At 39.4% G+C, this 71,335-nt stretch overlaps 4 protein-coding genes, 1 long non-coding RNA gene and 2 other non-coding genes across 12 annotated transcripts; 6 read left to right on the top strand and 1 right to left on the bottom strand.

The window, feature by feature from the left end:
- Positions 1–33,142: 33,142 nt before the first annotated feature.
- On the bottom strand, positions 33,143–36,845 carry LOC122046144. 4 transcript variants are annotated; one of them, XR_006130180.1, is made up of 6 exons: positions 35,603–36,845; positions 35,378–35,470; positions 35,139–35,278; positions 33,789–34,086; positions 33,595–33,684; positions 33,143–33,502 (listed from the first exon to the last, which is right to left on the bottom strand). It is a non-coding gene; the product is annotated as an uncharacterized LOC122046144 (long non-coding RNA). The 4 variants fall into 4 exon arrangements; XR_006130182.1 differs by lacking the exons at positions 33,143–33,502; positions 33,595–33,684; positions 33,789–34,086 and adding an exon at positions 34,696–34,925; XR_006130181.1 differs by lacking the exons at positions 33,143–33,502; positions 33,595–33,684; positions 33,789–34,086 and having other exon boundaries at positions 34,696–35,278; positions 35,603–35,814; positions 36,521–36,845.
- Positions 36,846–48,441: 11,596 nt separating this feature from the next.
- Positions 48,442–50,814, top strand: LOC122048404 (zinc finger MYM-type protein 1-like). Its single transcript, XM_042609974.1, has one exon. It carries the CDS (start codon positions 48,442–48,444, stop codon positions 50,812–50,814), a length of 2,373 nt encoding a protein of 790 aa, XP_042465908.1.
- Positions 50,815–53,112: 2,298 nt separating this feature from the next.
- On the top strand, positions 53,113–55,915 carry LOC122046138 (60S ribosomal protein L35-4-like). The gene is made up of 4 exons (XM_042606682.1): positions 53,113–53,242; positions 53,340–53,475; positions 53,583–53,739; positions 55,663–55,915. Exons 1-4 carry the CDS (start codon positions 53,239–53,241, stop codon positions 55,735–55,737), a joined length of 372 nt encoding a protein of 123 aa, XP_042462616.1. The 5' UTR covers positions 53,113–53,238; the 3' UTR covers positions 55,738–55,915.
- LOC122050016 lies at positions 55,003–55,116 on the top strand. The gene has a single exon (XR_006131237.1). It is a non-coding gene; the product is annotated as a small nucleolar RNA U19 (small nucleolar RNA).
- LOC122050017 lies at positions 55,268–55,378 on the top strand. The gene has a single exon (XR_006131238.1). It is a non-coding gene; the product is annotated as a small nucleolar RNA U19 (small nucleolar RNA).
- Positions 55,916–56,918: 1,003 nt separating the features above from the next.
- LOC122046121 (caffeoylshikimate esterase-like) lies at positions 56,919–58,552 on the top strand. 2 transcript variants are annotated; one of them, XM_042606662.1, is made up of 7 exons: positions 56,919–56,993; positions 57,083–57,176; positions 57,263–57,442; positions 57,523–57,653; positions 57,737–57,874; positions 57,960–58,058; positions 58,121–58,552. In XM_042606662.1, the coding sequence occupies exons 1-7, from the start codon at positions 56,967–56,969 to the stop codon at positions 58,418–58,420; spliced, it is 969 nt and encodes a 322-aa protein (XP_042462596.1). In that variant the 5' UTR covers positions 56,919–56,966; the 3' UTR covers positions 58,421–58,552. The 2 variants fall into 2 exon arrangements, with proteins under 2 accessions (XP_042462596.1, XP_042462594.1); XM_042606660.1 differs by lacking the exon at positions 56,919–56,993 and having other exon boundaries at positions 57,026–57,176.
- Positions 58,553–62,687: 4,135 nt separating this feature from the next.
- LOC122046117 (actin-101-like) lies at positions 62,688–65,428 on the top strand. 2 transcript variants are annotated; one of them, XM_042606654.1, is made up of 5 exons: positions 62,688–62,821; positions 63,752–63,822; positions 63,920–64,313; positions 64,391–65,004; positions 65,095–65,428. In XM_042606654.1, exons 2-5 carry the CDS (start codon positions 63,763–63,765, stop codon positions 65,158–65,160), a joined length of 1,134 nt encoding a protein of 377 aa, XP_042462588.1. In that variant the 5' UTR covers positions 62,688–62,821; positions 63,752–63,762; the 3' UTR covers positions 65,161–65,428. The 2 variants fall into 2 exon arrangements, with proteins under 2 accessions (XP_042462588.1, XP_042462589.1); XM_042606655.1 differs by having other exon boundaries at positions 62,714–62,821; positions 63,760–63,822.
- Positions 65,429–71,335: the final 5,907 nt, after the last annotated feature.

Here is a 71,335-nt window from a genome sequence, read left to right as displayed (position 1 = left end):
GGCCACAGTTCCATTCCATCGAGCCTTATTCCGCACTCCTGAAACCGCAGCAGTCAATCGTGATCGAGGATCGTCTTTAGATGAAGTACCAAGACGAGACAGCAGAAAAGGCAAAGCCCCCCGAGCGGACGCCTCGCCCGAACGGATCAACCGTCAATTCTCAGAGGCTATTCTACAAGACCCTCTGCCAAAGCACTATGTGCCCCCGGCGATCGGTGAATACAATGGAACTACCGACCCGGATGATCATTTGGGTAAGTTCGACAACACGGCTACCCTTCATCAATACACAGATGGGGTGAAGTGTCGAGTTTTTCTAACCACCCTCTCGGGATCGGCTCAACGGTGGTTTCGGAGATTGCCGGACGGATCTATCTCAAGTTTCAAGGACTTCCACACGACCTTCCTTCACCACTTTGCAAGCAGTCGGCGCTATCAGAAGACTAGTGTGAGTCTGTTTGCCATCAAACAAGAAGCCCGCGAATCGCTCCGAGTCTATATCCAGCGATTCAACCGAGTGGCAATAGACATCCCAACGGCCACCTCCGAGACCATGATGAACGCATTTACGCAAGGCCTCGTGGACGGGGACTTCTTCCGCTCGCTCGTTCGGGAGCCGCCCCGAGACTACGATCATATGCTGCGCCGGGCCAATGAATACATCAATGTGGAGGAAGCCCAAGCTGCCCGAAGGAAGGAAACTCCAACCGAGCGGGTGCCCCCTGCCGAACGAAAGCCTCACACTGCTCATCAGCCACCCAGAGGACCGCGAGCTGAAGCAGCCCGCCTCCAGCAACATGCAAGAGCCCACACCATTCAAGAAGTGTCTGCCGAACGACCCAAACCAAAAAAGAGGGTATGGACCCCAATGTTCTGCTCATTCCACCGGACGGACACGCATAACACCAGAGATTGCCGAAGTCTTCCTTTAATCGCTCACCCCGTTCCCCGGAGTGGTGGCCGTCGATCGCCATCATCCGACAGGCGACAGAGACCTCGTGAAGCCGATCGGACGATACCCGACCGGCGGCAAAGACAGACTCCCGAGCGGCATCATACTCCGAGGCGTGAGGACAATCCCCGGAGGTCTAGGGAGGAGCCTAAGCCGTCCGCTCGGGAAGGAGAAAATAGAAGCAACACTTCCCGAGGCGAAATCAACATCATAGCTTGTGGGCCGACCGGAGGAGACTCTAACCGAGCAAGGAAGGCTAACGTCAGGCAGCTCCAGATCCATGCGGTCGGCTGCAGCCAGGAACGGGCGAGCGGACCCGAAATCAGCTTCGGGCCCAAGGACTTGGAGGGAGTCAAAGTGCCGCATGACGATGCTCTCCTTATCAAAGCGGTAATAGCCAACTACACTATTCACCGCGTTTTCATTGATACAGGAAGCTCGGTCAATATCATATTCAAAAAAGCCTTCGACCAACTACAAATTGATCGAGCCGAGCTGCTGCCCATGACAACACCCCTCTATGGGTTTACGGGCAACGAAGTTCTGCCAGTCAGACAGATCCGGCTGGCGATTTCGCTGGGAGAGGAGCCGCTCAGAAGGACGCGGACAACAAACTTCGTCGTGGTGGACTCTCCGTCGGCATACAATGTCATTTTGGGGCGACCGGCGCTCAGCGAGTTCCGAGCGACCGTCTCCACCTTCCACCAGAAAATTAAGTTCCCGGTCGAAGACAAAGTGGGAGAAGTACGAGGAGATCAACTGGCGGCTCGGCGATGCTACGTCGAGATGGTCCGAGCTGAGGCTAATGCCGCCCAGAAGACGCCACGGATCGAGGTGAACGCTATAACAGAAAAACCTCCCTCTTTTGTTTATGAAGAAAAAGAGGAAGTGCAGATTCACCCAATCCGACCGGAGGCCACCACCTTCATTGCGGCCGACCTGGAGGCAAGTCAGAAGGAGGAAGTGATCAAATGTCTCCACAGAAACTGTGATGTCTTCGTCTGGTCGACGCATGAGTTGCCCGGGATTTCACCGAGTATAGCACAGCACGAGCTCCACGTCTTACCGGACGCTCGGCCAGTAAAGCAGAGAAAAAGGGATTTCAGCGCTGAACAGAATGTCATCATCCGAGCGGAGGTTGAAAAGCTCCTGGAGGCCGGCCACATACGCGAGGTCCAGTTTCCGAGCTGGTTGGCGAACGTGGTACTAGTCTCCAAGCCAGGCAACAAGTGGAGAGTGTGCATAGATTTTCGGGATCTCAACAAAGCTTGCTCGAAGGATTTTTATCCTCTGCCTCGGATCGATCAACTGGTGGACTCCACAGCTGGCTGCGAGTTGATATGTATGCTCGACGCTTATCAAGGCTATCATCAAGTGCCGCTCGTCCGAGAAGATCAGGAGAAAGTTAGCTTCGTTACAGCCGACGGTACTTACTGCTACAATGTGATGCCGTTCGGACTGAAGAACGCTGGAGCAACTTATCAACGCTTGATGAACAAAGTGTTCAAGGAGCAGATCGGACGTAATTTGGAAATATACATGGACGATATTCTCATCAAATCCGTCCGATCGGCAGATCTCTTTAAAGACATGGAGGAGACTTTCCGAACGCTGAGGAGGTATGGAGTTAAGCTCAACCCTCAGAAATGTCTGTTCGGAGCAAAGGGCGGGCATTTCTTGGGATACATAGTGACCGAGCGGGGCATCGAGGTAAATCCCAGCAAATTGAAGCATTACAAGATATGCCGCCCCCAAGAAATCTGAGGGAAGTGTAGCGCTTGACCGGTCGGATAACTACTTTGTCCGGATTCATCTCTAAGACTGCCGACCGGAGCCTACCTTTTTTCAAAATCTTGCGCAAAGCCACTAAGTTTCACTGGGACGAATAATGTGATCGGGCGTTCGAAGATCTGAAAACATACTTGAACTCTCTGCCTGCCCTAGCCAAGCCAGCTATGGGTGAGCCACTTTGTATCTATTTATCTTCAACTGAGCAAGCAGTCGGCTCGCACTAGTAAGGCCGAGCGGAGAAGAACTTGTATATTTTCTAAGCCATATTTTAAAAGATGCTGAATCTCGCTACACTGGACTCGAAAAGCTGGCTTTTGCTTTGGTCCTCGCCGCTCGGCGCCTCCATCCCTATTTCTTGGCTCATACTATCGTCGTCCGGACGAATAGTCCATTGGGAAGAGTGTTGTTCAATCCAGAAGCATCCGGATGGCTCATCAAATGGACCACGGAGTTGAGCGAATTCGACATTCAATATCAACCCCGCTCGACGATAAAGGCGCAGTCCTTGGCAGATTTTATCACCGAAGTGCAAAGGCCAGAGCCCGAAGCTATGTGGAAATTATTTGTGGACGGATCGCCCACTCGGCTCGGGAGCGGAATTGGCGTGTTATTACTTTCTCCTCAAGAAGAAAAAATGCACTTATCCGTCCGGCTGAATTATAGAGCTACAAATAACGAAGCGGAGTATGAAGCCCTTATAGAAGGCTTGCAAGTCGCCCGGCATGTGGGGGTCGGTCGGGTGACGCTGCATTCAGATTCACAGCTTGCCGCTCAGCAGCTCTCTGGTACTTTTGAGATTAACAACGCTCGGCTCAAACTCTACGCTGAAGCCTTTGAGAAGCTTAAAGCCAATTTCAGAGAAGTCATTATCCAGAAGATACCCCGGGCGGAAAACCAGGCTGCAGATGAGTTAGCCAAACTCGCAAGTTCAATAACGCCGGTTGTCATCCAGCAGCCAATTGAGCAAGTACCTTTGGTGGCGCACGTCGATCGGATGGAGGGCCTCGAGTTTCCGAACGACTGGAGAACAGCCATCATGGAGTTTCTTCGATCGGGGGCAACACCATCCGATCGGGAAGCAGCCCAGCAATTAAGGAGAAGAGCCGGTCGGTTCACGCTTATTGGAGACCAATTCTACAAGAAGGCTTTCTCTCGTCCGCTCTTAAAATGTGTGAGCTCGGAAGGATCGTGCGGAGGGCATCCGGGCGGACGATCGTTGGCTAAGAAGATCTTGCTGGCCGGATACTTCTGGCCAACCTTGCAAGCAGACGCCGCTCGGACCTTCTCGACGTGCCTTTCTTGCCAGAAGTATCACAACTTCTCCCACCGACCGGCGGAGGAAATGAAAGCAACTACCGTGTCCTGTCCGTTCGACCAATGGGGAATGGATATTGTGGGGTCGTTCCCTATGGCGACCGGTCAGCGGAAATTTCTACTAGTGGCGGTCGATTATTTTTCTAAAGGGGTGGAGGCCGAGCCGCTAGCCAAGATCACCGAGCAGATGGTCAAGAAGTTTATTTGGCAACATATCATCTGCCAGTTCGGCATCCCCCGTCAACTTGTTTCCGACAACGGGCGGCAGTTCGCGGGAAAGTTGCTCGAAGATTGGTGCAAAAGCTATGGCATCGAGCAACACTTCACGTCCGTGGCATATCCCCAAAGCAATGGTCAAGCCGAAGTAGCCAACCGGGAAATTCTTCGCATTCTGCGCACTCGGCTCGACCATTTGGGAGGAAGCTGGGTGGATGAAGTGTCGGACATCCTATGGGCCATCCGAACGACCCCGAAGGAGGGCACGGGCGTGGCACCATTCCACTTGGTGTATGGTGGCGAAGCGGTTATTCCGGTCGAAGTCGGCGTCGAGTCCGTCCGGATCCAGAACTATGATGATGACAACGCCGAGCGGAGGAACATGGAGCTGGATTTGGTCGACGAAGAGCGAGCCAAGGCGTCCGTCCGGCTGATGGCGTACAGGCAAAGAATGAAGCAGAACTATAACCGGCGCGTGATCCCTAGAGCATTCCAAGTCGGAGATCTCGTCTGGAAAAAAGTAAAGCCGGTCAGCGACGTCGGTAAGCTGGAAGCTCCTTGGGCGGGCCCTTCAAAGTCATCGAAAAGCTCCGCTCGGGTGCTTATTATTTGGAGGATGAAGACGGTCGGCGGCTAGAGCAACCATGGAGCGCGAATCATCTCCAGCCGTACCGAGCTGGGTGAAAGGTGCACCGATGTAATTTTATATATGTTTTGGTCGCCTATGTCCTTGTAATGCAGGAAGCAGAAATAATTAAAGGATGGCAAATAGCTTCGCCGAACGGCAGTATCAAAATTAGCCTTAGAAGACCGTCGAGCTCCGACGTTAAAAATCGAGAGACGAGCCGGCGTCTATAAACCCTCCGAGCGAAAGACCGTCGAGCTCCAACGTTAAAAATCGAGAGATGAGCCGGTGTCTATAAACCCTCCGAGCGGAAGACCGTCGAGCTCGCCGGCGTTAAAGACGAATAGGCGTCTATAAACCCTCCGGCGGAAGACCGTCAAGCTCGGACGTTAAAAATCGAGAGAGCGGCGTCTATAAACCCTCCGGCGGAAGACCGCCGAGCTCCGGCGTTAAAATCGAGGCAGGGCGTCTATAAACTCTCGAGAGGAAGACCGTCGAGCTCCGGCGTTAAAATCGAGACAAGCCGGCGTCTATAAACTCTCCGGCGGAAGACCGTCGAGCTCCGACGTTAAAAGACAAGCAGGCGTCTATAAACCCTCCGAGCGGAAGACCGTCGAGCTCCGACGTTAAAAATCGAGAGACGAGCCGGCGTCTATAAACCCTCCGAGCGGAAGACCGTCGAGCTCCGACGTTAAATATCAGGTCACGTTGACTAAGATAATAAAGTCGACTGAGGGATCGTTTTGCTGAGCGGCCAAGTAACCAAAGGTACTTGGCGAATAGCTTGCGAAAAATTCCATTTGCGAAAAAGTATACCTTCATCCGAGCAGACTATCCACGCGAAATACTTCATAAAAACCCCTTTCGACTACAAGAAAGGTGGGATGAAAGAGAGAACTACGAAGAGAAGCAGGCGAATATAAACGATAGTTAGCGAGCCGAGTGGACAACACGCATATGGAATAGCAAAGGGAAAGGCATAGCATTATAGAAACCAAGGCCGAGCGGCCAAATTACAAAAAAGTTAGTCTTCGCCCGAGCGTCTGAATTACATATAAATTTCTTATTCAAGATAATCATACAGATCCTTCGGGATATTGTCGAGAAGAGCCACCTGATCTGCGGCCGGGATGGCAGTGGACTCGGGAAGTTGCCCCTTGGACTTCAAATATGTCATCGTGGCGGTCATAGCAAGGTCAAACGCAGTATACATCCGCTCGCAGACCTTCTCCGAAAATTCGGCCGAACGGATGTATTTCTGTTGCAGGGCAGCGACTCGGCTCGGTTCGGCCTCCTGGTATTCTTTAAAGGCCGCTCAGGAAGCATCGGCGGCTGCCTTGTGCTCTTGTAAAGCCGCCTCGAGCTTTGCCACCTCGTCCGTTCGGGAGACCTTTTCTTTGGCCAGTTGGTCCATGAGCTCCTTTACTTTCTGCTCTAGGCCCCGAGCCTCCACATTCTTTTTCTCCAGGTCGGAGATAGCCGTGTTCTTCATCGGTCGCCAAGCTTATCTTGTGATCCAGAGATTTTTTCACTCGCTCAAGCTCGGCCAAATTGTGAGCCTGGTCGGCTGTCTTCTTCTGCTCGGCCGCCAGTAAATCCTGAGCCTTTTTAAGCTCTTTCTTCAGCTCGGCATACGAAGGGCCTTGAGAGCCGGACGGACCACTTGCAGCCTTCAGTTGTCTCAATTCTGCGTCCACCATCGCTAGACGACTGCAAACGGCGATCTCCTCCACTCATCTCTGTCACGAGCAAGGTGTTAGAAGCCGATCGGAAATAATGCGTAACGAACTATAGGAAATAAACTTACCCCCGTGGCCTGTTGCATATGGCTGTTGGCCAGATTACTGAGGGGGATCAGGGCGACGCGCACCCGAGCATCGGCCCACATTTCGGCTAAGGGCCCTTTCATGGTAAGCAGGTGCTCGGGCGTTGTAGGCCGATCGGCTTCAGGCATTAATTCCTCAGTCGGGAGACGAAGGGAGACCCGGATGGTTCGGCGCCGACCGCGAGTTGTCTGAGCAGATGCCGGAGGAGGATCGGAGGCCGACACCGAAAATTGGGATAAAATGGTTGAACGTTGGACTTGACGGGGAGCGGGCGGAAGGACGCTGACTGGAACAGCCTCGAGAGGGTCCGCCGGCGCGTCCAACTGAGAAGGGGTCCGGTCAGAGGAAATAGCCTCGACCTCTGGAGCCTTGCCGCAAGCGATTGCAGTCACCCGCTCGGATGGGTGGACCGCGGACGTGGCCGATCGGAGTGGAGTCTCCACGCGGCGCCTCTTTTGGCCAGGTTGTTCCTCTTCCCGAGCGGAACCTTCCTCTTGGACAGTTGGTCCTCCGCTGGGGGTGGCTCCGCTTGCCACGTTCTGATGAGAGGCCTGAGCGTCCGACTCTTCATGAGTCCCGCTTTCCCCTTTATGCGAGCCGACCGGTTGGATGCCGAGCGTCTCCATTTCTTTGGCTACCGCGGCTTCGAGCGCCGCCGCCTTCCTCTTTAGAATACCAGTCATAACCGACTCCATGACAATATTCGCTGCAAAGGAAAAAGAAGAAAATCAGTTAGCAATCAAAGCGAATGCACAAGTAAAATTCTTACCAAAGCCGCTCGAGAGGGGGGTTCTGATCGGACTCAAGCCGAATATGTACATAACTTCTTCTGGGAGGAATTTATTGATGTCGAATCGCAGACCGGCAAGCATATTGGCAGCATGTAGATAATCCGGCCGGGTCTTGAATCTTTTGAGCTCTGGGGAGGTTGGTGGTCCGATCTGCCACTTCGTCAGGAAGGAGGCCCGCTCGGGCATGCGGAGGTAGAAATAAAATTCTTTCCAATGCTTATTGGAAGAAGGAAGTTTATTGAAGAAAACTAGACCGGGCCGAGCCTGGAACATATATGTGCCCAGCTCGGACTGTTTAGGGTAATAAAAATAATAGAAAACCTCCGGTCAGAGGGGGATAGTGTGGATTTTGAACAGGACAACGACGCCGCATAAAAGGCGGAAGGTATTGGGGACTAGGCTTCCGAGCGGAATGCCGAAAAATTTACAGACGTCAACGATGAAAGGATGAATGGGAAGTCGCAGACCGACTGTAAACTGGTCGCGGAAAACATAAAAGGCCCCGCGCGGCGGTTTATGAGGCCGGGCGGAGGGACCAGGTAAAATGACTTCGAAATCAGAAGGGATGTCAAAATTTTCCATCAAAAGATCGGCGTCGCGCCGATCGAAGCGTGACTCCATGGTAGTGTACCATGGGCCGAGGGTTTGGTCTTCGGGTTGAGAAGATTGGGCCATTATCCGAGCGGACGAAATCAAAAAAGATGAAGGCAGAAGATAAAAGCAAGATGGCAACGGAACAGTATCCTGAAGATGAAAACTTGGGAAAGAAATGCAAAGAAAACGCCGGAAAACAAAGAGGGAAAGAAAGAGAACCTTGCAACGAAGAGGAGGATCGAAGAAAGAGCACCAGAGATCGCCGAAACCAAAGGAATGAGATCGTCGGAAAGCTGGAACGCGAGAAGTTGGGAGGCACGCAAGAGCAAGAGTGCGGCAAAGGGAGAAAACGGAGCTTTTTATAGGGTGGAGCCCGAGCGGCCTCCACCGTTGGATCCAGGTCGCGAGAATCGGAGCACTCATCGCGCCGTTCATTTCGAACCGCCTCGATCCCATCAGAACACCACGCCGCCATCGTACGATGACAGCAGCATCGCCACGTGGCATTCAACCACTGGAACGCATTTAATGTGCGCGTGCTAGACCTTAATGATGGAGATTGGCGGAAAATTCGAAGATATGCTGAGTAACAGTGGCGTTGACTGGCGTTTTGGCTGCCCCTAGTTTCCGAGCGGATGGTAGTTGCAGCACGCCGCTCGGCCCAACCGACGGTCCAGTCAGTCGGACTAATCGCCTCCTTCGACTAGACTTGAAGGGGAGACAAGTGATCCGGCGATAAGAACAGGGACCCCCCCTCTGAGGGAAGTCAACGCCACGTGGAAGTCAAAGGGTGGAACGACCGACCGGAGAAGAGGAGACCGGTCAGCCAAACGGGGTCCCGTCGGAGTCAAAGGCACCCGGCGAGGAGTCAGGGTTCCGTCGCTCGTTGAACAGGATTGTACGGCCGAGCGGGTGGCCCACTCGGCCGAAGGCATAAGGTAGCAATACTGCGATCAACCTCCACAGAGCACATTACCGGGAATATCCTAAGTGGACCAGCACGTATGACCGGCCGGACGCAAGGGGACTACCGACCGGCCGGACACTCGGCATGTAGTAAGAAGAGAACAGGACAAGGAAACATCCTCTGACAGCGGGCATGTTCGAGGAGCAGGTCATACGCAGGATCTTATGACAGGGGTCCACTGTCCCATCAAAGACGTGCTCGGACTGTAGCAGTAAGGGGTCAGGTAAGCTTTTCTGACAAGCCCATATTGAGGTATGGGCTGAGGACACGTATTCGCCTCGATCTGTGTGCGTGAGTCCCTTTCCAGCCCTATATAAAGGGCCTCACCCTTCACCTGAGGTACGCGTGCTACGATATTTGGAGCCACTTCTTTGTTGTCTGCTTGCCTGACTTGAGCGTCGGAGGATCGTCGCCGGGAACCCCTTCCCGGCCCGATTTCTTTGAAGGTTCGTCGGAGCGTCGTGCGACCGGCCGGAGATCTACGTCAGCAACTCAGAGAGCGTCACGTCCCCAGCGCCCGTTGATTCAGCTTTCGGACAGAATCAGTTATAATCAAATCTTAAACAATAAATCCTAAAATCATGAATTATAAATTCTAAATTATGAACACTATTATATCTAAACATTTTTTACCAACTCAATCAAAATTATTTAAATTTCATTAAAATCATTTTAAATTGGTCAAAATCACTTTAAAATAATTATAGAAATTATTAAGTAGTCGCTATAATACTACAACAGTATTATATTAGATGTTGTATATTACAATAACTACAAAGTAATTTCTAAGCATTGTAGCAGTTAATTACAGCTTCTACAATAACATTGGAACTTAGAAGAATCTTGTCATGGGCAAAATTATCCCTTATGATTTATCTATCTATCTTATACGATACTAAAATGCTTGAATGAACGATTTCACCATTTACTCCTACAATAACTTTGAAAGTTAGAGTAATATTAAAACAGATACTCAATAATGGTTATATGTTGTAACAATGTATAATGGTTATCGATAGTTTAGAGCTACATCAACATTGAATAAAAAAAATTTTTGAGATAAAATATTTGATTGAATTTTTTTGTTTTTTTTTGAAAGAGCCACGTCTTTTTCATTTTTGCCCATAAAATTTAGAATCATATATATATATATTAAAATTTCCATTTTTTATTGGAAAACTATATATTTGCCATGTGATATTGTCTGGATAAAGTAGATATTAATTATTGTTTATTAATATTTAATTAATAGAAAGGGTTATATTTAATAAATATAAAATATAAAATTATTTTAAAAAAATAAAATTATGAAAGTAATTATTAAAATAAAAAAAATTAATATATTTTTTAAAATTAAAATTTTAATAATTTTATAAATTAAAATTTTAAACTAAAAATAAAAATATTTTTAAAATTCAAGGATAATTTTAAAATTATTTTAAATTATATTTTAATATATTTAAATAATTTAATTTTGAAAATGTAGTTGGAATATTTAAAATTATATATTTGAAATTTTTTAAATTATTTTAAATCCATAAATAAATTTTAACTTGAATTCAAAATTTTAAATTTATTTTTACATTAAAAATCAATTTTAATATACATACCCAAACTGTTATATAATTATATATAATAAATATATTATATTATAACTATATAATATATGTTACAAATTGATTATCAAGGCCATGACTAGTCTGAAGGACTACAAGGCTTTGTGGCCAATGGTGAAGAGATGGAACCTAGTTCAATGGTGATCAGGATATTGATAATTCTGAATGATTTAGGTTTCCCCATCGTTTGTCGTTTGTCGTTTGTCGTTTGTCGTTTGTGACGAACCCAAAGAGCCATGGCTTGTATGAATAAGCATCAAGATAACGTAGAATCGAGGTATGTGAGAAGGGTGAATCATATAATTGTTAAAACTTTCTTATGTTTTAAAATTAAGTACGTAGAGGAATAAATGAAAAATAAAATACGAGAAAAAGATAAGAACGTGGTTAATTGATTCAGAACTTTCGATGATTCTTATTCTAAGATTCATTATTTCTCGGATCATATCGACGGATAATTCACTATAAAAAGACTATCTCAATAATTTTTAAGACCCAGGTTGAAAAAAGTTTAAGACCATAATATTTTTTAAAATAAATATTATTTTTTAAAAAATAAATTTTTATATAAAATAATATTAAAGACATTTAATTTTATTAGTAAAAATTAAAAAAACAATTTTATACATTGCAAAAGATTATTTTTACAATTAAAAACATGACATCAATAACTTTATATTATGTCAAAATTCATTTCTTTATTAGTAAAATTTAAAATAAAAAATTCTCTATGTTAAAATTTCAAATATAATTTATTAAAATATAATATATTTATCTGAATATTTTTTATTAAATAAATAAATTTAAATTTCACCAATAAATTATTAAAAGTACTAATTAATTTAGCAACAAGTAATAAATTATTGTAATATTAATAATAAACATTTTAATAGTTTTTTTTAAAAAAAATACCGATCAATTTTAATTTCGATGAAGGAAAGTCTTGATGCAATGATAAAATAGTTGTTGTGTGATCTAAGGGTGACCTATTCGAGAAACAGATATATTCACTATATACAATAGATCTTTCTCTAAGATCCCGTGCAGATGGAAGCTTCATGCACCATTAATCTTAATATCAATTTTAACTTTAATAAATTATCAATTAAATTTATTTAGTTAAATATAGTTTCTAAATATAGAAATAATAATGTAATATAAAATATACTTTAACTTTTAAAAGTATTTTTATAAAAAAAATCAATTATTAATAAGTATAACTAATAAATATTTTTTTAATTATTAACCAAACTTAACTTTTGCCAATAAATTAAATTTTATCAATAAAAATTTGAAATTTTAAAATTACGGATCAAATTTTAAGAAAAATAAATCACCCACCAAATCTAACTTTAATAATAAAAAAAATTAAAACTATCGATCAAATTTAATTTTTACGAGTAAAAATTAAAAATGATCAAATTTAACTTTAATTTGGTCAAATCTAAAAATTAAAATTATTAATCAAATCTAATTTAGCTAATAAAAAAATAAAAAAATAACGACGAAAATAAACCTTGTCTAAAATTTATTTTAGAAATAGTTTTAAATATTTATCATTCAAACTCATATATTTATAAATTAAATAATATGGGCCCTAATGTAAAAGGGGCCCTAGGCATAGGCCTATGCCTTGAGTTGGCCATGTACTATAAGTATTTTTTGGAATCATCGGAAAAGGGAATCAAATACAAATATGAATAATATGAAAGTCTAACAGCCTACATTTTTCTTTTGCAACTATGAAAATGTACAAAAATATTAACGTGTTACCAATACTTAGAAGTGTAGAGTCCAAATGGGCTCGTGTGTCGGTATTGGGCTATCGGCAACGGTCAGATGTCTCGAAGTAATAGTGCAGCAACAATATGGCTTGTTCGGAGCAGCAGAAGAATCGTAGTAGCTCGAAAATGAGTTGTGTATTCAATGTTGGCTGAACTCTTCTTTTATTGGTTGTTGAGAGTGCCTCCCATTCTCCTTGGAGGGTGCCTCCAAGCTAAAATTTGATCTTGGAAATTTTGGACTTGATCAGCTCCGCAAGTTTCAATTCTTATTTACGCGAAGGCGCATCCAAGCTCTTCAGAGGCACCTTTAATGCACCTCTTGTTAGTGTGTGCACTTATATGACAAGACACCCCTTATATATTTTGTGGATAATTATTTAATAAAGACAAGAATTTATCATTAATTATTTACTTTTCTGTACATATATGATTAATGATAAAGTCTCACAGATTAATGAGTATATTAATCTGAAAACTATCATTGATCGAATAGATATATAGAGGGGATATGAATATTTAGATCAACGCTGAGTATGACTAGGTCGAGATAGACCGAGGGATAGATATCCAAGTTGTACTTGGGGGTGCCTTGAGTTTGTTAGGACCTTCGGATAGCGGCTAGAGAGGGGGGGGGGTGTGAATAGTCAACCTCAAATTCTCGTTTCTTCCTACAATTTAGGTTAACGCAGCGGAAATAAAGAGTAGAAACGAAAATGAAGATGATCAAACCTTAAACACGACGATATAACGAGGTTCGGAGATGATACTCCTACTCCTCGGCTTGTCCGTAAGGTGGACGAATCCTATCAATCCGTCGGTGGATGAGACCCCGGAAAACCGGCTAATAGGAACTCCTTCTGGGTGGAGAAACCTCACCACAATTCCTTTTGCAACAGCAATAATGGAGTACAAAGAATAGAGCAAGAAACAAGGACAATGTGAATGTAAAAACACCCTACCCAATTTGCTTGTCTTCTCGTTGTCGACTGGAGTCCGTTGATGAAGCAGCAACTTCACGGATCCAACAATGGCAGCTAGAAAACTAACAGATGGAAGCTCACACGAAGCTTCAGAAACTGAAGACCTCAGCAAAGCTCAGATCGCAGTCGTGAGGAGGAAGAAGAAGAAGTGTTAACCGTAAGAGTGCTTCTCCCTTCTTCTACTGTAGCGGCCTTATACCCTGCACCTGCGAAGAAGACACAGCAGAATCCAGAAATCTAGCCGTTGAGTCACAACGGCTAAGCCTGGACCGATCAGGCTCCATCCTGATCGGTCCAGGAGGACCCTGATCGGTCTGTGGACCGATCATGCCCTAGTCTGATCGGTCCCCAGACCGATCAACCAACTCTCTGTGAGAGTTGGCTCTGAAGCCTGATCGGTCTGTGGACCGATCAGGCTATAGGTGGTTTGGTCCACAGACCGATCCCCCTACCTTCTTTTGCCTCCTGATCGTTTCCTGATCGGTCTACAGACCGATCAGTTAACCCACAGAAACATTCTGTTTGGTTACTGATCGGTCACCAGACCGATCCAGACAATCAGAGTATCACTGGATCGGTCACCAGACCGATCCAATGCCTTAGAGCTTCCCAGCCCTAAACCCTAAGGCCTTCCTGGTCTTGAGAACGAGCTACCGAGCCCTCTCCGACTTCCTCATCCGGTCCAGAGAACGAGCTACCGAGCCCTCTCTGACCTAGTCCGGAGAACGAGCTACCGAGCCCTCTCCGACTTCGTCCGGTCCAGAGAACGAGCTCCCGAGCCCTCTCTGACCTAGTCCGGAGAACGAGCTACCGAGCCCTCTCCGACTTCCATGTCCGGTCCAGAGAACGAGCTCCCGAGCCCTCTCTGACCTAGTCCGGAGAACGAGCTACCGAGCCCTCTCCGACTTCGTTCGATCCAGAGAACGAGCTCCCGAGCCCTCTCTGACCTAGTCCAGAGAACTAGCTACCGAGCCCTCTCCGACTTCGTCCGGTCCAGAGAACGAGCTCCTAAGCCCTCTCTGACCTAGTCCGGAGAACGAGCTACCGAGCCCTCTCCGACTTCCCATGCCAAGCTTCCATACTTGGACTTTTCCGTGCCAAGTCTCCATACTTGAACTTTTCCCGTGCCAAGCTCCCTGCTTGGACTTTTCCGTGCCAAGCTCCCTGCTTGGACTTTTCCGTGCCAAGTCTCCATACTTGGACTTTTCCTGAATCAGGTCAACTCAAGTCGGGTCAACCAGGTCAACCTTGACCGAAGGTTGCACCCACAATCTCCCAAGTTTGTATTCTTGTCAAACATCAAGATATAACTTTTCTATTCTCGTCAAACATCAAAATACAACTCGAGTCAGGTCAACTCGAGTCGGGTCAACCAGGTCAACCTTGACCTAAGGTTGCACCAACAATCTCCCCCTTTTTGATGTTTGACAAACATCATAATCAAGTTAGGTTAACCCGATAACCTAACTTAGGTTTTCCAATAGTTCTCCAATCAATGTTCTTCCTTGAACATTCTCCCCAAACTCCAATTTTCTTCCTTGAACATTCTCTAGACATTTCTCCCCCTTTTTGACACACATCAAAAAGAGTGAATCAAGGTTAAGAGTTTCTTCCTAATGAAAGTCCCATACCTTTCATTGAAACCCTTAATTTCCCCCTTATACCAAAGACAATAATCAACTTAGTGATAATTCCATATCACTCATCCTCAAAAATCGAGTAAAAACTCCCCCTAAAAGTCAACTCCCGCTTGACCAATAGGTAAAACTCCCCCTAAAGGTCAACTCCCCCTTGACCATTGCACCAACAATGTCTTGGAGAGTTTCAATCCTTTAGAAATCTAAAATACCAACTTCCAGCTGAAATTTCAGACAATCAGTCGAAAATCAGCATTTTGGCACGCTCTGATCGGTCACCAGACCGATCAGACTACCCTGGATCGGTCCAGTGACCGATCCACACTACTCTGGACCGATCAGGCTCTTCTCTGATCGGTCCACAACTCTTTGATAAGAGTTCTGAAATTTTTTTTTCTCCCGAAATTCAGAAACCCCTAAAAAATTACAGAAAATTCCAAAAATTGTAAAATTTTGAGGATACATTCCTCATAACATATATTATCATGGAAAAATAGTTTTATATGAAAATAACTTCCATTTTCAAATCTTGATACAAAGTTCGAAAAACTTTGAAATAGCTCAAGGTTAATCCATCTTTGTATCAACTTGCTCAATGATGAATGCTATCACTAGAAAAGCTTCATCAAGGTTTTACAAATCAATTTTGAAATGATTTTAAACCATTCAATTTAGGACCACAATCTTAGGGCTAAATGTACATGACTTGTACACAAGCTTTCCCTATGATCCTCAATTTAGAATTAGGCTTATCTAGGTACAAGAACTATGCACCTTGATCCTAACTCATAATCCTAATATCTCACACACATCTAAGGTGTATCAAACACATCCAAGTCAATCTTGATGTGAGATATGGGTTTAGGTCATCTTAAGCTAAGTTCTCATGCATTTTCTAGACAACAATTTGATTTCCATATCAAATTGAGTTTTTATCCTTAAATCAATTTAATTGATCATAAATGCAAGAGATGATGACATGGCATAAAATAATATCATAAGTGAAAACATGTGCCAATGACATGATGTCATGTCATAAAGTATGAAACTTAAATAAGGCATGACATATAACTAACCTAAGCATTATCATGACATTTCAAATGATAATAAAATAAATATGATGTCATGATATGGCATATGGCAAACAATATATGGCAAATAACATATAAAGGTATAGAAAATACCTAATTCTAGCTTTAGTTGTCATTTTTGATAATTTTGATCATTTTGCCATAAATTCTATATTCCTAAGTATAATAGACCTAAAATCATATACTAAAGATTTTTAGATCACTATGTGCCAATTAGATTGATCTTAGAAAAACTCCTCAAATGTGGTTGGCACATCCTAATCACCTTAGGAATAATTTTTAATTTCATTTTCAAGGCTTGGTTATACCTTGAAACTTCCTAAAATGCCACCTTTTGCCATGATTAGGTTAACTACCTATCCAATTAAGGTTGGCACACCCTAACCATCTAGCGTGAAGAAATCATGCTCCTAGGAACCCAATACCTATTTGAGCTCATTGGGTTCACTAAATATTCACTAGGGATGACTTCCCTAGCAACCCTCCTAATGACCCTCCTAGGCTTTAAAGCCTTGGTCATTTGGGACTCATCAAGATCAACTCTAGGGGTGACTTCCCTTGTGACCTTGGTGATGGTCTTCCTAGCCCTAGGTCTTGTTCCATAATCGAATGGAACATTATGGTAAATGGGCTTGACCACTTGAGACTTAGGTTTGTGACCCAAACCTCTCATGTCCTTGGGCTTTGGTTTTTGACCCTTAGACCCTAGAGTTGACTTCTCCAAATTCTTAAGGGTCTTTTCTAAAGTGTCAAGTCTTGACCTCAAGACTTGATTTTCCTTCTCTAATACCTCAAGTTTTAATTTATCATTTTTCTTTGAGGTATTCCTAGGCATATGTCTAGTTGTTTTAGGATTCCTACCTAGGTTTTCCTTAACCTTAGATGAGTTAATCCTAGGGTTGACATTTCTAGTATAGTCCTTATCTAGGCTAACATGTTTTGCACCTAAGCACATGTATCGGTTTCTATAGTTATCATGCTTATCATTATTGACAATTGCAATAAAGCTACTAGCATGTGTCTTATTAGAATTGCAATAATGTGCCTTAAAGGGTACCTTAGGGTTTGCCTTAGCTCCCCCCTTAGATGCGCTTCTTCTCTTGTCCTTGTGAGGTTGCCTCCCCCTCGGACATTGGCTCCTATAATGTCCCCTTCGCTTGCATTGGAAGCACACCACGTGCTCCTTGCTCTTGCGTTTCGGGACTCCGACTTCTTTGACCTTTGGTGCCGGTGGAGTCTTCCTAATCCTCTTTGGACATTTACTCTTGTAATGTTCATATTCCCTACACTCAAAGCACATTATATGTAATTTACTTGAAATTAAATTGCTTGAGTTACCTAGGGTTGAGGATGGATAGAAGCTCTCTTCTTCATCCCTTCCGGAGGTAGAGGCTTCTTCTTGCACCAATCTTGATGAAGAACCCTCCTCCTCTTCTTCCTTAGATGTTGAGTAGCCCTCAACTTCTAATTCCATACCTCCATGATGTGAGCTACTTGGCTCAATTGACTCCTCTTCATGGCTTGAATTGGAGCTCTCCTCATGGAACTTAGCCAAGTTGTTCCACAACTCCTTGGCATCGTTGTATCCACCTATCTTACACAAGATATCATTAGGTAATGAAAATTCAAGGATTTTCGTTACCTCATCATTGATCGTGGATTGGTGGATTTGTTCCTTCGTCCACTTCTTCTTCTCGAGAGGTTCTCCCTTTTTATCCACGGGAGGAGTAAAACCTACTCGTACACAATTCCAATTTTCAAGGTTAGTCATAAGAAAATACTTCATTCTTACCTTCCAATACGCGAAGTCATCGCGATCGTAGAAGGGTGGAATCGTGATGTCTTCTCCGAGTCGATCCATTCTCTAGCTTGTGCTCCCCCGGGTGTTAATCCGACGAAGAGCAACCTGGCTCTGATACCACTTGTTAGTGTAGGACCGTTAGATTCGATAGAGGGGGGGTGAATATCGATTCGAAAAAGACGAGTATAATCGCAGCGGAAAAATAAAATAGACACAGATGTTTTTACTTCGTTCGGAGCCTGTGACGACTCATACTCGAAGGCCTGTGGTCCTTGACCACTTTCGTTGGGCAATCACTAACAAGTCGGAATATGATTACAGAATAAGTACAGGAAATGCTAGTAATAATAAAGCAATACCGACAAAGAAAATTAAATAAAAACCGGAAGAGCACTTTTGTCGGAGCGTTGTTGACGTCGCACTTGAACGTCGAGCAGCAAGATCAGCAGTAGAAGAGTTCTCAGTAAAAGTTGATTGATTCTGAAGCTCCTATCTGGGGCTTCTTTTATATGCTGTTCCAGGCGCCTGGATCCCTTCCGGGCGCCTGGAATGTGACGTAGCTGCACAAACCATGATGCTCCACGTGGCGACGACTCAGCTGGATAGAATTCGCCTTCCGGGCGCCCGGATCCCCTCCGGGCGCCCGGACCACCTTGTTTCAGAAAACTCCTTTTTCCTGCAAAACAAAGTTAGTCCGAGGCAAACGTATATCCTGTAAAACAGATTGTCAGCACAGTTAAAGTTCAACAGATAAATAAAAAGAGTATGACTTAGATTCCGTCTTTCCGAGACCGGAATCTAGTCACGATCTCGACTTAGATATCCGAAATGGATCTAATCCGGATCGACGCCTAATGTTCCCTTCCCGGGAACGCGCCCTCACAGTCACTCCCTTCTAGTGACTTACCTTACTTACCTGCCAGACGTCCGGTCAGCCCGTCGACCCGTCTGGACTTCTCGCCAAGTGTCCGGTCAGCCCGTCGACCCGCTTAGACTTCTCGCCAGCTATCCGGTCAGCCCGTCGACCTAGCTGGACTTCTCGCCAAGCGTCCGGTCAGCCCGTCGACCCGCTTGGACTTCTCGCCAGCTATCCGGTCAGCCCGTCGACCTAGCTGGACTTCGTGCCTAAGCGTCCGGTCAGCCCGTCGACCCGCTTGGACTTCGTGTCAGCTATCCGGTCAGCCCGTCGACCTAGCTGGGTTCTCCTGCACACTCGGTCAGAGTGTTAGATCACAACAAACTAACTTAACGTGATTTGTCATTCATCAAAACCTGGGTTAAATCGTTAGTGCTAACCGCACCAACAGTTAGGACCTTCGGATAGCGGCTAGAGAGGGGGGTGTGAATAGCCGACCTCAAATTCTCGTTTCTTCCTACAATTTAGGTTAGCGCAGCGGAAATAAAGAGTAGAAACGAAAATGAAGATGATCAAACCTCAAACACGACGATATAACGAGGTTCGGAGATGATACTCCTACTCCTCGGCTTGTCCGTAAGGTGGACGAATCCTATCAATCCGTCGGTGGATGAGACCCCGAAAAACCGGCTAATAAGAACTCCTTCTGGGTGGAGAAACCTCACCACAATTCCTTTTGCAACAGCAATAATGGAGTACAAAGAATAGAGCAAGAAACAAGGACAATGTGAATGTAAAAACACCCTACCCAGTTTGCTTGTCTTCTCGTTGTCGACTGGAGTCCGTTGATGAAGCAGCAACTTCACGGATCTAACAATGGCAGCTAGAAAACTAGCAGATGGAAGCTCACACGAAGCTTCAGAAAGTGAAGACCTCAGCAAAGCTCAGATCGCAGTCGTGAGGAGGAAGAAGAAGAAGTGTTAACCGTAAGCGTGCTTCTCCCTTCTTCTACTGTAGCGGCCTTATACCCTGCACCTGCGAAGAAGACACAGCAAAATCCAGAAATCTAGCCGTTGAGTCACAACGGCTAAGCCTGGACCGATCAGGCTCCATCCTGATCGGTCCAGGAGGACCCTGATCGGTCTGTGGACCGATCAGGCCCTAGTCTGATCGGTCCCCAGACCGATCAACCAACTCTCTGTGAGAGTTGGCTCCGAAGCCTGATCGGTCTGTGGACCGATCAGGCTATAGGTGGATCGGTCCACAGACCGATCCCCCTACCTTCTTCTGCCTCCTGATCGTTTCCTGATCGGTCTACAGACCGATCAGTTAACCCACAGAAACATTCTGTTTGGTTACTGATCGGTCACCAGACCGATCCAATGCCTTAAAGCTTCCCAGCCCTAAACCCTAAAGCCTTCCTGGTCTTGAGAACGAGCTACCGAGCCCTCTCCGACTTCCTCATCCGGTCCAGAGAACGAGCTACCGAGCCCTCTCTGACCTAGTCCGGAGAACGAGCTACCGAGCCCTCTCCGACTTCGTCCGGTCCAGAGAACGAGCTCCCGAGCCCTCTCTGACCTAGTCCGGAGAACGAGCTACCGAGCCCTCTCCGACTTCCAAGTCCGGTCCAGAGAACAAGCTCCCGAGCCCTCTCTGACCTAGTCCGGAGAACGAGCTACCGAGCCCTCTCCGACTTCGTCCGGTCCAGAGAACGAGCTCCCGAGCCCTCTCTGACCTAGTCCGGAGAACGAGCTACCGAGCCCTCTCCGACTTCGTCCGGTCCAGAGAACGAGCTCCCGAGCCCTCTCTGACCTAGTCCGGAGAACGAGCTACCGAGCCCTCTCCGACTTCCCATGCCAAGCTTCCATACTTGGACTTTTCCGTGCCAAGTCTCCATACTTGGACTTTTCCGTGCCAAGTCTCCATACTTGGACTTTTCCCGTTCCAAGCTCCCTGCTTGGACTTTTCCGTGCCAAGCTCCCTGCTTAGACTTCTCCGTGCCAAGTCTCCATACTCGGACTTTTCCGTGCCAAGCTCCCTGCTTGGACTTTTCCGTGCCAAGTCTCTATACTTGGACTTTTCCCGAATCAGGTCAACTCAAGTCGGGTCAACCAGGTCAACCTTGACCGAAGGTTGCACCCACAATCTCCCAAATTTGTATTCTTGTCAAACATCAAGATACAACTTTTCTATTCTCGTCAAACATCAAAATATAACTCGAGTCAAGATACCACTTGTTAGGATCCTTCGTACGGAGGCTAGAGAGGGGGGTGTGAATAGCCGACCCCAAATCGTCGTTTCTTTCTACAAAACGTGCTAGCGCAGCGGAAAATACAAAGAAACGAAAGAGAAGAAAACCAAACCTTAACACGAGGATGTAACGAGGTTCGGAGATTAGGGCTCCTACTACTCGGCGTGTCCGTAAGGTGGACGAGTCCAGTCAATCCGTCGGTGGATGAGTCCCCGGAGAACCGGCTAATACAATATACTCCTTCTGGGTGGAGAAACCTCGCCACAATGTTTCTTGCACAAGCAAGATAGGAGTACAACAGATACAAGAAAGCAAAAGACAATATGAAACACTTGCTTGCCTTTCTTATTGACTGGAGTGATGAAGCAGCAGCTTCACACCAGCAGCAGCTGACGAGAATCCAGTCGAGAAGCTCACGCGAAGCTTCAGCTGCGAGGAGCTCAGCAAAGCTCTGATAGCAGGTAAGAGCAGAAGCTCTAGAGCATAAGAACAGAAGTTCTAAGGAGGAAGCAGTAGCAGCAACGAAACCCTGTAGCGTCTTTTATACCTGCGAAGAAAAACACGAAGGAATCTAGCCGTTGCGTCGCAACGGCTAGTTCCCTGATCGGTCCACAGACCGATCAGGAGTGTGCCTGATCGGTCCACAGACCGATCAACGCTTTCTCCCGAACTCCGCTAGCTACTGATCGTGCTCTGATCGGTCTGCTGACCGATCAAGGCTTATTGAGTGCGGTTCCTCGCACTCCTCAAGATCGTCACCTGATCGGTCGGCAGACCGATCAGGATATCACCTGATCGGTCCCCAGACCGATCAGTAAGCTCACAGAATCGATGAGACCGATCAAATACACAAGCGTATCACTGGATCGGTCTGGTGACCGATCCAGAGCTTGGTTTTTGCCCAAACCAAGTCCCAAGTCTCCCAAACCAACATCCGGTCAACCTTGACCTGTTGGTATATCATGCTTAGCATCCGGTCACTCCCTTGACCTGCTAAGACTCCCTACCAAGTGTCCGGTCAATCACTTTGACCCGCTTGGACTTTCCTCTTTGTGTCAAATATCCGGTCACTCCCTTGACCTACTTGACCTTCTCAACACCAGATGTCCGATCAACCTTGATCCATCTGGATTTTCCCTTGCCCGGCTTCACTCACCAAGACTTCCAAACTGCCTAGCTTCACTCACTAGGTCTTTCCCCTGCCTGGCTTCACTCACCAGGACTTTCTCCAACTGCCTGGCTTCACTTACCAGGACTTTCCCTCGCGCCAAGCTCCCTGTTTGGACTTTCCCCGTGCCAAGTCTCCATACTTGGACTTTCCACGTGCCAAGCTACCTGCTTGGACTTTTCTCCGTGCCAAGTCTCCGTACTTGGATTTTTCCAGTGCCAAGTCTCCATACTTGGACTTTTCGCGTGCCAAGCTCCCTGCTTGGACTTTTCCCCGTGCCAAGTCTCCGTACTTGGACTTTCCCAGTGCCAAGTCTCCATACTTGGACTTTTCGCGTGCCATGCTCCCTGCTTGGACTTTTCCCGAATCAGGTCATCCAGGTCAACCTTGACCTAAGGTTGCACCTACAATCTCCCAAACACCTATTCTTGTCAAACATCAAGAATACAACTCTCTTCTTGTCAAACATCGTCAAACATCAAAACACAACTCGAGTCAGGTCAACTCGAGTCACGTCAACCAAGTCAACCTTGACCTAAGGTTGCACCAACAATCTCCCCCTTTTTGATGTTTGACAAAATCCAAAATCAAGTTAGGTTAATCCGATAACCTAACTTAGGTTTTCCAATGTTCTTCCTTGAACATTCTTCCAAAACCTACACTCTCCCCCTTGGGACATCTCTCCCCCTTTTTGACACACATCAAAAAGAGGGAATCAAGGTCAAGAGTTTCTTCCTAATGAAAGTCTCATACCTTTCATTGAAACCCTTAATTTCCCCCTTGATACTAAACTCAACACTCAACTTAGTGACAATCCCATATCACTAATCCTCAAAAGTCTTAAGGAGTAAAAACTCCCCCTAAAAGTCAACTCCCCCTTGACAATTAGTTAAGACTCCCCCTAAAGGTCAACTCCCCCTTGACCATTGCACCAACAATGTCTTGGAGAGTTTCAAACCTTCAAACTACCAACTCCCGAGCTGAAATTTCAGACCACAGTCGAAATTCAGCAAATTCAGCACGCCTGATCGGTCACCGGACCGATCAGAACCCCTCTGGATCGGTCCCCAGACCGATCCAGCCTTCCCTGGATCGGTCCAGTGACCGATCCAGCCTTGGACAGACTCAAGTTCTGATTTCCTTCTCCCGAAATTCAGAAACTCACAACAAATTTCAGAAAATTCCAAAAATTATAAAATTTTGAGGATATATTCCTCATAACATATACTATCAAGGAAAAATAATTTTCTATGAAAATAGCTTCCAATTTCAAATCTTGATACAAAGTTCGAAAAGTTTTGAAATAGCTCAAAGTTTCAAAAACTTTGTATCACTTTGTTCAATGATGAATGCTATCACTAGAAAAGCTTCATCAAGGTTTTTCAAATCAATTTCAAAATGATTTTAAACCTTTTAATTTAGGACCATAATCTTAGGGCTAAATGTACATGACTTGTACACATGCTTTCCCTATGATCCCTAATTTCTTGAATTAGGCTCATCTAGGTACAAGAACTATGCACCTTGATCCTAACTCATGATCATAATATCTCACACACATCTAAAGTGTATCAAACACATCCAAGTCAATTTTGATGTGAGATATGGGTTTAGGTCATCTTAGGCTAAGTTCTCATGCATTTTCTAAACACCAATTTGATCTTAATATCAAATTGTGTTTCTATCCTTAAATCAATTTAAATTGATCATTAATGTAAGAGATGATGACATGGCATGAAATAATATCATAAATAGAAGCATGTGCCAATGTCATGATGTCATGACATAAAGTTTGAAAAATAAACATGACATATAAAGAACCTAAGCTTTATCATGACATATCAAATGATAAAATTAAACATGATGTCATGACATGTGAGGGCAAATAATCATGGCAAGATTTAGCATGAATAAGACATACCTAGATTACCTATCTAAGTATCCTTAGCCTTAGCTAATACTTAAGCTTTAACCCTTGATTGCCCTAATATGCCAAAATCCTAATTTTGACACTTCTTGAACTCTAGATTCATTCATGCCACTTAAAGATCAAATTTATCCTCAAATCTTGACATGTTTCATTTTTCCTCGAGAGTTCTCTAGATTTTCCCAAATTGTGCCAATTGAGATTAAAAATGAAATTTTCAATCTTTAGGCACATTTAACTCTTCAAAGGAGTAAATGATAATTCCATTTCATTTTCAAAAGTTCTCAAAACCTTGAAAAATGCTCCTTGAGTGTCAATTTCCTCAAAGTTGGGTTAACTACCCTTCTAATCGGAGTTGACACTCTCTAACCCATCTATGGGGTAGAGAAGATGCTCCTAGGAACCCAATACCTATTAGAGCTCATTGGGTTCACTAAATATTCACTAGGGATAACTTCCCTAGCAACCCTCCTAATGACCCTCTTAGGCTTTAAAGCCTTGGTCATTTGGGTCTCATCAAGGTCAACTATAGGGGTGACTCCCCTTGTGACCTTGGTAATGGTCTTCCTAGCCCTAGGTTTTGTTCCATAATCGAATGGAACATTATGAAAAGTGCGCTTGACCAATTGGGACTTAGGTTTGTGACCCAAACCTTTCTTGCCCTTGGACTTGGGTTTTTGACCCCTAGACCCTAGAGTCAAATCCTTAAGAGCCTTTTCTAGAGAGTCAAGTCTTGACCTCAAGACTTGATTTTCTTTCTCTAATATCTCAAGTTTTGATTTATCATTTTTCTTTGAGGTATTCCTAGGCATGTGTCTAGATGATTTGAGATTTCTATCTATATTTTCCTTAGCCTTAGATGAGTTAATTCTAGGGTTAGCATTTCTAGAATTGTTCTTATCTAGGCTAACATGCTTGGCTCCTAAGCACATGTATCGATTTCTAGTGTTAACATGCTTATCATTATTGACAATGACAATAAGACTACTAGCATGCATCCTACTAGAATTGCAAGAATGAGCTTTAAATGTTACCTTAGGGTTTGCCTTAGCTCCCCCTTTACATGTGTTTGGCCTCTTGTCCTTGTGAGGTTGCCTCCCCCTTGGACATTGACTCCTATAGTGTCCCCGTTGCCTGCATTGGAAGCACACCGCGTGCTTCTTGCTCTTGCATGTCGGGACTCCGGCTTCCTTGACCTTTGGTGCCGGTGGAGTCTTTCTAACCCTCTTTGGACACTTACTCTTGTAGTGCCCAAACTTCCTACACTCAAAACACATTATGTGTAATTTGCTTAAAATCACAGTGTTTGAGTTACCTAGGGTTGTGGATGTCGATGAGCTTTCTTCTTCATCCCTTCCGGAGGTAGATGCCTCTTCTTGCTCCGATCTTGAACAAGAGCTCTCCTCCTCTTCTTCCTTGGATGTTGAGTAGCCCTCAACTCCCAATTCGCTTCCTCCATGATGTGAGCTACTTGGCTCACTAGGCTCCTCTTCATGGAATTTTGCCAAATTGTTCCACAATTCCTTGGCGTTGTTGTATCTATCTATCTTGCACAAAACATTATTAGGTAAAGAAAATTCAATAATTTTTGTTACCTCGTCATTGATTTCGGATTGTCGGATTTGCTCTTTCGTCCACTCCTTCTTCTTGATAGGTTTTCCTTCCTCATTCATCGGAGGTGAAAACCCTTCTTGTACACAAAACTAATTTAATATATTAGTGCTAAGAAAATACATCATCCTTACCTTCCAATATGTGAAGTTGTCGTGAGACTCGTAGAAGGGTTGAATCGTGACATCTTCTCCATAGAGATCCATCTCTAGCCCGTGCTCCCCCGGGTGTTGATCCGTCGAAGAGCGGCCTCACTCTGATACCACTTGTTAGGATCCTTCGTACGGAGGCTAGAGAGGGGGGTGTGAATAGCCGACCCCAAATCGTCGTTTCTTTCTACAAAACGTGTTAGCGCAGCGGAAAATACAAAGAAACGAAAGAGAAGAAAATCAAACCTTAACACGAGGATGTAACGAGGTTCGGAGATTAGGGCTCCTACTCCTCGGCGTGTCCGTAAGGTGGACGAGTCCAGTCAATCCGTCGGTGGATGAGTCCCCGGAGAACCGGCTAATACAATATACTCCTTCTGGGTGGAGAAACCTCGCCACAATGTTTCTTGCACAAGCAAGATAGGAGTACAACAGATACAAGAAAGCAAAAGACAATATGAAACACTTGCTTGCCTTTCTTGTTGACTGGAGTGATGAAGCAGCAGCTTCACACCAGCAGCAGCTGACGAGAATCCAGTCGAGAAGCTCACGCGAAGCTTCAGCTGCGAGGAGCTCAGCAAAGCTCTGATAGCAGGTAAGAGCAGAAGCTCTAGAGCATAAGAACAGAAGTTCTAAGGAGGAAGCAGTAGCAGCAACGAAACCCTGTAGCGTCTTTTATACCTGCGAAGAAAAACACGAAGGAATCTAGCCGTTGCGTCGCAACGGCTAGTTCCCTGATCGGTCCACAGACCGATCAGGAGTGTGCTTGATCGGTCCACAGACCGATCAGCGCTTTCTCCCGAACTCCGCTAGCTACTGACGACAAACCGATCAGGATATCACCTGATCGGTCCCCAGACCGATCAGTAAGCTCACAGAATCGATGAGACCGATCAAATACACAAGCGTATCACTGGATCGGTCTGGTGACCGATCCAGAGCTTGGTTTTTGCCCAAACCAAGTCCCAAGTCTCCCAAACCAACATCCGGTCAACCTTGACCTGTTGGTATATCATGCTTAGCATCCGGTCACTCCCTTGACCTGCTAAGACTCCCTACCAAGTGTCCGGTCAATCCCTTTGACCCGCTTGGACTTTCCTCTTTGTGTCAAATATCCGGTCACTCACTTGACCTACTTGACCTTCTCAACACCAGATGTCCAATCACCCTTGATCCATCTGGATTTTCCCTTGCCCGGCTTCACTCACCAGGACTTCCAAACTGCCTAGCTTCACTCACTAGGTCTTTCCCCTGCCTGGCTTCACTCACCAGGACTTTCTCCAACTGCCTGGATTCACTTACCAGGACTTTCCCTCGTGCCAAACTCCCTGTTTGGACTTTCCCCGTGCCAAGTCTCCATACTTGGACTTTCCGCGTGCCAAGCTACCTGCTTGGACTTTTCTCCGTGCCAAGTCTCCGTACTTGGATTTTTCCAGTGCCAAGTCTCCATACTTGGACTTTTCGCGTGCCAAGCTCCCTGCTTGGACTTTTCCCCGTGCCAAGTCTCCGTACTTGGACTTTCCCAGTGCCAAGTCTCCATACTTGGACTTTTCGCGTGCCATGCTCCCTGCTTGGACTTTTCCCGAATCAGGTCAACCTTGACCTAAGGTTGCACCTACAATCTCCCAAACACCTATTCTTGTCAAACATCAAGAATACAACTCTCTTCTCGTCAAACATCGTCAAACATCAAAACACAACTCGAGTCAGGTCAACTCGAGTCACGTCAACCAAGTCAACCTTGACCTAAGGTTGCACCAACAATCTCCCCCTTTTTGATGTTTGACAAAATCCAAAATCAAGTTAGGTTAACCCGATAACCTAACTTAGGTTTTCCAATGTTCTTCCTTGAACATTCTTCCAAAACCTACACTCTCCCCCTTGGGACATCTCTCCCCCTTTTTGACACACATCAAAAAGAGGGAATCAAGGTCAAGAGTTTCTTCCTAATGAAAGTCTCATACCTTTCATTGAAACCCTTAATTTCCCCCTTGATACTAAACTCAACACTCAACTTAGTGACAATCCCATATCACTAATCCTCAAAAGTCTTAAGGAGTAAAAACTCCCCCTAAAAGTCAACTCCCCCTTGACAATTAGTTAAGACTCCCCCTAAAGGTCAACTCCCCCTTGACCATTGCACCAACAATGTCTTGGAGAGTTTCAAACCTTCAGAAACTCGAAACTCAACTCCCACAGCTGAAATTTCAGACCACAGTCGAAATTCAGCAAATTCAGCACGCCTGATCGGTCACCGGACCGATCAGAACCCCTCTGGATCGGTCCCCAGACCGATCCAGCCTTCCCTGGATCGGTCCAGTGACCGATCCAGCCTTGGACAGACTCAAGTTCTGATTTCCTTCTCCCGAAATTCAGAAACTCACAACAAATTTCAGAAAATTCCAAAAATTATAAAATTTTGAGGATATATTCCTCATAACATATACTATCAAGGAAAAATAGTTTTCTATAAAAATAGCTTCCAATTTCAAATCTTGATACAAAGTTCGAAAAGTTTTGAAATAGCTCAAAGTTTCAAAAACTTTGTATCACTTTGTTCAATGATGAATGCTATCACTAGAAAAGCTTCATCAAGGTTTTTCAAATCAATTTCAAAATGATTTTAAACCTTTTAATTTAGGACCATAATCTTAGGGCTAAATGTACATGACTTGTACACATGCTTTCCCTATGATCCCTAATTTCTTGAATTAGGCTCATCTAGGTACAAGAACTATGCACCTTGATCCTAACTCATGATCCTAATATCTCACACACATCTAAAGTATATCAAACACATCCAAGTCAATTTTGATGTGAGATATGGGTTTAGGTCATCTTAGGCTAAGTTCTCATGCATTTTCTAAACACCAATTTAATCTCAATATCAAATTGTGTTTCTATCCTTATCATTAATGCAAGAGATGATGACATGGCATGAAATAATATCATAAATAGAAGCATGTGCCAATGTCATGATGTCATGGCATAAAGTTTGAAAAATAAACATGACATATAAAGAACCTAAGCTTTATCATGACATATCAAATGATAAAATTAAACATGATGTCATGACATGTGAGGGCAAATAATCATGGCAAGATTTAGCATGAATAAGACATACCTAGATTACCTATCTAAGTATCCTTAGCCTTAGCTAATACTTAAGCTTTAACCCTTGATTGCCCTAATATGCCAAAATCCTAATTTTGACACTTCTTGAACTCTAGATTCATTCATGCCACTTAAAGATCAAATTTATCCTCAAATCTTGACATGTTTCATTTTTCCTCGAGAGTTCTCTAGATTTTCCCAAATTGTGCCAATTGAGATTAAAAATGAAATTTTCAATCTTTAGGCACATTTAACTCTTCAAAGGAGTAAATGATAATTCCATTTCATTTTCAAAAGTTCTCAAAACCTTGAAAAATGCTCCTTGAGTGTCAATTTCCTCAAAGTTGGGTTAACTACCCTTCTAATCGGAGTTGACACTCTCTAACCCATTTATGGGGTAGAGAAGATGCTCCTAGGAACCCAATACCTATTAGAGCTCATTGGGTTCACTAAATATTCACTAGGGATAACTTCCCTAGCAACCCTCCTAATGACCCTCTTAGGCTTTAAAGCCTTGGTCATTTGGGTCTCATCAAGGTCAACTATAGGGGCGACTCCCCTTGTGACCTTGGTAATGGTTTTCCTAGCCCTAGGTTTTGTTCCATAATCGAATGGAACATTATGAAAAGTGGGCTTGACCAATTGGGACTTAGGTTTGTGACCCAAACCTTTCTTGTCCTTGGACTTGGGTTTTTGACCCCTAGACCCTAGAGTCAAATCCTTAAGAGCCTTTTCTAGAGAGTCAAATCTTGACCTCAAGACTTGATTTTCTTTCTCTAATACCTCAAGTTTTGATTTATCATTTTTCTTTGAGGTATTCCTAGGCATGTGTCTAGATGATTTGAGATTTCTATCTAGATTTTCCTTAGCCTTAGATGAGTTAATTCTAGGGTTAGCATTTCTAGAATTGTTCTTATCTAGGCTAACATGCTTGGCTCCTAAGCACATGTATCGATTTCTAGTGTTAACATGCTTATCATTATTGACAATGACAATAAGACTACTAGCATGCATCCTACTAGAATTGCAAGAATGAGCTTTAAATGTTACCTTAGGGTTTGCCTTAGCTCCCCCTTTACATGTGTTTGGCCTATTGTCCTTGTGAGGTTGCCTCCCCCTTGGACATTGACTCCTATAGTGTCCCCGTTGCCTGCATTGGAAGCACACCGCGTGCTTCTTGCTCTTGCATGTCGGGACTCCGGCTTCCTTGACCTTTGGTGCCGGTGGAGTCTTTCTAACCCTCTTTGGACACTTACTCTTGTAGTGCCCAAACTTCCTACACTCAAAACACATTATGTGTAATTTGCTTGAAATCACAGTGTTTGAGTTACCTAGGGTTGTGGATGTAGATGAGCTTTCTTCTTCATCCCTTCCGGAGGTAGATGCCTCTTCTTGCTCCGATCTTGAACAAGAGCTCTCCTCCTCTTCTTCCTTGGATGTTGAGTAGCCCTCAACTCCCAATTCGCTTCCTCCATGATGTGAGCTACTTGGCTCACTAGGCTCCTCTTCATGGAATTTTGCCAAATTGTTCCACAATTCCTTGGCGTTGTTGTATCTATCTATCTTGCACAAAACATTATTAGGTAAAGAAAATTCAATAATTTTTGTTACCTCGTCATTGATTTCGGATTGTCGGATTTGCTCTTTCGTCCACTCCTTCTTCTTGATAGGTTTTCCTTCCTCATCCATCGGAGGGGAAAACCCTTCTTGTACACAAAACCAATTTAACATATTAGTCCTAAGAAAATACATCATCTTTACCTTCCAATATGTGAAGTTGTCGTGAGACTCGTAGAAGGGTTGAATCGTGACATCTTCTCCATAGAGATCCATCTCTAGCCCGTGCTCCCCCGGGTGTTGATCCGTCGAAGAGCGGCCTCGCTCTGATACCACTTGTTAGGATCCTTCGTACGGAGGCTAGAGAGGGGGGTGTGAATAGCCGACCCCAAATCGTCGTTTCTTTCTACAAAACGTGTTAGCGCAGCGGAAAATACAAAGAAACGAAAGAGAAGAAAATCAAACCTTAACACGAGGATGTAACGAGGTTCGGAGATTAGGGCTCCTACTCCTCGGCGTGTCCGTAAGGTGGACGAGTCCAGTCAATCCGTCGGTGGATGAGTCCCCGGAGAACCGACTAATACAATATACTCCTTCTGGGTGGAGAAACCTCGCCACAATGTTTCTTGCACAAGCAAGATAGGAGTACAACAGATACAAGAAAGCAAAAGACAATATGAAACACTTGCTTGCCTTTCTTGTTGACTGGAGTGATGAAGCAGCAGCTTCACACCAGCAGCAGCTGACGAGAATCCAGTCGAGAAGCTCACGCGAAGCTTCAGCTGCGAGGAGCTCAGCAAAGCTCTGATAGCAGGTAAGAGCAGAAGCTCTAGAGCATAAGAACAGAAGTTCTAAGGAGGAAGCAGTAGCAGCAACGAAACCCTGTAGCGTCTTTTATACCTGCGAAGAAAAACACGAAGGAATCTAGCCGTTGCGTCGCAACGGCTAGTTCCCTGATCGGTCCACAGACAGATCAGGAGTGTGCCTGATCGGTCCACAAACCGATCAGCGCTTTCTCCCGAACTCCGCTAGCTATTGATCGTGCTCTGATCGGTCTGCTGACCGATCAGGGCTTATTGAGTGCGGTTCCTCACACTCCTCAAGATCGTCACCTGATCGGTCGGCAGACCGATCAGGATATCACCTGATCGGTCCCCAGACCGATCAGTAAGCTCACAGAATCGATGAGACCGATCAAATACACAAGCGTATCACTGGATCGGTCTGGTGACCGATCCAGAGCTTGGTTTTTGCCCAAACCAAGTCCCAAGTCTCCCAAACCAACATCCGGTCAACCTTGACCTGTTGGTATATCATGCTTAGCATCCGGTCACTTCCTTGACCTGCTAAGACTCCCTACCAAGTGTCCGGTCAATCCCTTTGACCCGCTTGAACTTTCCTCTTTGTGTCAAATATCCGGTCACTCCCTTGACCTACTTGACCTTCTCAACACCAGATGTCCGATCACCCTTGATCCATCTGGATTTTCCCTTGCCCGGCTTCACTCACCAAGACTTCCAAACTGCCTAGCTTCACTCACTAGGTCTTTCCCCTGCCTGGCTTCACTCACCAGGACTTTCTCCAACTGCCTGGCTACACTTACCAGGACTTTCCCTCGCGCCAAACTCCCTGTTTGGACTTTCCCCGTGCCAAGTCTCCATACTTGGACTTTCCGCGTGCCAAGCTACCTGCTTGGACTTTTCTCCGTGCCAAGTCTCCGTACTTGGACTTTTCCAGTGCCAAGTCTCCATACTTGGACTTTTCGCGTGCCAAGCTCCCTGCTTGGACTTTTCCCCGTGCCAAGTCTCCGTACTTGGACTTTCCCAGTGCCAAGTCTCCATACTTGGACTTTTCGCGTGCCAAGCTCCCTGCTTGGACTTTTCCCGAATCAGGTCATCCAGGTCAACCTTGACCTAAGGTTGCACCTACAATCTCCCAAACACCTATTCTTGTCAAACATCAAGAATACAACTCTCACTACAACAAAAATCACTTTTCGCAGCGCGCAAATTCACTTTCCGCAGCGCACATTGCATGTTGCGCAGTTAAAAGCTGTTGAAAGTCCTATATTATTCGCGGCACGCATTACGCGCTGCAGAAAATACTATCCGCGGCGCGCATTGCGCGCCGCGGAAAAGACTATCCGCAGCATGCAATGCGCGCTGTGGATTGTATTTTTCACGAAATAAAAAATAATATCCGCAGCGTGCAATGCACGCTGCGAATAATAGTATCCGCGACATGCAATGCACGCCGCGGAAAATAATATCCGCGGCACACAATGCATGCCGCGGATAGTAATTTCCGCGGCGTGCATTGTGCGCTTCGGATATTATTTTCCGCAACACGCAATGCGCGCCGCGGATAGTCTAATGAATATAAAACAAAATAATTTCATTATGCTAAAACAATCAATAAACATTTCATAATAAATTAAATACAAATCCAATCCACACACAATTAATAAAAGTCATTTCATTATACCAAAAAACAGTTTTAAGATCCAAGAGTAGCTATTACAAACTTCGATTAAACTAGTTATTACATATCAACAATTAAACTTACGATTCCACACAAATTAGTATATTATGTATCAATCACACAATACTATAAATTTTGATAACCATGCAACCGTGCTTCCTATTGCATCATCAAGAAACTGCATTTCATCATTTGGTCCAATTAGGGCCACCTTTTCCACCAAAACTTTATCAACCCAAACTTTCCAACATGATCCACCAAGAATAACGTGATGCACTTTTGTGTTTGGATCTGTGGATGCAATTCGACCTTCTGCTACAACTAATTCTTCAACATATCAATGAAGCAGCTTACATTTAGTATTAGCACAGATATTTCCACGACTCACATTTCTCAAATTTGACTGTAAATAAACAATACAAAGTTATTAATTCAATCATATATATTTTTGTAACAATTTTGTGATTCAGAAATACATAATTTTATGATAATCACCTGAAAAACACTTTTTTTGGCACCAATATTGATATCGCTATTACTACCAAATTCATTCCCAATATTGCTACAAATGCCACCACTAGCAATCTAATTTTACAACCAAATCGTGTTAAGCAATGTCATCATGATAATTCAAAAACATTTAAGTGTACATATCAAACTTATTTTATATATATTGTTTACTTACTAACCTGTTCTGGATGATTTTGTTGTCTCATACTTTGTAAAAACATAGACCTCATTTCTTGCATTTCTAGTTGATTTTGTTGCCTCATTTCTTGCATTTTTTGTTGAACATTTTGTACTATAGTTTGAAGTTGTTGAACCGTTCTATTTTGTTGCACAGAAGCTCCAACTTTCGATGGTGTTACTCCAAAGCCCATTCCGCGCACTCTACCCCGAGCTTCTTTGCCAAACACAATGCTAATTGCATCATCAACAATATTAGTTGTGTTTTGAGATTCGGATGGACATTCTAATATTTTTTTTCTGTAACAAAAAAAACTTTCAATATATTATCATTAATATAATAAATGACTATACAAAACATCAACATATCATGCATGTAAATGAAATCAACATATAATAAAGAAATCAACTCATGTTAAAATTTTGAAATAGAATAAAGAAATGCACAGCTTCATATACCACGGGTGTTACAAAAATTATTATCAATGGACTACAAAAATTTCTGCATGTGAATAAATGAGCTATACTGAACTTAGTTCAGTTCAGAAGTCAACTAAATTTAAAGGGTGTTACAAAAATTATTATCAAAACTAAGTTTAAACAATAAGGAATTTTAAAACTCACTTCATATAGCAAGATTATAACAGACAGACAAAATTTAGAGACTTGTGTTCACTGACCATATGGGAAAAAATCGCAGACTATTATCAGATACTGATTTAGTTCCAAAGACAGAATAAATACAAAGGATGGCACAAAAATTATTATCAAAACTGGTAAATAAATGAAAAAACCTACAATAGAGAATTTAAATAACTAATAACTAGCAAAAATAAACCAAAGCAACAAAAACATAACACGGTACGAAGTCAGAAACGGCAAACACAGCTGCAATTACATAGGCACATATTTCGAAAATTAAACACATTTTACATACATTCTTACGGATCTAAAACAGGTTACAAGCACTTGACAATTACAATGTTTCTGCTTCATAAATTGAGAGACTGTTGACAAGCTTAATGCCAGCAAAGATCACAGAGAAAACATAAAAAAATCAATGGAAGGTTTAGCTGCAGCATTGCATGAAAGGTTTACTGACTCCAGAGAAAATTAAGAAAAGCTTTTGTCACAGCAATCTGAAATTGAAGATTATAAGCTTCAGAGTGAGCGATTAAATTTAGAAATCAAAAACATGAGGAGATCTTAAGTATAAAAAGTCATTGATTTACAGTAGCACTCTTACAGCAACAGAGTAACAAATGATGAAATACTAGCAAGAGATGAATCAACTAAAATGGAGATCTTAAGTATAAATGCTTATGAAAAACCATATCAGTGGAATAAAATACCAAAGAAATCTAAAATGAGTGAACATGCTTATCGTTTTCTCTCCAACGGCTTGAGTACTGGGCTCCCCATTTTTTTTCTTGTGACCTTCAATCCAAACTTGCGATCTCGTAATTTTTGTATCTATCGAACTTGTCTTTTCCTTGAATATAAAAATATATACAAAATCATTACAGCATAACTTAAAAGATGCATATATCATTAATTATTACTTAAATTATAATAAATTAAAAAAAATTACCATAATGTGAGTCAAACGAGCATAACCCCTCCGACTCATTGTGTGAATGTGGTCTTGTTTTTCCCTCATTGCTCTAAATCTTGCACTCTTTTCCTAAGATTAGTCAAAATCGCATAATCAAACTCTCCAACATATTAATCTTAGTAGTCTCTTACCCAACCATAGCATTAGAATAAATTCAGTGCATTCCCATCCAACTCATGGTCTAAGTGAATAAATACTTACTTGAAAGGTAGATGATAATGTCCTCTGTACAAACAAGTCCCACTGATTTTGGTCCATAAATTCAGGCTTCAACAAACTAAGATCTCGTGAAGCCACTTGACTTGTATTAGCTTCTCGTACAAGTATTGCAATTTGGATTTTCTGTCGCGCCACAATTTAGCTAACTTTTGAAAAATTGATTTCTTTTCTCAATCCTCAACTTTATAAGTCATCTGTACATTTAATAATACAAAAATATGTCTACAATTTGTTATAAAAATGGAAATAAAAAATTAAGTAACTAAATATATTTCCTGAAGATAACTCCATATCCTATCTTTCACTTCTTCATTTATATGAAATAATTATGAGATTTTATCAAAATATATGTATAAGAAAACATCACATAATAAATAAAAAACCTAAATATAAAAAAGTGATTCCTCATCATAATATTTTGCAACGATCCAATTAATAATCATTGACCACAAGCTAATATAAAACTAATTACATCTGATGTGAAAAATATAAAGAAAATTTTCATTATATAACTTAGATGACCACAATCTAATATAAAACTAATTAACTGCATCTGATGTGAAAAATATAAAGAAGATGTTCACTATATAACTTAGAATTGAGAAGTGGTCACTGATATAAAGAAGATGTTTACTATATAACTTAGAATTGAGAAGTGGTCACTGTTATATATGTATCCTTTTGCCTATAAATATACCACAAGCCATACAACTCCATTTGCACTTCCTATAAGCAAAAGCAGAGCATGGCGCAATGGCTTGCAAAAATCATTTCTAAAATGAGCATTTAAGTGCTCATACTTTGTAAGTGTACAACAATCAAAGCTGAACACAGTTCACAAAAGTGAAAGAGTCTAGCAGTGTCGCACAAATAAGTTTAGGGACTTGAGATTAGGGTTACCTTTGGCCTTGAGCTTTTGTGTAGAGTGTGAAGTGGTTAGCAAAGGGCTTGCTTACTCTTGCTGTGGTCCTATGATACGGAGAGATGGAAGGAAGTCTTGTAGCAGACGACGGCGAGTGCGGAGAGGCAGAGTGGAGTCGGGCGGCCGGCGATGGTCACTGCAGATAGGCGGAGAGGATTCCTACAGCTGGTGGCGGTGAGTGCCGAGAGGTAGAGAGGAGTCCGGCGACGGCGACGGCGACGGTAGTGAAGAGAGGCAGAGAGAGCAGAGAGGCAAGGACCTGTTGCGGCAATGGCTTCGAGCGGCGAAGGGTTTGGGCGATGGCTGTGTGTTTTTAACTTTACCAATGGTTTTTTTTATTTACAGGATCTTGATTATTTTTTGTTTTAATTTACTTTAATTTTTTTAACCAAGTTACTATGCGTTCTTTACGTTTACGTTTTTAACCAAGTTACTTTATTTTATTATTACTTTTTCTTCATTATTTCCAAACTAATTACAAGTTACATTCTATTTTAATCATATTTTTTTATTTAATTTGGTTTAACATAATTTTATTTTATTATTACTTGTTCTTTATTATTTCTAAATTAATCGCAGCATATATTTTGCACGCTATTGATAAAAAATAAAAGTATTTGCAGCATGCCTATTCTTGTACGCTGTTATTGTTACTAAATATTTATAGTATTAACGGCATGCTTTTAAAGTGCGCCGTTAATAATTAGATATAAATTTTTTTTTAATCAAGTTTATGCTATTAACAGCGCGCATCAACATGCACGCCATTAATAATACTATTAACAGCGTGCTTTTAATGTGTGCTGTTAATAGCAAGCTGCGAAAAGCTATTTTTGTTGTAGTGTCTCTTCTCGTCAAACATCGTCAAACATCAAAACACAACTCGAGTCAGGTCAACTCGAGTCAGGTCAACCAAGTCAACCTTGACCTAAGGTTGCACCAACAACAACTCGAGTCGGGTCAACCAGGTCAACCTTGACCTAAGGTTGCACCAACAGAGTTTAGATGTACACTGGACACGACCTGCTCAAGAGGAGACCACATATTAAGCATCATTGGTTATTCCTCTTATAGTCTTATCAACGAGTGTAACTGATCTTTTAACTTGAGACCTTCATTTATTCTATGCATGGAGTTATGTGCTTTGATGCCGCTAAAAGTAGTCTTTAATCGGTTTGTGATTAATATGGTAGTTGGGTGTATGACAAAACATAGAGAGAATAGTGTTGAGTCAATAGAGGATTCATCGCTCTCTTGGATTAGGAGTTAACATCCTGGCCACTTGATAGAAATATTAGTGACTCAAAATTCATGGTCATGGGAGGAATGATTTATCATTCAAGAGAAGTCTATTATATCTTAGAAATCAAGTAAAACAATTAATTTGGTAATGATGTATAATATATTGAATTATTTGGGATGTAGGCTTAGATGAAGATATTGAATTACATAGTAATATGTTCATGGTGGTTTACAGTTTATGACTGATATTAATTTTATCGCGTTGGGTGACTAAAAACTGTTACTAGACGGTTACCTTAGTCTGTGTATAGATTTACAGTACTGCCTTCGTGTATAAAACCTAGAGGGTTGCATGTATAGTACGTAGACATGAACAATGGTATCGGAAGCTAATCGAGATCAAGATCAAATATAGATTTATTTGATACAAAGAAGAGAGAATTCGAATAGTCATAATCATGATGATTAATGGAGAATTCGAAGAGTCATCATAATGATAATTAATGAAGAATTTGAAGAGTCATCATAATGAAAGTTATAAATAAAGAATTTATGGAGCCTATAACTCTTCATCTTCTTAATTAATGAAGATCATAAATGCTGAGTTAATTGAGAACATAACTCTTCGTATTCCTTGGAGGCTATAAGTAGCCATCCTCGGAAAGATGCAAGTGTAGAATTCATTCTCTCCGAGTTTCCCTCGTCAACTTCTTCTTCGTTCGAAAGAAATCGTAGTGCTTCCAAGGCTTTGTCAATCCAAGAGACTAGCACTTAACAGATCGTATCAAGTTCATGATCTAGTGCACGTGGATACCGCTAGAGGAGTCACACGTGGGGCTCTTATCTGTCAAGTAATATTATTCAAGCCTATCGAGGACTTGAGGTATGTTTTTATGTTATTATGCATAAAACTATATATACCACGAAAATATCCATGATTCATTATATATCTTCCGCTGCGCTCCGATCCCAACACCTTTAAGGCACCTCCAAGGCGCCTCTGTGCCACGAAGACTTGTCTGCAACCCTCATCCCTTCAAGTGCACCTTTGATTGATTCAGGCCGCCTTAGAGCACCTCTGAGGCCCTTGAGACATTGTTCATCTGAGGCTGATTTTTGCTATTTTAATCCTGTAAAATGAGTTAGTCCAATATATAATAGCATTATTAATTACATCTTGTCTTTTCAAGACCATGATTTAGTTAGGATCTAGTCATGATCTCAATTTAAGCTTTCAAAATGGACTTAAACTAAACCAGCGTCTACAATTTCATCGAGACTCACCCTTACTTGATCACTTTCCTCCAATGACTTACGTCACTTACTATACAAAATTTCTTGACTCTCCTTTGACCCACAAGGTCTTCCCGCCGTTGTCAAGTCCACATACCCAACTGGACTTTGGCCAACTGTTACATCCTACAAACCCAGCTGGACTTTCCGCTAGATATTGGATCACTCCTACGTATCTGGACTTTCCACTAGCCATCAGGTCTAACATGCCTAGCTGGATTTCAGTCTAGTGTCAGGTCCTCCAGACCTGTCAAGACTTGCACACTTGGTAACAAGGTTAAATAACACAATATCTAACTTTAATCCACTAGTTATGTATCAAAATCTGAGTTTGATCATTGGTGCTAACTGTACAAACAGATAAAACTATGAAGCTTTATCTTGGGATGTGACATGCATTGATGTTAGAAGAACCCCAAGAACACATCAATCTTGTGTTCTCTGATATCGTCTCGTGGATGGATTGAAGAACCGAGTTGGCTAACTCCAGAATGATGATACGGTACTCGCTCAACCCTTATTCAAAAGGGAATCCGCTACTACAACTTGGAGAATTTTGACCCCGACTACGTCCAAGTCTCGGAAAGTTTGCGGGCAATATGACTCTAAAAGATAAATAGTCATTTATTCAATAAGAAAAGTATAAACCATATATAAGCCTTGAAGAGATATTATTAAAGTTGTAAAGCCATTTTTAAGTAAAGTAATGTTTCAGGTGGTTGGCGCTTCATTATTGATCAAGTTGTTTACCATCTATATCTTCTAGATAATAGGATCCTGAGCTTTGCTTGTTAATCACCCACAATGTTTCTCCTCATTGTGGCTCCAATTTGCATACGTCTTTCAAACTACATCTCCGACTTGGAAAGTATAAGGAATAACTAGTTTATTATACTTGATACACAACTACTGTCGATACACCTTTAGTCGAGTAGCTAATAGTTCTGAAGTCTTAGTGATCAAATTGAGATCTAAGAGTTGTTGTTCAGAATTATCCTATCCATAAGTGCTCCTCCGAATAGACTCTTCTTCAATTTCTACTATGACAATTGCCTCTCCTCCAAAAAAAAAAAGACGAAAAGGAGTTATTCCGGTTCTCTCCCGTAGTGTGGTTCGATAAGCCTATAGGATGCTTGGTAATTCATCCATCCAACTATTTCTCGATTGACTACCTCAGTTTGCCCATTGCTTTGTGGGTAAACTATTGAAGTGAAGGTTTGCTTGATTTCGAATCCTTTACACCATTCTTTTAATCGTCGACCCTAAAATTGTCAGCCATTATCGGAGATGAGAGTGTGAGGGAAGTCATATCGGCAAATGATATTTTTTCACAGGAATTTTTCAATTGTATCTATAGTTATTCAAGCTAATGCTTCAGCCTTAACAAACTTAGAAAAATAATCAACGACTACTAAGAGAAATTTTTTCTATTGAGGCCCAATCAGGAAGTGCCCTATAATATTCATGCCTTACTGATCAAAGGGGGTTGATACAATGAAAGTCTTCAAACTCTATTGGACGATGAGAGAAGTTCTGGTGCCTTTGACAATGAATGTAGTATGTGATGAATCAGGTTGTATCAACCTACATGTTAGGCCAGAAGTATTAAACTAATAATATCTTCTGAGAAAGTGTCCTTGATACAATATGATTTCCACAGATACCTTTGTGAATCTCCCTCATTACATAATCAACATTCTTTGGATTGAGACACTTGAGGAGGGAGTGCGAAAAGGATTGATAATACAACAAGCCCCCAACTAAGGTGAAGCAGGAAACTCTTCTTTTGAGCAGTCGGGCTTGTTCATGATCGGTAGGCAGAATTCCTTGTTTGAGATAAGCAATGATGAGTGTTCTCTAATCAGCGGATTCATCATGACTTAAAGCTTGGTTGACCTAGGGAACTAGTAGAGTTTGAGACACACAGTCATCAATTCTCTAACCTGCTAGTGCGCTTGCAAGTTTGGTTAGCTCGTCTGCCTTTTGATTATCTACTTGAGGAATCTTCTGAAGAGCAACTTCTTGAAAATTTCCCTTTAACTTTTTGAAAACACCTGTGTATCACCGTAGTTGATTGTTTCTGATTTCAAAACTTACTTCTAGCTGCTGGGCCACCAACTGAGAGTCTAAGTAAATGATCATTCGAGAGGCTCCGACTTACTTTGCTACTTGAAACTTATGAGTAAGGCTTCATACTTGGCTTTGTTGTTGGATGCTCAAAAGTTGAGCCAAACATAAAGTTGGAGCACATCTTTTCTAGCAGATATTAGTAATATCCCGACTCTGCTACTTTGCTTGGTCGAAGAGTCATTCACATAAATATTCCAAGTTCCTTCTGTATCTTGGTCAGGAACTTCTGTTACAAAATCTGCTAAGGCCTGAGCATTAATAGTTGTTTATGACTGATATTGGATATCATATTTACTCAATTCGGTAGTCGACTTGATCAATCTCCCTGTGGCTTTAGGATTGGTTAACACCCAACTCAAATTACTATTGGTGAGGACTGTGATCGGACGAGCGAGGAAGTATGACCTTAATCGATGGGCGATGAGGGCTAGTCCGAGAGCTAATTTTTCTAGATTAGTGTATCTGTTTTTGATATCCTTTAATAAATATCCCAAGAAATAGATGAGGTGTTGTATACCATTTTCCTGTTGGAGTAGGACTATGACAAGTACTCCTTCAGATGTCGATAAATAAACCCATAGCATTTCTCTTGTCGCCTATTTGGAGAGCAAGGATAATAGAGATAAACATTCCTTTAATTCAGTGAAACTTTTATCACACTTTGCATCTCACTCAAACTCAGAAGCTTTTCTCAATATCTTAGACAATGGTAAGCTTTGATTAGCTGAATGAGAGATGAATCGGGAAAGTGTCATAATACACCCGACCAATTGCTGTACCAACTTGAGATTACAAGAGGGAGGCATGTTTCAACTAGCAATATGTGTGGTTCTTGGATTACAAGCTCTTTTCTTAAAAGATTATTCATGTGCATATTATGTACATTGTTTCGTTCATCGACTTCAACTAACATTAACTGCAGCTACTGAAAAGAGGTATCCATTTGGTTATTCTTTTCAAACTTGAATTCAATTTGTGATCTCATTAATGCATTTCCTAAATGTCATGCTAAGTTACATTCTACTCAAAGAATTGAAGTTGCACATATGATAGCTACTGGTGAACATGATATTGATAGAGGATGCAATCAAATTGGCAATTTACTATGACCTGGAAAAATTCATTGGAGTTCTAATTTTGACTCAATTTGTTGCATGATTGATATGTATAGCTCTATGATTACCGTGTTTGAAAAGATGGTGGTTGATGGGTCTTCTAACTCTATCCGTGGTGAAGCTAGTGGTTTGTTAATTGCAATGAAGTCTTTTGATTTCATATTACATTTGATGCAAAAGATAATGAGGATAACAAATCTACTTTGTCAAGGATCGCAAGAGAAATCTCTAGATATTTTAAATGCAATGGACTATGTTTCAACTAGTAAAATTTTACTTCATACTTTGTGAGAAGAAGGTTTTGTTATTCTATTTAGTTATGTGAAAGAAGTTTGTGCCAAATATGACATTGAGATACCTCATATGGAAGCTCGTTATAAATCTACTACAGGTCGTTCTTGTCAAAAAAATGACTCAATTATAGTTGAACACCGCTATCGATTTGATGTATTTATTGTTGCAATAGATTTTCAAATTGAAGAACTTAATAGTAGATTCAATAATGAGGCAATCGAACTTCTTAAGCTTAGTTGTGTTTTGGAACCTAAAGAAAATTTTAAGTTTCTTAATGTTGATCACATTTATCGACTTGCTGAGAAATTCTATCCTCTTGATTTTGATGCACAAGATTTGCACCACTTGAAAATGCAATTGGATCATTATAAGTTTGATGTTGTTGGCTATGAAAGATTCCAAACATTATCAACTATTTCTGAATTATGTCAAAAATTACTTGAAACAAATAAGTTGGGAATCTACAATTTGATGGACAAGTGATTTTTTTCTCATTTGTTATAGTTTATACGTTATAATTATATTATTTACCTATATATTAAATCCAATATATTTATTTAATTGATAGGTTAATTCACCTTGTTTTAATTGTTCCAATTTCTACAACAACAGCTGAACGAGCATTTTCAGGTATGAAATTTGTTAAAACAACACCTTATAACAAGATGAAAGAAGAGTTTTTAGCAAATTTCATAGTCATCTATATTGAATAGGAGTTAGTTGAAAAAAATTGATAATGATATAATAATTAATAAGTTTGATTCTAAAAATAATTGTGGAGAACAATTTCAATAGCATTTATTCTTTGGTTTAATTTTGAATGTACTGAATATTAGATATTATTATTCTATAGTTTCAAAAAATTAATAATTATTTTTTTTATATTTTTGAATTAATTAATTTATTATATCTCAATAATCAGCCCCAGATAAATTTAGATTCTGGCTAAGCCCCTGATTTCTTCGCTACTCTTCTTCTTCCATCCAGTGCCACAAATAATTCAAAACTTTTTTAATGCTTCTCGCACAAAGAACCTCGATCTCTTCAAAAGTTAGTTCCCTTGTCGACGCTCTTTTTCTAAATTTTCTTTTGCATTGCATTGTGATGCTTTTGGTGCGCTCAAAGAATCCCAGTTTTCCAAGGCACTAGACAAGAGGATGCTCTGCCACTCGTCGATGGAGACGAACAACATCAAGAGCGGGCAAGGCAGCCACTGCGATGGTGTTGGTGAAGTTGTGACTGAGGCGTTGTCATTTCTTGGGCAACAGCAAGGTCGCGAAGGGGGGAGGCGAGGGAGAATGATGACAATGTAGAAGTGTTACAAGCTGGCGATGCGGCAACGTGGGCAGTGGAGATGCCCTGGTGGCTGCCTTGCTTGGTCCATGGCTAGCGGACATGGTGGAGATGAGGGTAGAGGAAGAGAAGAGAAAGACATTCCTCTCGATTTGAGCGGATAAAAAACAACCCATAAAATGATCCGTAAATGGATTTATGACTCCATTTGTCTATTATTTGACAATGAATAAACAAAGGAAAGAAAATATAATACATCTTTCATAGTCAAGTAAACTATAACAACTTTTCCTACGAAAAACTTTCCTTCACTTTTTACATCTGTCAGATAAACAGGGCATGAAAATTGAAAGAAATACTGCCTAAGGGATTGGACAATCCTTAGTTTATATTTTTTAAATTATTTCCTTATAAATTATTAAAAAAAATTCTTTTTTTTTTTGAAAAAATAACCTGTTCATATCCACGTATCGAGCCATATTCGAGGCATACTCATCTGGGAATTTGATTTCTTTCAACCAATTACATAAAACTTGTTTACAGTCTTTGTCCAATGTATAACAAGCCTTTGGGAATTTATTGGTTGTTTCATCCTGATGCAACTCTGGTATGCTAACTAGTTCTTTTAATTCCTCACGTGATTTTGCAGTATCTTTAGTTTTTCCATACACATTCATCACAGTGTTAAAAATATTATCAAAGAAATTTTTCTCAACGTGCATTACATCTAAATTATGCTGAATAAGTAGATACTTCCAATATGATAGCTCCTAAAAAATACTCCTTTTCTTCCAACCACACTTGCACTGCCTAATGATGTATTTATTTATCTCATCAGAATTAGTCTCAGTTACTCGTAGAAAACCATAGTTGTCTATTTGGTCAAGGATTTCTTCACCTGACTTGATTGTTAGAGGAAGTTTTCTGACTATAACATTCCTAATGAAATTTTTCTTATTCTGCCTGAAAGGGTGATCAACTGGTAAAAATTTACGATGATTATCAAACCAAGATATCTTCCCACTGCAGGGTAATGAAAATGCATCAGACTCTGTCATGCAATGTGGGCATGCTAATTTACCAGTCGTGCTCCATCCCGACAACATTGAGTATGCTGGAAAATCACTGATTGTCCATAATAATGCAGCATGCAATCTAAAATTAGTTTTGCTTGCAACATCATAAGTCATTGACCCTACATTCCATAATTTATTCAACTCGGCAATCAGAGGTTGCAAGAAAATATCAATCTTCTCTTTTGGATAAGTTGGCCCTGTAATAAGTACAGTAAGGAACATGAATTCATCTTTTATAAACATCCATGACGGTAAGTTGTAAGGTGTTATTATAACTGGCCAAGATGAATATTGTTGTCTAGACTGACCAAATGGTTGAAATCCATCTACAGAAAGTCCAAGTCTCACATTACGTGGTTCCATTGCAAATGAGGAAAATACTGTATCAAGATGTTTCCAAGCAGGCGAATCACAAGGATGACACATTATACCTTCTTCGTGCACATGCTCATGATGCCACCTCATGTAGCTTGCTGTTGCAGTAGATGCGTACAAGCGTTGGAGTCTAGCAGTTAACGGGAAATGATACATAACTTTTCATGCAATCTTTTTATTTTTCTTCCCTAGTATTCGACTACTATGCTTATAACGAGGGTGAGTACATATTATGCATTCAATCAGTTCAATGTCTTCTTTCCAAAATATCATGCAGTTATTAATGCAACAATCAATCTTCTCTACTGGCAAACCTAAACCTCTCACCAATTTTTTGTAGTGTAGAAGCTATCAGGCATTATGTTATCAGTAGGAAGCAACTCAGACATCAATTGACAGATGTCATCGTAACATCTTTCTGAAAAATGATGCTCTACCTTTATGTTCAATAATTTTGCAGTAGCTGATAATTGGGAATGACCAGACGGAATCCATTCTCACACTTCTCTTTCACTAGCCTTTAACATGTCATACATTTGCTGAACTTCAAGTGTTGGTCATCATCTATATTTGAATGATCAACAACATTTATAGCGTCATAAACCATTGATTGCATTGCATTCTCATTAGATGATGATTCCCCTACAGGAGTTGTGCCTAATGAAGAAGCAACCGAAGTTCCAATACGATGAGACAAATAAGGCTCTCTATGACAATATCAGTTGTAGTAATTTGGAACAAATCTTTTTTGACATAGATGTACTTTGACAGTATCCTCATCATAGAAAGCTTTATTTCTACATTTGGAATGATTACACAGACAACGTAACGTGACACCATCCATATATTCTGGATGACTCTTCGCAAAGTTCATAAACTCTTCAACTCCAGCAAAATATTCATCTCGGATAAATCCATTTTCTAATCTATTGTACATCCAAACTTTGTTCAAGTACGTTGTATCCTAATAAACATAAGATTGATTACTTAATAAGTATGCAATTAATATAATAGAGGTACTACACATATGATTCAATGTATTCAAAAATCATACCATGAATACAAAATATTAAGTATATAATTAAGAAGTTGACATTTAAATAAAAAATACACATTTAGACAATTTTAAATCATTTTCATAGGTGTTATCAAAATATCATATCATAATAGGTGGCAGTCGTATGGTGTTTTATTTTTTGGTCTCTAAATCATCATCAATCCTTTCTCTTTCTTGTTTTCTTAGTTATTCAAATTTCTTCATATTTCCTCTTGGTCCTTACCTTTTGATTTTTATCCATGGATTATTAGATTTGTTTGTATGCCTAGTTTTAATCTATCTTTAATATATTATTTTGGCTTTAGCTACTGGAAGCTTTAGAAGTTACTACAATATGAAATGTAAATCCTTCCATTGACTTTCTATATTCATATCCCTATACCAAGGCCATTTTGATCATCTTTGGTTAGGTTAATGCTATATCTATGTCTCAGTCAATGATATTCTCATATGTATTTTGATTATCTTTTTTTAAATTTCAGTCTAACTTTACAAGAATGAAAATCAAATACACCCATGTTCTAATGTTCAAACAACTGAATATCTATAAATGAATGACTGCACATGCAATAGACAATTACATGTATTTAACCATTTTCATTGAGGGATAACTTCTCCATTAGTCAAAATCATGACAAATCATTATCGATGATAAGGTGGAACTATTTTAGGATATTTGTGCATCGTTGATGAGAACTAATTATAAACCTACAAATGCACTCTTCTACTAAAATGCACAGGTTTCTTTCATTTTGGTTGACAATCAGAAGGACAACCAAATTCAAAGCAACAAGCAACCTTCTCAAAAGAAACATGAATTTCACAATTAAATTTTTTCTATAAAAGAGAAGCTATACAAGAGTTTGCAAGCAGAAGAATTAGCAAAATGAAGCATGTATTTGAGGGAATGTGTTCATATATTTGTACCAGCAGGGGCGTAGTTACTGTGGGGCGGGAGGGTGCGATCGCACCCCCTCAGATTTAGAGTAAAAAAAAATTAATATGATTAAAAATAAAATAAAAATCATTTATTTATAAATCTAAAAGTATGTGGGCTTTTATGTAAAACTCCAATCAAAAGTCAAAACTTGCGGCGTGTTTTAATTGCTCTCTCTTGTCTAAAAAAGTTATCTCTCTTTTCTCTTGATTTTTCTCTCAGCCGCCGAAGCTTTTATTTTTCCCTTTTCACTATTTTTTTCCCTATCGGCGAAGCTTCTTCCTCTTCCATTTTCTTCATCCTCCACCATTACTCTTTCCTTTTTCCTTTATCCCATGTTCTTCTTCCTCCCCTAATTCTCATCTTATTTTTCCCTAATCTTAATTTTGCCCTCAAAATCCTCCGTCGCACATTGCCGTTGCCATCCACGTCATTGTCGGCCTGTCATCGCACGCCGCTGCCAACGTCGTTATCGTTTGCTGCCAACGCTGCCATCATTGCTTCGCTACTATCGCTGCTATCGTTTGCTGACAACGCTATCGACGCTCCACAATAAATTTCTTTTGATTAAGGTAAAATTTTCTTACTTGATTTCTTTCGATTACGAATTTAAGTATTGAAAAAAATATGTAGTGTTAATTTTGCATATATTCATATTTTTGTTTGTTATTCAAGTATGTTAAATGTTTACACATATTGAGCTGATAAGTACATTTGATGTTTGATTTGTTATATAAATGTGAGGAATGTCATTAATGATCATTCAAAAATTTGATCAATTGAATCATATCATTTATTCCATGAATAGACTTATCATATAATTTACACCAATATTTTATAATAATAATATGCATATAAAATGAATCATCTTTATGATAAGAATTAAAATTAGATAGTCATATAATTAGAAAAATATGTTTTTATAATGTAAACATTTGACTTTATATCTCTACCAAGGGATCATTAACTCTCTATCAATTTTATTTATTATTTGTTTTTGAATATAAATTGTTGAAAACAAATAGTCATTAATTAGATGATTATGTTTCTGAAATATTATGTTGATGATAAATTAGGTGAAATAACAATGTTAAGGTATTTTAAGAAAATACGAGATGAACCTACTTCAAGCAAGTCATCTCCCCCTCCACCACCTCCTCCTCCTCCGCCTCCTCTACCAGCTCCTCTTGATGCTGACTCAAATGAGTATCCTAGTGATCCTGGGCTAAGAAAGCACATTCTTGAGTATAATGTTAATGAAAGGGAGATTGTTCAACGTTACTATTTGCAAAAAGGTCCTTTTCAACCTAAAAATCATGAATTTCCTTGGCGTTCTTGTCCCAAAGAGAAACGAAGATTTCGAGCTATATGGTTTAGTCTTCATCCTAATTGGCTAGAATACAGCATTGCAAAAGATGCGGCTTTTTGTCTTTATTGCTATTTATTCAAAGCGGATCATGGTGGTCAAAGTGGTGGTGATTCTTTTGTTACTGAGGGATTTAAAAATTGGAGAAAGAAAGAAAAATTTAATGAACATGTTGGAAATCAGAGCAGCATTCACAACAGGTGCATGATGGCGGCTTATGATTTAATGAATCAAAAACAACATATTGAAACTTGTTTGGTCAATCAGTCTAGTCAAGTAGCTATCGATTATCGTGTTTGTTTGACAGCATCAATTGATTGCATAAGATTTCTTATGCGTCAAGGATTAGCATTTCGTGGTCATGATGAATCAACAAACTCACTCAATCATGGTAATTTTCTTGAATTGTTAAGATTTCTTGCTGACCATAATGAGGATATCAATAGAGTTGCACTAGACAATGCTCCATCAAATCTCAAATTGACATCGCCTGATATTCAGAAAGATATTATCAGATCCATTGCTTATTTAACCACTAATTCTATTCTTGGAGATCTCGGTGATGAATTATTTACTATATTGGTTGATGAGGCTCGTGATATATCTGTTAAAGAACAAATGGCAGTTGCTTTACGGTTTGTAGATGAAAGGGGAAATATTGTTGAGTGCTTTCTAGGCCTTGTACATGTAAGCGACACTACTGCCTTATCACTTAAAACTGCTATTGATTCTTTGTTGTGCCAACATGGATTATCTATATCTAATTTGCGGGGGCAAGGATACGATGGAGCTAGCAATATGAGAGGAGAATTCAATGGCTTAAAAAGCTTAATTATGATGGAGAACCCTTCTGCTTATTATGTTCATTGTTTTGCTCATCAACTGCAGCTTACACTTGTAGTTGTTGCTGAAAATCATATAAGAATTTCTACTTTTTTTGATGTGGTTGCACAATTGAACAATATTGTTGGAGCGTCATGCAAGCGAAGAGATATACTTCGAGAGAAACAATTTGAAAAAGTTATTAAAGGAATTTGCAATGGTGATATCTTCACTGGACAAGGTATGAATCAAGAGATGACATTAAAAAGAGCTGGGAGCACACGTTGGGGTTCACATTATAATACATTGTTAAGTTTGATACATTTGTATCCTTCAATTATTGATGTTCTTTTATTTGTTGAAGAGGAGGGAAAAGATCACAAGCAAAGGACACAAGCAAATAATCTGTTGGAATTGATTGGAAAATATGAATTTATATTTCAGATGCACTTAATGAAGAATATCTTGGGAGTCACGAATGATTTGTCGCAAGCTTTACAAAGAAAAGATCAAGACATTGTAAATGCCATGATTCTTGTAAGATCAAGCAAACATCAACTGCAAACTATGAGAGATGATGGTTGGGATTTGTTACTGAATGAAGTTTCTTTATTTTGTGTTAAGTATGAGGTAGTCACCCCGCACATGGAAGACTTGTTCGTCTTTCATGGGAGATCACGACAAAATATTGAAGGAAGGACAAATCTTCACTATTATTGTGTTGAAACATTTTATGAAGTGATAGATTTGCAACTTCAGGAGTTGAACAGTCGCTTTAACGAGGTGAACACGGAGTTGTTGTTGTGTATGAGTTGTCTTGATCCATCAAATTCATTCTCTGCTTATGATAAGAGAAAATTACTTCAGTTTGCTCAGTTTTATCCATCCGATTTTTCCCCAATGGAGTTAATGCATCTTGAGCCCCAACTTGATAACTTTATTTTTGATATGCGGAGTAGCAATCAATTCTCTGAGGTTGTGGGGATTAGCCAGCTTGCTAAAAGGATGGTTCAATTGAAAAAACATCGTCTGTATCCTTTGGTGTATTTACTTTTGAAGTTAGCATTGCTATTACCTGTTGCAACTGCAACTGTAGAGAGAGTGTTTTCAGCAATGAAAATAATCAAAACCTCACTTCGAAATCGGTTGGGAGATGATATGGTAAATGATTGTTTGATACCATATATTGAGCGAGATGTGTTTGATACCATTGATAATGAAGCTATTATTCAGCATTTTCAAAATATGAAATCTCGAAGAGTGATATTGTAAAAAACATATGAAGTTCATATATAATTTTTTTTATACATTTTCTGTGTTGTATTATTTTTTTTAATTTGTTGAATTCGCCCCCCCTAATTGAAAATCCTAACTACGCCACTGTGTACCAGAGACTGAATTAAAAGTTTGGCTCTCATACAACTTGATGCAATACGAATAATTGTGCCACCAAAACAACTCAACTCTCGACAAATGGGGAAGCAAATAATATTATTAACTCAAGATGTACAAGGGATCCAACCCCTTTATGTTTTGAGGAGAAACAAGAAATGCAGTACGAACAAATTGTGCCACCAAAACAACTCAACTCTCGACAAATGGGGATGCAAATAATATTATTAACTCAAGATGTACAAGGGATGCAGCCCCTTTATGTTTTGAGGAGAAACAAGAAACGAAAAGAGAGATTGAGGAGAAAAAAGAAATCACCAGCGACGTGATGCTGCTTTGTGAAAGGGATGCTGCTGAGCTTCGATGACCGGACAGGGAAGTCGTGGCGCTTCCGCTACTCCTACTGGAACAGCAGCCAGAGATTCGATGACCAGACGGGGAAGTCAAGAAAGGAAAAGAGAGATTGAGGAGAAAAGAGAAATCACTAGCGACGGAGCACACTCTGCAAGGAAGAAGCTTGTTGGCGAGGATGACGAAAAGACTGCGTTGAGCCGAGTCGGAGTCTGGCGGCAGCAACTGCTTGGGCATTGGAGGAGAGGACGTCGGAGGAGAGGACGCCGGAGGAGACGGAGAGAAATACAGGAGACGGAGCTCGAGTCGGAGTCCAGCACCGGCAACTATTCGAGCGTCGGAGGAGAGGAAATGCAGGAGACAGAGAGGCGAAGTGAAGAACCTCTGTGCCCTAAATCCCGACCATAGCGACGGAATTAATAGTTCCGTCTTAGAGACGGAATTAATAGTTCCATCTCTAATTCGTCTGGTGGGGCTTAATTCCCTGTTTGAATAGCGAAAGAATAAATATTTCGTCCTTGATTAAAGACGGAATCAAAATATCCGTCTCTATTTAGAGACGAAATCAAAATATCCGTCTCTATTTAGAGACGGATAGTTTATTTTTGTCGCTAATCTTTACGGATTCACTCATTTTAAAATTTAAAATGGCGAAAATAAATACGGAAGTATATTTCTATCTTGTGGCGATGCGGCACGATTTGAGCGGATAAAAAACAACCCATAAAATGATCCGCAAATGGATTTATGATTCCATTTGTCCATTATTTGACAACTAGTAAACAAAGGAAATGAAATATAATACATCTTTTATAATGAAGTAAACTATAAAAAATTTTCTTCACTTTTTATATCCGTCCTCTCAGATAAAGGGTATGAAAACTGAAAGAAATACTGCCTAAGGGACTGGACATTCCATAGTTTATATTTTTTAAATTATTTCCTTATAAATTATTACAAAAAAAGTTCTATTGTTTTGAAAAAGTAATATATTTAAAATGAGCCCAATTAATTTATTCGACCCAAATAAATTATTTTTACGGGGCCTTTTGCACGATTCCAATATGTGGGCTAAAGGCCCAATTAGTATTTTGAGATCATGCTATATATATGTCTCGTATTGTTAAGTATGGGTGAATGAAAGTTAAGTTAAACATAATAAATCAACCGAAGGTTTAGAATTTTATCAATTCCTTTTGTTCAATTTATTTAAAATTTGATCGGTTCAATTAATTAGAAAAAATCTATTCGATTCAATTTTAGCCGAATACTCGTTTTCTTTAACCATCCAAGATATTTGACCGAACACCTGATCTAATATTAACATTGTTAATTCAAACTCTTAAATGGAAATTTTCATAATCTACTTCTTAATTATGAGTGAGTTCAAACTTAGAGAGTGAGACAATTTATTCGACACAATGTCTAACCCACCATGGCTTTAAAGGCGAAAGCAGCAGCCCAAGCTTCGACTCCGAGAACTCGATCCAGGGAGCGATTGCCTACTGCACGCAGAGTAGCCAATGGGCGGTTGACTCCGCCGGCTTCCACTTGCTCTCCTCTTCCAGAATTGCACCGGAGTGTGAGCAGGCGGAGCCTCCGCACCAGATTCGGCCGCTGCCATCGTGCTGTTCTTCCTGTAACTTTTGTGATGCGTATTTGCTTCTCGAACACGAATCCAATGCGATCAAAGATTTCATTCTAGTGGTTTCTGTGAACAAGACACGCAGAGTTAAACGAATTTTTAGAATTTTTATATCCTTTTAAAAATTATATATTTAAAATGAGCCAGTAGTTTTTCCGGCCCAAATATAAATGATTTAATAGGCCTTTTATTCGGTCCCAATTTACGGTCTATCGGCCCAATTAGGGCTGCCTGATAATGCACTATATTAGTCCTCGTGTCTTAGGGTTTTCTTGCGGCTGAGGACGAAGCGAGGGGGGAGGCTGGCGATGGGTAAGCTTTCGCTCTCTTCAGATGAATGCTTCTCTCTGTTTTTTTGGGTGACTTGGAGGTGGATTCGTTCGATCTTTTTTGCGATCGTTGGTTGCAGCGAGGATTAAGGTCCATGAGCTTCGCGGGAAGACGAAAACTGAGCTCCAGAATCAGTTGAAGGAGCTGAAGAATGAGCTTTCCCTCCTCCGCGTCGCTAAGGTGACCGGTGGTGCGCCCAACAAGCTCTCGAAGATGTCAGCATTTCTTTCTCTTTCTCTCTTTTTTTCCATTTGACTTATGCAAGCGACACTTTGTTTTGCTTATAGGTTCTTAAAGTTTGAATCTTTGTTTTGTTTGGCAGAAAGGTGGTGAGATTGTCGATCGCGCGTGTGCTGACTGTGATCTCGCAGAAGCAGAAATCTGCGCTAAGGGAGGCTTACAAGAAGAAGAAGCTCCTCCCGCTTGATCTCCGCCCCAAGAAGACGCGTGCGATCCGCCGCCGGCTTACCAAGCATCAGGTAACTCTTTTTCTTTGAGGTTTCTTCAACAAAACGTGAATAGAGTGATTGGACAAGGATTAATTCTGGGATTTCTATAATGCTTGTGCCTGGTTAGTCTGCTGTTGATTCTGCTTTCGTGTTGCGTTTAGTTACTTATTTCTTTATGAGTGTTGTATTCTCCCCCAAATTTGAGTTTCGTCCTCTGATTAGGCAACGCGTTTTTGCATGCCTTGGCTCACGTTCAAACATTCATGCCTCAAAATAGGTCATGCCCAGCATCATTTGATGTTTAGAATGTAGTTTATTGTATTTTAAGTAATCTGCACAGTCTAATCTGCCTTTTTCTCAACATACATATTCATGTTTTCTTTCTTTTTTTTTTTGCTTGATTATTGGTCTCAGGGAACCCGTCAACTCTCCTATGCTATACCCAACCCCAAATACGCTATTTCTCTTTCTCCTTTTTTGTGTAGCTAAATTGATCATCAAGCCTCTTTGATTGAATCATCCTTGGCTTTGCCTATTTTTAAAGCACTATGAACATATAGCAAATAGCTATGTTTTTTAATGGCTTATTTCTAAATTCAGTATGATCTTTATACACACACATATTTGTACTATTTGGTAAAAAAAATCCAGCCCATTATTGATTTTTAGTATCTGAATAACTTTTATTTCCAAAAAAATTGTTATATGGGATTTTTTATTATTAGAAATACAATGGAGAGTCAAATGACAGATTTTGTCATGTGGAATTAATAGTTGGAATAAATACTTTGAGAATTTCTCATTAAGGTTTTGTAAGGAGATTGCGTACAAAATTTATGTAAATGTGTGAATTTGTTAAAGATGGAATACTATTAGATAGCCTAGATTTGAAATCTGAGCACTTTGTGGTAGATTTCACAGTTATACTTAATTTTATCACAAAACCCCAGTACTTGGGCTAGAATTTGTAGTTTTGCTTGATTTTATCAGTAACTATTAACTTCAATCATTTGTGTATAGGATCCAGTGCAAGAACAGGAATTTTTATAGAAGATTCGATGATTCAGTAGTCTTGAGTGGAAATCCTACTCCATGTTGACCCCTTCATTAATCATACTCGTTTGGACATGAGCCACTAATGGTGTTGCATCGTATCATTCTTTATGCTCTGTTCCATTCTTATCATTGTCATCTATCACACATTGGGACTTCACATGTAGGTGCCCTCTAATGTTAATCCTGTATTTTTGTTGCCTCTTTGAGTAGCCATGTGGTGGCGAAAGCTCTATAGCCATCTGGCTTAGTTAGGGGGCGCACAGAAAAGGGAAGTTTTCTCCCTGCGAGGCCTTTATAGGGGATTCCATCACTCATCTCCATGTGGTATCCCCCAAACAGCCTTGAACATTATTTATTTATTTATTTTAAAAATAACTGCCCATATATTTAGTATCTCAGCACATCATCTGTTAAGGACCAGAGTGTGTTTCCTTGGAAAGAGTAAATCCTGTGTTTACATTGCCTCTTTGAGTAGCCATGTGGCGGCGAAAGCTCTTGTGCCATCTGGTTTAGTTAGGAAGCGTACAGAAAAGTGAAGGTTAACCCTGAGGCCTGTTTTTGAGGGGACTCCATGTATCTCCTTGTGATACTCCCCAGGCAGCCTTGGACATTTCTTCTTCTTCTTGTTCTTTTCCTCCCTACAAAAACAAGTCAATAACAACAAATCCTGTGTTTGCTACTCAACATTAATTGTCAACCATGAAGGATTAGGAGGTTTTTTCTCAGCATGAACTATCCTGTGTTTTCTCGGCAAGAACTACAAAAACTAGTTGGACTTGCTGTAATCTGCACCAATTTTTTGCCATGATCAAAAAATTTTCACTGTGGAGATTGAGAAATTATCTGCACTTTTTTTTTTTTGCCTCATTGTGCTTATTCTCCACCCAACAAATACAGGAGTCTTTGAAGACAGAACGTGAGAAGAAAAAGGCGAGGTACTTCCCCCTGAGGAAGTATGCCATCTTAACTTAGATATCAATATTGTGATTCTTAAGCTTTGCCAGATTTTGTTATTTATATTGGAGTTCCAATTCGATCAAGATTCATATGTTTTCATCTTGTTATGCCATTAGATTTGTTATTCTGGAATTGTTCATCTGATCCATTCTAGAAAGTAATTTACTAATTTGCCCCTTCTCTTCTGTATAAACAGCATTGATCTATTTATGTTTCTACTTTTTCTTGTTATCTAATAATAAGAAAGTTTGATCTCTCATGTTTCAACTAAACTGAATCACGCCGGAGCAAAGTATTCGGTTGAAAATTGAACCGAATTGACCGAATTTTTGATAAAAAATGAAAATTTTGAACAGATGAAATATCGATTAACTGAATTACTCAAGTTTTCTCAAACAAAAAAAAAATCGGTACCATCCATTTCTTTTTGAATAGGTAATTCTGAGCATTTGGAAGTTAACTGAATTAACTGAAGTTTTCTCAAACAAAAAAAATCTGTACCATCCATTTTTCTTTTTGAAGAGTTAATTCTGAGCGTATGGAAGTTTGCTTTTTGACGAGGAAGAGGAAGCTGGCATTCCAGACTTCTTAGCCGGCATTCCCTCACGTTCCATTCTGACTTATTCTAAGTGTTTGGAGTCAGCGCAAGCCCATCTTCCTATCGAAGTACTGGTCTCATGCATGTCTTATAATTTTTTTTTTTTATGAATAATTTTTTAAAATGAAAAATAAATAATTTGTAAACAACACGCAGGGAATAAAGCTTCTTCATGCTGCAATAATAAATAAACACCTCTTATTTTTTCATTATATCTTTTTTTGTTATTTCTAAAACCCTAAACCTAGAAACTCTTTTTCGGAATTACCAATTGAGAAGAGCCATTTTGAGATAATTGTTCTCTAGATTTCTTTCTAAAAAAAAAGATTTATAAAAATCAGAAAAAATATATATATATATAATATATAGCAAAGCTGCCACCGTATCTTCCGTCAGATCCCCAAATTTATCCTGCTTCTTTCCAAAAAAAGAAAAGAGAAAAAAAAAGCCGCAAGAAGAAACGGCGAACTCGTTCTCCACGAGGTCAAACAAATCCAACGCGCATACAATTCACAATCTCTATCCCCACACGTCCCCAACGTTGACAAGTCAACTCCGGTCCGTATATATATCAGGCGATTTCTAGTCCATCATCTCCATCACATTCCAATCGAAATTCTTCTCTCTGCCGGACGACGACGTCGCCATGGAAGAAGGCATCAAATACGAAGAGGTCGGCAATTGGAGAGGAAGAAGAAGAAAAAAAAAACCCTTCTGTTTCTTTCTATGAAGAAGAACTCATTGAATCTTTGCCTTTTTCAGGAATTCATACTCAATTCAAGAGGAATCAAGCTCTTCACTTGCAGTTGGCTCCCTCAAAACAGAGAACCCAAAGCTCTCGCCTTTATCTGCCACGGTGCGTGCCCTGCAATTCTCATATGCATTCATTCATTCATTCTCCTAATGAAATCATCTGATTTGTTTTCTGTTTTTTGTTTTCAGGGTATGCTATGGAATGCAGCATCTCAATGAGAGGAACTGGAATTCAGCTAGCCAAAGCAGGCTATGCAGTTCATGGGATTGACTACCAAGGCCATGGCAAATCTGAAGGACTGCAAGGCTTCGTAGCCAACTTCGATGAGCTCGTCGACGACTGCTTCGATCATTTCAGCAACATTTGTGGTATGTATGTATGCCAAATCCAATACAAGGAAAAAAAAAGGAGGTATAGATCGCTTAATCTCTGTTTGTTCTTTTTGTAGAGAGAAAAGAGAACCGAAGGAAGATGAAGTACCTATTTGGGGAGTCAATGGGAGGAGCAGTGGCTCTCCACCTTCACAGGAAGACACCAAACTTTTGGGATGGAGCAGTTCTGGTGGCTCCAATGTGCAAGGTTAATTAATGTTCTTTCTTCTTATTTAAGCTATTTGGTGTAACAACTCTAAGGTTTTAACATGTATCTATCTATCTATGCAGATTGCTGAAGAGATGAAACCGAGTCCAGTGGTGATCAAGATACTGACATTGCTAACAAGAGTCATACCGACATGGAGAGTGATTCCTACCGAAGATATCGTCGACAAGGCTGTTAAAAGACCAGAATGGAGGGAGGAGGTAAAGAAGATTCATCTTTGTGTTTCTGAATTTCTTCGCGATTGGGAAGATCAGGTTTCTTTACTGCAAGTAAAATGCTTTGCAGATCAGAAAGAATCCTTACTGCTATAAGGGAAAGGTCAGGCTGAAGACTGGCTATGAACTTCTCAGGGCCAGCTTGGACACAGAAGTCAATCTTCATCAGGTAAATTTCTCTTTTCCGTGGCGATGATCGAAGTTCAGTGCTGATAATTCTGCATGATTTAGGTTTCCTTGCCGTTCTTGGTCGTTCATGGAGATGCTGACACAGTGACGGACCCAAAAGTGAGCCACTGCTTGTATGAATCAGCATCCAGTGAAGATAAAACTCTGAAGATTTATCCGGGGATGTGGCATGCATTGACGTCAGGAGAGTCCCAAGAACACATCGACCTCGTGTTCTCTGATATCGTCTCGTGGCTAGATCGGAGAACCGAATTTGCAAACACCGGAATGGAGACAGAGCACAAGACTAGCCATGATCCCAGACTCCACACTCCTCTCCATGCCAAGGAGCTGACACTTTGATCACAATTTATAAGCTTGAGAAGAAGATTAATTTTCACTAACCATCATTTCTAAGGTAATTATGTAATCCGGAGTTATAGAAAGACCTCTAATGAATCATCTTCGTTGTCGTATACACGACGATATAGCCAACGACAGTCTGTGTAGATTTGTTGTTTTAATGCATATATTGGCATACCAAATCTAGTTTTCTTAGGGCCCTAGGGTGCATTGAGGTCCATCTTGGTTTGCTTAAAGATAACTAGAATAGAACTACATAGATAACAAACTCTATCCATACAAAATTTATCTAAAATAATCTCAAGATTATCATCGATTCAATGAAGCTCATGAAGACATATCTCTAATTGATATGATAAAGTTGGATCAAATACTATGGAGGTAAATAAAAAAAAAATGATTAATCAGGCTGGGTAACATCGAATTTGAGATTACCGGCCCGGTCTTATAGAAATTTCCCATCGATCACGAGAATAAATTGGGAAGTATTCACAGCGGACAGCCCAACATCCTTTAATTGTGTGCTCCATTTAAAAGAAAAATTTCTATAAATTCATCATAGTTAAGATTCGAATCGTGAATACGTGATGACAATCTGGATACCCTATCAATCCACCATAACCTGGGGCAGAGGCAAATAAGAATCTTGAAATGGATTATCAACACGTGTCGATCGCAGAGAATCTGCCCAATTATGGGCTTTATAGATATAACAATTATATTTAACAGCAAAGAAAACAGCTTTCTTCGCTAGCAATTTTTTTAATAAATAAAATATATATATATATATATATATATAAGGAAAAAAAAGGTTAAAAAGGAGGGACAAAATAGCTGTGTTTTCATCATTTCCACGTGCATTCGCCAGTTTGTATAATTGGCACAAATAAAGTTGCCAGATAGGCTCCCACTCGCGTGCATCCAACGTGTAAATGGGAAGCAACTTTGCATTAATTAAAATGTAAAAATCTCTTCTTATTTTCCTTATCATAAAAATTCTCATTTTTTTTAAATCTAAATTTTATTTTGAGCAAAAAAAATTAAGCAAATATAAGCACAATTAATAATATTTTTATTATTTTAATATGATAGTATTTCATTTATAACAATTTAGATTAACTTGAGATAATTTTACTATTGTAAATTTTTTTTATTAAAATTAATAAAATATGGATTGAAATAAAAATATTTTTAATTTTTTTCTATTAATTAAATATAATATTAATATTGTTAAGAATCTTTATTTAGGAGAAAAAATGTTTTTATTTGGAGAATAATATTTATACAAATAGTTTTTTTAATAAAAATAAATCAATTTTTTTAATATAACAACAAATGATTGCGCTTACTTAGCAACGTTTCTTCGTAATACATCCTTAAATTATAGAGGAAAATAAATTATAACATTAATTTATAGCCAACTGTAAAATAACAAATAAATAGTAAAAAAATCTGATAATATACACTACCAAAAATTTAAGGGGGCGTTTGGTTCTCTCTTAGGAATCATAATGAGAATGAGTATCATAGTATTATGGAATGAGAATGGGTATGAGCTGGGGTATCATTCTTGAAAATAATGTTTGGTTAGTTAAATATTTTTAATCGGAATGAACCTAAATTTCCTTTTTTGCCCTTATAGGAAAATAAGACAAAAAATTAGATGAGAGAGAAAGTTGAATGTGAGAGAAACATATGATGAGAGAAAATGATGAGAAAGAAAGTGTGATAAGAGAGAAAGTGTGTTGGGAAAAAATGAAGAGAGAGAAAGTATGATGAGAGAAAATGAGGAGAGAGTGTATGATAGGAGAGATTGAGAAGAGAAAAAGTGATGGGAAAAATGAAGAGAAAGAAGATATTATGAGCGAAAATGAAAAAGTGAGGAGAGAGAAAGTACGATAAGAGATGAAGAGTGATGGGAAAAAAATAAAGAGAGAGAAAATATGATGAGAAATTGAGGAGAGAGAAAGTATGCTAAGAAAAATGAAGAGAGAAAAAATGGAAAAGTGAGGAAAGAGAAAGTATGATGAGAGACAAAGAGTGATGGGAAAAATGAAGAGAGAGAACGTATGATGAGAAATTGAGGAGAGAGGAAGTATGCTAATAAAAATAAAGAGAGAGAAAGTATTATGAGAGAAAATGAAAAGTGAGGAGAGAGGAAGTGTGATGAGAGAGAAAATGGATTAAGAGAGAAAGAGTGATGGAAAAAAATGAAGAGAGAAAAAGTGTGACGAGAAAATGAGAGACTGGGAAGAGAGAAAGTATGATGAGAGAGAAAATATGATTAGAGGAAAAAAAAAAAGAGAGTGTGATGAGAGAAAATGAAGAGAGAGAAAGTATGATGAGAGAAAATGAGGAGAGAGAGAATGCTAAGAGAGATTGAGGAGAGAGAAAGTACAATGAGAGAGAAAGTGTGATGAGAGAGAAAGTATGATGAAAAAATAAGGAAAAAGTGTGATGGAAGAGAATGAAGAGAGAGAAAATGAGGAGAGAGAATGTATGATGGAAGAGAATATAGAAAGAAAATAGTAGAGAATGTGTGATGAGATAGAATGAGGAGAGAAAAAGTATGTTGAGAGAGGAAATGTGATGATAAAAAAAGGAGAGAGAAAATATGATGAGAGAAAACAAGGAGAGAGTGTAAAATAAAAAAAATTGAACAAATATACTAAGGATATTTTTGTCTAAAATTTAATTCACATTCCTATTCCATCAAAACCCAAAGGAGGGGGTGAGTTTCATCCATATATAAATTTTTGGGTTTCATTCCAAAATCTTGATTCCATTCTCATCAACCAAATATAAGGTTTGGGAATGAATCCATTCTCTCATTTCTAAACCCATAAACTAAATGTCACCTAATTATCTATTACCTCTAACTAATTCGCACTATGCGAATATAAAATAAATTGTAAAAAAGATAATGTAATGAGAAAAATAAGAAATAAATTTGTCTACCCATTATAACAATGACTGTAATTATAGAGTTATTATTATTATTATTTTTATTATTGTAATAATGCATGTATCTATACGTTATGACTTGGCTAGTCCCAGAAGTGACCATCATTTATTCAACTAAATGATAAATCGTAAAGTATAAATAGTCTCATATGGTAGTAAAAAAATAAAATTTGTCATCCCAATAATTTTACATAGTTCATCTCATAACTATCTACGAGGAGATAAATCAGTAAGCTATAGTTAATCAATATATAGAAATGTTTTTTTCCTCGATTTTATCGAGATTGAAATCCTTATCTTATGATAATAACTTTGTTCCATATTAATTAACTCAATCTTATCCCGAAAATGTACAATTAGTGGCATAGCCCAATAACCCAATTGTTCAAATAGTTCAATAAGATGATGAGTTCCTTATTGGATCCCTCAGTGTATGGCAGAATTTGTTGAAGCATTGCTATTATACCGGGTTCCAGTTTTTTTATCTCATTATTTTGTTAATCGACATAAACTTTATATATATATATATATATAAAGTTTATGTCGATTAATTCTAGAATGATCAATTTGATCTTATGAAAATATTTTCATTAACTATGAGGATAAATCAAAAAATACTAATAGTTGATGATCCATGAGTCTAACGTTCTTAGGTTGATCGTACACTAAGAAAAATTTATCCATTAATTCGTTGAAACTGAGACTCCATTTGTTGGAATACAATCAAAATTTCATATTGAAAAGATATGAAAAAATATCATAAGTTTAAAAAGATATAAGATATTTTCATTAATATAAGACATTGTAGGTAGAGTCCAAAAATAAAATTATGAAGGTTTAGATCTAAAGTGGATAATATCATGTCATTGTAAAAATATTAAATGTCGAATGACTCAATATCACCGCTCTTGACTAGATATAAGCAGATAAATTAATATAAGTATTTTTACCCTAATAAAAGGAGCTTAGAAATTCAATGGGATATTTTGCATCTAACTGATGAGACAACTACCCATATAATTATCAATTATACCCACTATTATCAACAGTATTGATAATATACAAAAATTTTCATTTCAACTCCCTAAGATTTATTTATTTTTAAAATGCCTTATAAAAATTTAAAAATATTATCATTTTAACCCCTAACTACTTGTACATAATGTATACTAACAATATTTTGGTCAAATTTTCCAATGAATTAATCCTCAATAAAGACTCCTTTGACATGGGCCGGCCCAGATAAGCCCGGTCCAAGCACGGTCTAATTAAACCGGTTTGGTCTCCTTCAGAGATTATATAAAGAAAGTCACCTACTTCCTCACCACTATTGCTATATCTTAGTTTTGGCGAAGAGAGAACTCCCTCTCTCCACCGAAGCCTCGTCCCGATCTCTCCTCGAGGTCGGATCTCGCTCAGATCGCTGTCCTCTACCAGGTTAGCGCCTACTCCTCAGATCTTCTTGTTCTTGATCTCTTCTTCCATGCGTTTTTTGGTTGGGTTTCGCTTGTTTGTTGCTTGCGTCGCCGGGATCTGGAACTGGCTGCTTAGGTCAGTGAATATGAGGATCTGTGGTTCGTGGCGTTGTTTACTTGTCGGATTTTGACTCTTTAGATCAGATACAGTGAATCCGAATTGATCGGTTGTGTTTTGACTAGCCAAATCTGTGTTTTTTTCTTCTTTTTTTTTCGGTGTTAGGTTTTGAGGGAGATCGCCGATCTAATTTGTTCCTGTAGTAGTTTCAATTTAGTGGAAGTTAATACTGCTGTGATCCCAAGTAGGCCACTTTAAAACCAGCTAGTACAGTTGATGTCGGATCTCAGTCCTCTGTATTTTCTGTGCTCTCTTTTTTCGTGTTATTTATTTTTTATTTTTTAACTTTGACAGCGTTTCCGTAGGGATCTGATCTTGCGTAGCTTTCCAAAACGGATGCTCGAATTTCGCGACATCCGAGATTCCTGTTCTTCTCTTTTGCTGTTTACCTTATTATTATTATTATCGTTATTTTATAATATCAGGTCAAGTCTTCAGTTTGTCGTATGAACCCATGCTTCCGGAGAATTGATCTTTCAAAGTGTGGAATTTGTCTCGGCTCTGACTTTCTTGTTGAAGAATTGTTGATTGAACATTTCTAACTTATTCAGCAAGCAATGAGTTTTAAATAATTAAACGGATAATGGAAAATTTTGTTTTTCTCTTTTAGCTTTCGTGCAATTTGACTGCAGTGGTAGATCTGCAAAAGAACAGTTACTATGTTTTCATCTTCGAAGCTCTTTTAAATCATTAGTGTATAATAGCAGTTGGGTCAAGTACACAACATTTTTTTTTCTTGTTAAAAAATCTCCTTTCTTACATGTGTTGCCATAGATATATAGAAAATGGCTGATGCTGAGGATATCCAGCCTCTTGTATGTGACAATGGGACTGGAATGGTCAAGGTTAGTTTTCGCTCATTGGAGATTAGCATTCAACCCTTTTGGCCACTTCAGTGCTTTGATTTATACCTGGAAATGACTCTTTACTTCATGTAAAAAGGCTGGATTTGCTGGCGATGATGCACCTAGGGCAGTCTTCCCTAGTATTGTTGGCAGACCTCGCCACACAGGTGTTATGGTTGGGATGGGCCAGAAAGATGCTTATGTTGGTGATGAAGCACAGTCAAAGAGAGGTATTCTCACATTGAAATATCCAATTGAGCATGGAATTGTGAGCAACTGGGATGATATGGAAAAGATCTGGCATCACACTTTCTACAATGAGCTTCGTGTTGCTCCTGAGGAGCATCCTATTTTGCTCACTGAAGCCCCTCTCAACCCAAAGGCAAACAGGGAAAAGATGACACAGATTATGTTCGAGACTTTTAATGTACCTGCTATGTATGTTGCTATTCAGGCTGTCCTTTCACTCTATGCCAGTGGTCGAACGACTGGTTAGTATATTCTCATTGTTGATTTCTGTTGGTACTTTTGTCATCCCAACTAAGATGCCTGTGGCACATATTCTCAGGTATCGTGCTTGATTCGGGAGATGGTGTGAGCCACACTGTCCCAATTTATGAAGGATATGCTCTTCCTCATGCCATTCTTCGGTTGGATCTTGCTGGCCGAGATCTCACTGATTGCCTGATGAAGATCCTTACTGAGAGAGGCTATTCATTCACCACCACAGCTGAACGGGAAATTGTAAGGGACATTAAGGAGAAACTTGCCTATGTTGCTCTTGATTACGAACAGGAGTTGGAGACTGCCAAGATCAGCTCGTCCGTGGAGAAAAGCTATGAACTTCCTGATGGGCAGGTTATCACCATTGGTGCAGAGAGGTTCCGATGCCCAGAAGTACTCTTCCAACCATCCTTGATAGGCATGGAAGCTGCTGGAATTCACGAAACAACATACAATTCTATCATGAAGTGCGATGTGGATATCAGGAAAGATCTATATGGCAACATTGTGCTCAGCGGTGGATCAACTATGTTCCCTGGTATTGCCGACCGTATGAGCAAGGAGATCACAGCACTTGCACCGAGCAGCATGAAGATTAAGGTGGTTGCTCCGCCGGAACGAAAGTACAGTGTGTGGATCGGAGGCTCCATCCTTGCATCCCTCAGCACCTTCCAGCAGGTGAACATCTCTGTTCATTAGTTCTACTACCATGGTAGGGTTTTTCCATATACCAACTGTACTTGATAATTACATTTTCGAAATATGTAGATGTGGATTACCAAGGGAGAGTATGAAGAATCTGGTCCGGCAATTGTTCACCGGAAATGCTTCTAAGCACCCGACATGCATCTTTGGCAAGTTTTGCTCAGCTTGTTCAATCTGGTATTTGCCTCTTTCTGGGATTGAATCATGGTTTGGTCGATAGTATCAGGTAGTGCTTGTGATGCCTTTTGTTGCTGAATTGGGTTGTTAAAGAAGCTTTCTCCTGTAGGCGCATTTGTAATAGCAGGGGATGTGAACAATGTGTATCAACTTGGTAATATGATTTTGTATAAGTGCATATGACACTAATAATTGAATTTTGATTTGGATGAACGATAAATGATTAAAGTTAGATTCTTTGTGATTTGATATTTTTATTAAGTGTGTAAAAATTGATAGGTCTAGAGGATCTGATATTAGGTTGAAGTTTTGTTAGTATGAAGATTGAAGTCTAGATAGGTCAAAATATGACTTGATATTTAATAAGAAATCTAGCTAGGTATGTGAGATTTGACAATTAGTTGAAGTCTAATTAAATTTGTGGACCTGACAATCGATAGAAAGGTCTGGTGGGTCAAGAGATAAGTTAAGTGATTGTAAATGGTAAGTGAATGAAAGTCGTTGGAGGAGAGTGATCTAGTGAGAATGAATCCCGGTGGAACTATAAACATCATTCAACTTAGAGTCATTTTAGATGTCTAAATTGATATCATAATTAAATCATAGTTTTGGAAAAACTGTGCTAATTTTATTTTACAGGTTATTTTTTGTTATTGGGCTAACATGAATTTACAAGATTGAATTGCATAAACAAGCCTCGGATGAACAATGTCCGGGGTGTTTCAGAGGTGCGAGGAAGCGTCTTGGAGTTGTGTGGAGGCACCTTGGACCTAGCGGAGGTGTCCACACGCATATAAACTTTGGGGATATAAGTTTACTGCGCGAATGCGCCCTGGAGTGTGTTGGAGGCACCTCAGAGTACATTGGAGATCCCTTGGAGCACTTGGAGGCGCGCTCGCACGGATAAAGGCAGAGAGGGCTTATGAGCTAATAAAGCTAGAATTTGTGAGATCAAGTTTGGGGTTAAAGGCATCTCGGATGAGATTGGAGGTGCTTCAACATTCCTTAAAAGCCATGTTCAGCCAACAACTTATACATAACTTCTATACGAGCTCATACAACCATTTTGCCATTTCGATTTTGTTGTGCTACTAATCTACAACTTTTAACGTTGCCAGCATATCGACACACAAGCATTCAACTTTGACATATCCGTGTTGTTAACAATTTAATTAAAGTTATTTACTATATTGCTAAGGCAGTGTATGTTTGTTACACTGTCGTTCTTCATAATCTTATATTTGATTACTCTACTAGGAGTTTACCGGTAGAAAATTTAGTGAAATACTCATCGATAAGTTTAAGGGACATGAGTTTTAGAGTAGAAGTCGTCGAAGGTTTCAAACCAAGTAATCGACTGTGTTATATTTTTCTTGTGCTTTCTCACTTTTCCTTTGAATTTCAAAAAAAATAATTTTTTTTAAATACACATAATTCAACCCTTTCTTACATGCTCATTGATCTTATAAGTGATATCGGAATCAGGTTGCTCTAAATTGGTGCAACCACCAATTGCGCTGGGGTTTTTTAATTTTGAGTTTTTTTTAATTGTATCTGAATTAGTACAATTACCTCTTCAGATAAGTCTTCTCGTTACGATTTCTCCGAATTACTTGAAATTAGTGTAACACCACTTGAACTCTATTTTCTCTTTTACCTCCCACACTACTTACCCAAGACCTAGACAATTCATTTTTTCTTTGATTTTCTTTGGTACAAGTGTTGATCCAAATGACCTAAAGTGAAGGGTACAACATTGCTCACCCCCCACTCTTCAGCGGCGATGATTTATCATACTGGAAAAAGAGAATTGAAGTGTATCTAAAGACAGACATCGATCAATGGTTCTCCATTCGACAAGAATATAAAGTGTCAATCGATGAAGCAACGAAAGTAACCTTCAACCCAGAAATAGGAATTTAGAAATGAAGAAAAAAAACTCAAATTGACTCAAAAGTACAAAACACTCTTCAATGTGGGTTTACTAAAGAGAAACTCAACCGGGCCGAACCTTTCAAGAATGTGAAGGAACTCTGGGATAAATTGATTGAGCTGCACGAGAGCACCAACGACGTAAAAGTAACAAAACGGGATCTTTTATTAAATTCTTTATTTAATATAAAGATACCAGATAGAAAAGCCACCAATCAGTTACAGGATCACGGATATCCTGAACGAGCTCCACCTAAATGGCCACCAACTGGAAAATCGGGACATCATAAGGTACGCCCTAAGTTCATTTCCGTGAAATATATTATGGACATCAATTGTAGATGCCTATAAAGTTTTGAAAGATCTCTCAAAGTTAAAATTAGAAGAACTATTTTACGAACTAGAATTATACGAACATACTAACGCCAAACAGATTGACAAGGATATTGCCTTTTTTGCAGGTCTCATAAACCAGGCAAAGAACAAGACTAAACCTGAGTTAGAATCTGAGTCTGACTCAAACTCAGATGAAGCAGAGCAACTTGTAAATATGGTGAGGAAGATATTTAATTACTAGGAAGAAGAAGAACTTCAGCAAGAAGGACCTTCAGAAAATGATCAAGCCCAACTCCAACAAATCAAGCATCACCTGTTTCAGGTGCAACAAAAAGGGGCATTACAAGTACGAGTGCTCAAATATCAAGGAAGACAAGCCAAAGAAGTTTAAGAAGAAGAAGACCGTCAAAGTGACTTGGGACTAGTTATCTTCGGAAGAATTGGACAATGATGAACTGAAGCAGAACAACTACCTTACACTAATGGCAGCCAGGTCGGAATCAGAAAGTGGGTCGGAATCAGAAAGTGGGTCGGAACAAGAAGACGAGTCTGAATACGAGTCAAGTCATTGATCCGTATCGATTTTTGAAGTTTCCAAATAGGTAAGCTCTAATTTATCTATTCACTTTTTTAAATCATTGCATGCATGAATAAAAAATTAGTTATATTTGAAAAAGAAATTAAACTACTCCTTAAGAAAAATTAAGATCTTAAGGAACAACTTAAATCAAATCCAACAATTGAACCAGTTCAATCTAAAAATCTAACTAGTTTCAAAATTTGAAGAAGAAAATTCTAAATTGAAAGGTAAAGTTGTAAAATTTAGAGAACTTTTAGAAAATTTTACAACGAGATCCAAAAATTTATATATGATACTTGGATCCCAAAGATCGATCTATAACGAATCTGAACTTGGATACAAATCCAGCTTAACAAACAAAATATTTATTTCACTAATAATTAAGAAAGGCCTTGTGCCTCGCCACAATCTGGAGGTCGATTTTAGAGATGTATATTTAATTGACTAACGGTTAAATCTGAATCAAACTTAAAGTCAAATTATTTTCAAAATAAGATTTGATACTAAACGTCACATAAAATTGTAGAACTCCCTTAGTTGAAAATATAAATCGGATGAGATGAATAAGTATTAATTAAAATTTTTAAGTTAAACCTAAAAATTAAAACTAACTAATTAATCTTTAATAATTAAATTATAAATGTTAAATAATATTAAAAACGTAAACAACCTCTAATCAAAATTAAACTGTTAAATAATTAACCTTTTAAAATTAATTAACTTTTTAAAATTGAACTTTTTAAATGAATCCTCATTTTAAAATAAATTAACCTTCTAAAATTAAATGTTTTAAAATTAATTAAACTCTTTTAAATTTAATTAATTAAACTTTGAATTAACTTTATTAATTCAATTAAAACCCAAAGGGTGCGTTTAGTTTGCACGTTTTTCATTTTTATTTTTTGAAAAACGTGCATTTCTGAAATAACGACAAACTTAAAAGTAATTGAGATATGTAACATTGAACTTAAATCTAATTTTATTATTAGAAAAGTTCTACTTGTTGAAAACTTTAAATTTAATTTACTTAGCATTAACCAATTATGTGATACCAGTTATAAGGTTAGATTTGTCGTCTAAATGTTTGATTAAGCACACAGATAATCCTAATATTAGACTTAAGAGATTTAGACATAACAACATCTATGCAATTAACCTAACCAACTCCTTACTTAAGTATCACTTGATACAAAAAGAGGAAACATGGCTGTGGTATAGAAGACTATCCCACACTCACTTTTGAAATATTACGAAGTTAAATGACTTAATTAGAGGTTTACCAAATTTACCTAACTTTGAACAATAATTTATAATGCTTGCCAATAAGGACAATAAATCAAATTAAATCACAAACTGACTAATCAAACTCAAACCAATTCTATACTAAAATTACTACATTTAGTTCTGTTTGACTCATATGGAATTAAATCAATCAATGGTAGTCTATATTGTTTAATAATAATTGATGATTATTCAAAATTTACTTGGGTAAAATTATTAAGAAACAAAAATGAAATATTTGAAATATTTAGTAATATTTGTAAACAAACATAAAACAAAAAAGATTTAAAAGTCAAAAGAATTAAGAGCGATAATGGTGGAGAATTTAAAAACCATAGGTTTATAAAATTCTACTTAGAAAATGACTATCACCAAGAATTCTCATGTCCTAAAACAACTCAAGAAAATGGAGTAGTTGAAAAAAAAATAGAACCTTACAAGAAGCCACTAGAACAAGGCTTAATGAATATCAACTACTCAAATATTTCTAGGCTAAAGTTATAAGTACAACTTGATATGTCCAAAATAGAAAAAAAAATTCATAAAATACATAATAAAACTTCCTATGATATTTATTATAATAAAAAACCTAATATTAATTATTTTAAAGTATTTAAATGTAATGTCTATATTTTAAATATAAGAGAATATTTAGGAAAATTTACATCAAAAATTTAAAATGAAATTTTTGTAAGGTACTCTCTAAATAGTAGAACCTATAAAGTATACGACAAAAGTACCCTAACAATTGAGGAAACAATAAATATAAAATTTGATAAAAACTCTAACCCTAAAAAATCTGACTAAAGTCAAACCCAATTTGAACCAATAGACTTTGTCAGCTCTAGCTCTGATCAAGGGGGAGATAGTGAAACCCTAAATCAAATAGAAGAACAAAAAAATGAACTAACTCACCCAGAAAAAAATCATCAAACACAAACTAAGTCTAGAATAATAAGAGTTAGCTCAAACCACTCAATTAAACAAATAATAGATGACCCAGATTTGAAGGCCTAAACCATATTGACATTTAGAAATCTAAGCCAAATTACACTAATTTCAAAAATTGAGCCTAAAATAATAGAAGAGTCGTTACTTGAACTAGATTTGATTATAGCTATTCAAGAAGAATTGGTCTAATTTGAAAGAAGTAAAGTTTGAGATTTAATATAATTGCCCAAACATAAAAAATTCACTGAAACAAAATGAGTTTTTAAAAATAAACTAAATGAAAAAGGAAGTTTGTTAGAAACAAAGCTAGATTATTAGCTTAAGGGTTTAGTTAAATAGAGAAACTTGATTATAATAAAACTTATACCCAGTTGCTAGACTTGAGTGATCTATTAGAATGCTACTAAGCTATGTAACCCATAAAAGATTTAAACTTTACCCAATAGATGTAAAATCTACCTTTTTGAATGGGATAATCAAGGACGAAGTTTATGTAGACCAACCACCCAAGTTTGTAAGTCTAGATCATCCTAACCACGTACTCAAACTAAAGAAAGCACTATATAATCTAAAATAAGAACTTAAGGCATGGTATAAAAGGTTATCTACTTATTTAATTTCTAAAAGATTCAACTAAGGTTAAGTTGACTTAACCCTTTTTTTAAAGAACTTTAAGTAAGATATTTTTATAGCCCAGGTTTATGTAGATGATATAATATTTAACTCAACAAATTCAAAATTTTTGTAAGAAATTATAACCTTAATGGAACAAGAATTTGAAATGAGCTTGGTAGGTAAACAAACATTTTCTTAGGCTTACAAATTAAACAAACTAATGAAGAAAATTATGTATATTAATAAAAATACACAAAAGAATTACTTAAAAAGTTTGTAATGGAAAATGCTTGTAAGATATGACAAATTAAATAATAAGTGTTATTGGAGTAATAACCTTATTGGATTTTCTAGTTATTTTTAGAAATTTTTCAGGATTTAAGCGAAGTCCGTATGACACATTTAAGGAGATGAATGAATTGGGATTAGGGA

The sequence above is a fragment of the Zingiber officinale genome, chromosome 2B, assembly GCF_018446385.1.
Source record: "Zingiber officinale cultivar Zhangliang chromosome 2B, Zo_v1.1, whole genome shotgun sequence".
In the NCBI taxonomy this organism is placed as follows: Eukaryota; Viridiplantae; Streptophyta; class Magnoliopsida; order Zingiberales; family Zingiberaceae; genus Zingiber; species Zingiber officinale.
The sequence above is the reverse complement of the archived record's forward strand: the minus strand, read 5'-3'. Positions and strand labels throughout refer to the sequence as shown.

What these genes read in the sequence shown, in the direction of transcription:
- LOC122048404 (XM_042609974.1), top strand. Translation starts at nt 48,442, where the DNA reads ATGTTAAGGTATTTTAAGAAAATACGAGATGAACCTACTTCAAGCAAG.
- LOC122046138 (XM_042606682.1), top strand. An exon ending in CCCAACAAGCTCTCGAAGAT is followed by an intron (nt 53,476 to 53,582) that starts GTCAGCATTTCT and finishes TTTGTTTGGCAG; the next exon opens with AAAGGTGGTGAGATTGTCGA. An exon ending in GCCGGCTTACCAAGCATCAG is followed by an intron (nt 53,740 to 55,662) that starts GTAACTCTTTTT and finishes CAACAAATACAG; the next exon opens with GAGTCTTTGAAGACAGAACG.
- LOC122046121 (XM_042606660.1), top strand. Translation starts at nt 57,047, where the DNA reads ATGAAGAAGAACTCATTGAATCTTTGCCTTTTTCAGGAATTCATACTC. An exon ending in TGGTGGCTCCAATGTGCAAG is followed by an intron (nt 57,654 to 57,736) that starts GTTAATTAATGT and finishes CTATCTATGCAG; the next exon opens with ATTGCTGAAGAGATGAAACC. An exon ending in GACCAGAATGGAGGGAGGAG is followed by an intron (nt 57,875 to 57,959) that starts GTAAAGAAGATT and finishes AATGCTTTGCAG; the next exon opens with ATCAGAAAGAATCCTTACTG.
- LOC122046117 (XM_042606654.1), top strand. Translation starts at nt 63,763, where the DNA reads ATGGCTGATGCTGAGGATATCCAGCCTCTTGTATGTGACAATGGGACT. An exon ending in ATGGGACTGGAATGGTCAAG is followed by an intron (nt 63,823 to 63,919) that starts GTTAGTTTTCGC and finishes TCATGTAAAAAG; the next exon opens with GCTGGATTTGCTGGCGATGA. An exon ending in CCCTCAGCACCTTCCAGCAG is followed by an intron (nt 65,005 to 65,094) that starts GTGAACATCTCT and finishes CGAAATATGTAG; the next exon opens with ATGTGGATTACCAAGGGAGA.